The sequence below is a fragment of the Myodes glareolus genome, chromosome 1, assembly GCF_982192425.1.
Source record: "Myodes glareolus chromosome 1, mMyoGla1.1, whole genome shotgun sequence".
In the NCBI taxonomy this organism is placed as follows: domain Eukaryota; kingdom Metazoa; phylum Chordata; class Mammalia; order Rodentia; family Cricetidae; genus Myodes; species Myodes glareolus.
Window position 1 is genome coordinate 38,769,906 of NC_142026.1, and position 60,948 is coordinate 38,830,853.

The 60,948-nt window shown below is 38.1% G+C and overlaps 1 protein-coding gene across 1 annotated transcript; it reads right to left on the bottom strand.

The window, feature by feature from the left end:
- Positions 1–8,157: 8,157 nt before the first annotated feature.
- On the bottom strand, positions 8,158–57,751 carry Slco4c1 (solute carrier organic anion transporter family member 4C1). The gene is made up of 13 exons (XM_048441988.3): positions 57,409–57,751; positions 53,614–53,877; positions 28,815–28,997; positions 27,554–27,650; positions 26,925–27,046; positions 24,818–24,936; positions 23,558–23,702; positions 22,953–23,148; positions 17,992–18,145; positions 15,469–15,659; positions 12,637–12,701; positions 11,564–11,701; positions 8,158–10,937 (listed from the first exon to the last, which is right to left on the bottom strand). The coding sequence occupies exons 1-13, from the start codon at positions 57,749–57,751 to the stop codon at positions 10,777–10,779; spliced, it is 2,178 nt and encodes a 725-aa protein (XP_048297945.3). The 3' UTR covers positions 8,158–10,776.
- Positions 57,752–60,948: the final 3,197 nt, after the last annotated feature.

A 60,948-nucleotide genomic window follows, 5' to 3' on the forward strand; every position in this document is an offset into this window, starting at 1 on the left:
TGTGGACAATCATGGCCAGTGTCACATGTCTTCTCTGGAGAAAGGGGTAGTTGTAACCTTGGCTCACTTTTTCCTTTGTATATTTGTCTTTTCACTTCTGAATGCTAAGAGCTCTTCATGTGTTTAGATTTCTTCATTTTCTAGATTATAATGTTTACAATGTTAAAGTGACCTAAATATAAAAAAGTATGTACATATGTATGTACACACAAATACACTCATATACATGTATGTTCTCAGTCACCAGGCTGTTAGTGTTATGCTTAAAAAAAGTTGTCTAATCCCAAAATATGAAGGTTTACTCTTTTATTTTCCTCTAAATGCTTTAAGATCATTTTTGTTTGACCTATAATATACCTAAAACATATTTTATGTGATAGGAGATATTAGTCCAACTTATTTGTTTTGTATATGAAAAATTATTACTTGTTTATATGAAAATAAATAGAGAAAAGAAGACTCTTACATTCTTCCTTGTATGGTGGCAAATTTACACTGGCGACTGAACTGGTGGTTAAGTGTCACCAGGAGACACTTCTGATAGAATCATGCAGGTTGTTCACTGAGAGGCTTCACTGAAGAGCACCCTAAATGTGGACAACAACATGCCACTTCATTGGGCCCAAGCTGAATAGAAAAGAAGAAAGTGAACTCGGTACCAGCATTCACCCTCTACTTCTTAGCAGGCAAAGTGAACAAACACATCATCATTCAGATGGCAATGACATTTCCTCCAAACATAACACACACACTCACACACACACACACACACACACACAGCCTTTCTAATACAAGAGATAGAGAAAGGTCCTAAAGGTCCTTAAGTGCAATGGAGGCTTGCTCACATCACAGGGACTTAATTCAGGAAGTCAGGATGCCAGGAATGCATGGTCACACAAAACTTGCCCTGTGCGGCTATGAGTTCTTGTCTCATGAATTCCAAGAATGAATTACACAGCCCACGGGAAGGGTGAGCTTTTAGAAAGACATTCATTACGGGTTCATAGGTGGACCATTGAGAGAAAGACAAACGAGTGTTTGTACAGCAGGAACAGATGTCAGGGGTGGGTACCAAGCCGCTAGTGTGGGGCTTTCTTAGTTTCTATGAAAGAGACTAGGCCTGGGGACAGAATGAACTGGTCGGTCCAGTTGGCCCACCAATAAAGCGTCAGTGATTCATCCTGACTCCTTCCGTACTAGTGGCTACAGCTGAGACAGGTACACACTGGAGACACTTGGAGAGCATTTCTGGCATGCCTGCCCTTGGTCTAGGACACAACAGAAACTAGGGTATGAATCATTAGCTCTGCTCAGAAACTTTCTGGCATTCCTGGCCAAAGGCAAAATCCAGACCTGCTACCAGGATTTCTTTTTTCTTTTCCTTTCTTTTCTTTTCTTTTCTTTTCTTTTCTTTTCTTTTCTTTTCTTTTCTTTTCTTTTCTTTTCTTTTCTTTTCTTTTCTTTTCTATCAGACCTGCTTCTGTCTTATTCTCACCACTTCTTCTTAAGTTGGTTTTGTCAGATAATTGATCAGAAAAATAAGGAAGGAAGCCAGACAATGTGCCACACGAGTAACTTTTTGTAGCTCTTTGTATTTTTTTGTGGGGGCGGGGTGGAGGGGGCGTTTGTTAAAATTGTGTCCGTGTCCTTTCTGTCTTTCTTAACTTTACCTGCATGCATCTATATCCCACGAAAGCATTTAGCTCGTATACTTACTGAACATAGATTGCATGAGCTTTTCTTTCTCTTGGTGAATGTTTTCCTCCCTGTCTCCTGTCCTCAGTCATTTTGGTATTATAGGAAATCAGTTATTAGTTGTATTGCTTTTCTTCTGTATGTGGCGAGTGAATTTCCATTTATTGACTTAAAATTTTTGTCTCTCTTGTTCAATAATTCAAAACATCCACGTGTTTCTGGTTAAGAATTTCTTTTTGTTCATTTATTTGTTCATCGAGAGTTTAATGATCTTCTTGCTTGTATAGTCCAAACTTGCCAACACATTAAAGAAGTTTTTCAGCCAGTTTTCTAGGTTTACTATTGTTGTCGTTTGATTTTTTTAATTTAATTTATTATTATTTTTATTTTTTTATGTTTTGATTTGAACCGTGGTTCCAATTATCCTAGGCTAACCTCAAACAAGAGTATTGTGAGTATATCTTTAAAGTTCCTCGGATCCTCCTCTTCCACAACACTGGAATTTCATGTATGCACCGCAAAGCCCAGTTTATGTAGTATTAGGAATTGAACTCTGGCCCTCATCCATGCAAGGCCTCTGTCAACCACCCAAGCCCCCAATGTTTCTTTAGCAGTTTTGCTGCCCTTTCTCCTCTGGGACAGCTATTGCCTTATATATTGGTATGCTTGAAAGTATTACACATTTCCTGAGGCTTTCATTTCTTTACACTTTTCATTTTGTAATTTTCAGACAGGATGTTTTCATCTAGAATACTCCAGCCTTGTTGATGACTTCCATCTACTGCTTTTAATCTGATGCTGAGTCTCCCACGTGAGTGCCTCACTTAAGCTACCATGATGTTTTCTGTTAGCCATGACCATGAAAATTTTAATGCCCATCTGTTTTGATTAAACAATGACATTTCGAGAATCTAACCTGTTGTTTAGATTCTTGCTTCCCCCGCCCCCCCCCACCTTGCCAGTTCCCTGTGTTGCATGGCCATGAGTGGGTGGTGCTTGTTGACCACCTGATATTCTCTGACCTACCACTCAGGTTCCTCAGCGGGAGATCTGGTCCCCTTCCCTCTTTCTGTCCTATAACACCAACTTAAAATCAGGCTGCAAGCCCCGGTTCTTTATAGTAGGTATTTCACATCCACAGCGTTTTCCAGAATGCAGCTTTTGAGTCACCGAGGAGCTTGTTTCTTTAACTTCCCTTCCCACTAGCCCCACATTTTTTTTTATTTTACAGTAATTATTTGGTATGCATCTCTTTTATCATTTATTAAAGATGGAAGCAAATTGACATACTGATGGGATGGTTGTGCTTGTTTACTTTTATTTATTTTTTTAATTAATTATTTATTAAAAATTTCCACCTCCTTCCCGCCTCCCTTTTCCCTCCCCCTCCCCACCTCCTCCTCCCTCTCTAGTCCTAGAGCAGTCAGGATTCCCTGCCCCGTGGGAAGTCCAAGGTCCTCCCCCCTCCATCCAGGTCTATAAAGGTGAGTATCCAAACAAACCAGGCTCCCACAAAGACAGTCCATGCAGTAGAATCAAAACCCAGTGCCTTTGTCCTTGGCTTCTCAGTCAGCCTTCATTGCCAGCCCCATTCAGAGTGTCCATTTTGATCATATGCTCCATCACTCCCAGTCCAGCTGGCCTTGGTGAGCTCCCATTAGATCAGTCCCACTGTCTCTGTGGGTGGACGCACCCCTCGTGGTCCTGATTTCCTCATTTTTCAATACCAAAATTTCCTTTCTTTCATTTTAGAATTTTGTAATTCAATGGTATTTTCGCGTTAGTGAATTTTTATACGATATTTTGCACCTAATATTTTACAATGTTAGATGTATCTTCATCTCATTCTTAAAAATTATATTTTTCAGTTACTGGAGCACATTTATATGAGCTATGTTGAATACTAAGGCTCCTCTACAACAGTTTCTATTGATTCCTTTCCTGAGTGCAAGTGGGTAATGATTCTCTGAAGTTTTTGTCAATGTAGATATTTTGTTAACATAAATATATTGTAGAGGAGCTTGAATTGATTTTTCCCCTGATGGAGTCCAGATTTCCCCGTAATTTTTTTTTTTTTTTTTTTGCTTGGCTGTTGGTATTATGTTTCTACCAGCATTGCAACTTCAGACTAGCTAGAAGATTGGTCATTGAGAATCCCAACAACTGTAACTCATCTACTCCAAATCAAGTCAGATCCCTCCCCGAGAAAACTGCTGCTGCTCACTCTCTTCCCACTCTCACAGAGCTGTCATGGTAACAGAAGGGCAGCACACAAAGTCTTAAACACACAGAGATTCACGTTTTTCCTAACCAAACTTTTGTGTGTGTGTGTGTGTGTGTGTGAGAGAGAGAGAGAGAGAGAGAGAGAGAGAGAGAGAGAGAGAGAGACAGAGAGAGAGACAGAGAGAGACAGAGAGAGAGAGAGACAGAGAGAGAGAGACACAGAGAGAGAAATAGAGAGAGAGGATGCTTCTAACCATATTGCATGGCTCTGCTTGGTGTCCAGGGTGCTGTTACATTTGCTCATATCATTTTGACCAGCTTTGTGACATAACCACAATTTTGCCAATAAGTCAATTAAAGAAGCAATAGCTGTGGGAAGTAGAAAAAGGAGAGTTATTCTGTGTAGGTCAATGACCTCCGGGTGGCTTCCTCTTTAAATAGAGAACTTAGAGTTATGAATAACGGAGAATTCCCACTGAAGGTGTGGTATTGTGGAGCCTGTCACGGCTGCCTGAATTCCAGTAAGGAAGAAGAGCGGGTGTCTGACTGCCCCAGAGGCCACAGATTTTTCCCTTTCCCAGAAGATGCTTGGGAAAATACCAGTTTCTTGGAGTCTAATTTTTAATCTGTCTAATATGAAGGAGAGTAGCTTTGGTGTTTCTTTAAAATATTTTCATTGCTTCCAGAACAGTTGCAAGGGGATAATCAAATCTTAAGCACTGGCATGGATGCCAAGACCTGTAATCTCAGCACTCAGGAAGTTGAGACCGGGCTAAAAGCAATCATGCTGTTGTTGGTTTTGAATATGAACATGAGGGAAGTGCATGGATCAAGAAATGTAGATAGGGGGCTAAAGAGATGGCTCAGCAGTTAAAAGCATTGCCTGCTCTTCCAAAGGTCCTGAGTTCAATTTCCAGCAAAAACATAGTGGCTCGCAACCATCTGTCATGAGGTCTGGTGCCGTCTTCTGGCCTGCAGGCATATACACTGACAGAATATTGTATACATAATAAAAAAATAAATAAATATTTTTTAAAAAGCAATGTAGATAGTCTCTAGGACACAAGAATATTAACTTTCAACAATAGCCCATAAAGACCCTTTCACAGCCTTTTGACACTTAGAAATCAGTCATTGCCACCTGTAGTCCATTCTCTAGCTAATCCTGCTTTGAGGGTTAGAACAGATAAATCTCTGTGGAAGTGGAGAAGGAACAAACCTAGACTCCCCCTACATAGCTGCAAAAGTATTTATTGCCCTAACTAGTTCGGTGCATTAAATAGTTTTATGTCAACTTGATACAAGCTAATGCTATTTGAAAAGAGGGAATCTCAATTCAGAGTAATGCCTCCGTAGATGTGGGTGTAGGACATTTTCTTAATTAGTGATTGATGGGAGAGGGCCCAGCTCATTATGGTTGGTTCCATCCCTGGGCTGAATACCCTGAATTTTATAGGAAAGCAAGCGGAGCAAGTCAGGAGAGCAAGACAGTAAGCAGTACTCCTCCATGGCATCTGCATCAGCTCCTAGCTCCAGGGTCTTGCCCTGCCTGACTTACTGTATTTCCTTCCTTCAATGATAAGTTATGATGTGGAAGTATAAGCTGAACAAACCTTTTCTTCTCTGCCTTACTGTTTCTATTGTCATGAAGAGACTCCATGACTATAGCAACTTTTATAAAGGAAAATATTTAATTGAGTGGTTTACAATTTTAGATGTTCTTCCCATTGTCATCATGGTGGGAAATGTGGTGGCATACAGGTAGGCGTGGTGCTGGAGACAGAGATGAGAGTCTTACATCCTGACTTTCAGGCAGCAGGAAACTGTCTTACTGGGTGTGGCCTGAGTATATATGAGACTTCAAAGTACACCTCCACAATGGCACACTTTCTCCAACAAGACCACATCTACTTCAACAAGAGCACACCTCCTAACAGTGTCATTTTCTTTGGGGGTCATTTTTTTTTCAAACCTCCACACTCTCCAAATTGCTTTGATCTGGTCATAGTGTTTCATCACAACAATTGCAATCCTAGCTAAGACAGACTATTTCAAATCAAGTGACATGATATGGAATTTTATTCATCTCCCCCAAACATATTAAAGTCAGATATCATCTTTAATCAGGTGACTTTTCTGGAGACTCTCTCTTTCTTTCTCCTTCTGTCCTTTTGATTCTCCCAGAGTTGTTCATCTGGCTATCTTTCTTTCTCCTTTAATTTCTCTTCAGAAGGTTCCTCTCCCTTTGGGGCACCATCATATTGACTCTGGTGTGATAGGTCCCTTGTAATGTTCTTTCTTTCTCCTAAGGTTCAACCACGTGACCACTTACGGTCAAAGCTTTCTGTTTCATAATAAAGTTCATTCTAAAGGGAATTGGTCTGACCTTTATTTTCCTGTTTTTTTTTTTCATTTCTAAATACTTTGGAAATAAGTTATTGAATTGGTTTATTTCTGCCTTTTATTCTTGATGGAATTTTTCATGCAATAAATCCTATTTACCCCCTCCCTCAACTTTTCCCCAGATGCTCTTCACACCCCTACCCACCCAGCTCCACACACTGTCTTTCTCTCAGCAAAAAATAATTAAAAAAACAGAAACACACACACACACACACACACACACACACACACACCCCAAAGAATTAGAAAGCAAAATATTTAAGCAAAAGTCTTTTTCTCTTGGTTATGACAGTAACCAACAAGCTAACAATAAGCATAGATCTGATTCCTGTCTGGATTTCTCATCCACACAACTGTAAGACATAAATGGATTGTAGTGAGCCATGACACTAAGTTTGCTATACCAGCAAAAGAAAAACTAATATCTAATATCAAATATAGAAAAAATGTGATATGAATAATAAGAGACAGGTTTCTTGTAGAGAAAACCTATATGAATAAGGGAAACGAAGACCACAGTGAACTCTATGGCACTATGCTGTCACTGGAACTATCCATACATATACCCACATGCATCAGTAGGAGAAGATGTGGGGTGTGAGTTGATATGCAAATCTTAGTTCGTAAATGCTATTTTTCAAAAATAAGAAGCAGGAAACATTACAAAGGGAAAATACGAAAGAAATCAGAAATATTCTGTAGGAAATGCTCAAATTATATGGACACAAAGAATCAGAACCAAATACAGGTACCAACCTGATAATGCCCAGGTCTGTGAAACAGTGTAAACATTAGCATTGCCAATGTATATTTACAAAATAATTATGTAACTTTATAAGCAGGATAACATGGTGGCTCTTTTATAGAGTAAAATCCTTGTCAATATACTTAAAAGAAGGGAGATAAGTATTGGTGAGACACTCAATGTGGGCAAAGATGGAAAATGGATGCCAGAGCTGATGAGTGAAGGTTTCCTAGGAGAAAGGCAGCTGTTATCACCGTCAAGCACCTTTCTAGGTGTTTCTTAATAACAACGACATAGATAACCCTGCAGCAGTCCCTGCTGTCAGCAATTATCTTAACCTACCCATCCAAGTACCATCACATATTTTCTCAAAGATTATAGGGCTAAGTTACAGTTTAGATTTGGAATCTCCTCAAAGGTTTGGTTGTCAACTGAGGCCATTACTGGGATGTGGTTGGAGCTAAGAAATTAAAGGAAATCAGTCATTGTGGACATGTCCTTGAAGGGAATTTGGGTACAACCCCAGTTCCTTTCTCTTTTTCTGCCTCCTGGTCATTATGAGGAAAGCAGTTTGGCCCCAGTCGTTATACTCTGGGTCACCATGAGCTCAGCAACAATGCAGCCAAATGACCATGGGCTAAACCTTTAAACTATAAGTCAAAAATATCCTTTCTTGGAAGTTATTTTTTTCTAAGATATTGTGCCTGATTGTCATCCTTGATTGTCACTCTGATGGAGATAGAATTACCATGGGAACAAATATCTGGTCATGTCTCTGAGGGAAAAATCCAGATCAGCTTAATGGAGGTGGGTGTTCTACCTTAAATACATGCAGTACCATTCCAGTAACCTGGGTATTAGACTAAATAAAAAGGGGAACGCGTACTGAGCACAAGTATTCACCTCTCTGTTTCCTGACATGTCACGTGACCAACAGATTCAGGCCACTGTTGCTGGGCCTTCTCTGTAATGATCAACTGTAGTCTCACACGGCAAGCCAAGGTTCATCTTTTCTCCCACAAGCTGCCTTAGTCAAGTGAATTCCTTTCATCACAGAAATGAGAAAGCCAGCATAAACACTTAAAACAATGTAATACAAATATTCTAATTTAATAAAAGTTATATGTAATAATTATTTACAGCGTTGTTTGCGACAAAGAAAATAAATCTATATTTTATGTGTATCTTCTTTCAATTTAAACAGCAAAGCCAAATGTATACAATTTTCTCATGTGTATGAGGTTCATACTTTTTATGCATTTAAGAAAATTATAATATTACAAATTTTAAGATATATTCAAATATGTTCAAACTTACAGCAGGCCCATCTGCAAACTTATTCTCTGTAACTATAAACTGTGGCAAATATATATTATGGAAATGTATTCTAAAAGCGGCATGCCAACACACATAATCTGCATGACTTTACAAGTAGAAACAATGAAGATTACAGTAGTGTATTTATGTTATCACAAGTGGAGGTATCCTTCCTAAATATGCATATGCAAGTACCAAAATTATTGGTTTCCTTATGCCATTTTCATTTGAAAGTTTGTTTAAAAAATATAAAAGAAATACTTTGAAACTGAGTATACTGAAGACAATGTCAGTTTGAGGAACACTAATCATTAGAGATGCCTACTGTTTATTGACCTGTTTGTTAGACTATTTCTATGTTTAGGATTTCTTTCCTTTTTTCTCCCTAAGTTAAGTGGTCATATACTCATCTGTTTGTATGGCCTGTTTTCGTTCTTGTTCTCAAGAAATTACTGAATTTTTCAAATGCCATTATGTTAATGGTTTCCCACTGGATTCCATGTTTCCACACTTGAGAAACTCATCACATTTACTACCCTTGACCACAATGGAGGCAGTCTTTAAAACGTGCCTGGAAGATGGGGATGAATATTCTCACCTGAGGTATCCTGTGTATTTATTTCTCTGTCTTACTTGTGTTATCCCTTTAGGTGACGGAACTGTCTGCTTCCCAAATACTTGGGTTTTGGTTATATCTTTTCATTTGATTTTTGGTTTGTAAATGTTCCTGAGTTAAGTAAGTCTAGCCCTGTGCTTCCTGAGACTGCACCTCTCATTTAATATTCAAGGTGCTTGCATGTCTAACTAGTAGCTAATCTCTCCTTCTTGAATTTAAGCTTAGAAGTGCTAATAGGTTCTGAAGTCCTTGACCCCACATGATTACCACCAGACACAGTAACATAAATTCTGTGAATTCTAGTGCTTCAAACTCTAACTTTTTTCCAGGTTCTTTCTCCTGGCTTGTGTTTTTCTGATGGGGAACCTGATACATGAAACCTGATACAAACCTTATTAAGTAGAAGCTTTAATCTGCAAAAACAACTCAAATACACCCACCCTTTGTTTTGTGTAGATCTTTTTAGCACTGAGTCTCAAATTTAGACCTTGCATTCAGCCATATCCTTAGCCCTTCAATACTTTTCTAAATTAGAAATAGTATTCAGAATAGTAAGCTTTTGCTGATGCTAAATGACTGACTTCTTCAGTATTTTAAGTAAATTTGCAGGAACCCACATAGATGGGATTTAGTTCTCTGATGTCAGGTGCATGAAATACTTGTAATTCCAGTAAATGCATTATAGAATTTAAAACCCTAACTAAATAATAGTATCTGGTGCCTGTTAAATTAAACTCTGCTTAGGTTACTATAAATAATGTGCTAAGTAATTAGTTTAGAAAATAAAATTTGAAGGATCGAATACGTGTTTGTCAATAGTGCATGGTGACAGTTTGTAATGTCAAGGTGGCACATTATGGCTGGTTCTTTCCTCTGAAAACATGTAATTAAATAATACTATCATAGAACCACATGTTGTAGTGTTAAAAGTAAGTGATATTAACAAAGTACTTCCTGGAAGTCTTATTCTAAATTGAAAGTATGTGTAGTCAATGCTGATATTTCTGAGGCTAAAGGGTATTGGAATACAAGGAAGAAAACTATCCAATAGTCTACCATTTCAGTAACTTACTAAGAAAATAAATGGCAGAAAAGGAAATTATAATATAAAAAAAGTCACATTGGAACCTTCCTTGAATTTCATAACAAGTCCCCCAAACCATCACATACATCTGATTAGCTTAAATTTTATGTTGTAAATTTCTCAAATAAATTTAAACTATTGACAATGAAAGTTGAAATGTAAGTCATTATGGAAATTTTTTTTTTAAAAATGTCAACGTGAGCCAGAGGTGGTGATATACACTTGTGACCCCAATACTTGACATGTAGTGCCAGGTGGATGGAGCAAAAGGTCATCCTTGGCCACCTGAGTTTCTGGGCAGCTGGGGATAGATGAGGCCTTACAAAAAGCAAAACAAACAGAAACTGATGTTTTAAATTTTGTTTGTGCACCTGTGTTTCTTTAGTGTAAACTTTTAATTACTTGTCGGCCATTATTGTTGTTACTTTGGTTATTTCATAGCTAGACAATGGAAGCAAAGAATCTGTGTGGTTTATGGCTTTTCATGAACTTTAAAAGCACAGGCCTGTGGTTTTACTTGGTTGTTTGCTTGGATTATAAGAAAAATAATAATCTGAACATGGACAACAAATACCCTCAATTGTGGAACATAGGTTTTTAAGTTCTGTTCTGCACAGACTAGACAATGGAGTTTTGGCACAGTGTGGTCTTCTTGACAGAACCAGTTTTCCCGAAAAAATCTCCTTTCCTTTTTCATTCTTCATTTTCAATTTTGTTGAGATCCTCTTCTATTGAAATAGTAGACACAACTACATTCTGACTTTGAAAGGACACCTCTGCGCCTGGTGGTGGTGGTTTATAGAGGACGATCGCAAGCCCGTTGAAGAATATGGTGATAACTTTACAAGTAACACCTATATACAAAATAAACAGACAGTCATGCATTTGGACTATTACTGATGAACAAGAATAATTTCTACTGAGTGATTCTTCACAAATAGAAACTTCCTACTTTATCTGTAATCAAAACACTCAGGCATCAGAAGCAAGAGCTTTACATTTGAGTCAGGCAAGGGCTTCACATAGACATTCTAGGCAGCTTAAAGAAGAGCAAGTCCTATCTCAAGTTCATAATACTTTATTAAAATAGATAAATATGCATAAAATATACAATAACAATTATTCTATTCTTGAGTATTATTTATAGTTTCCAGAGCCCAGACACTTGGAGAAAAATCATTCCTCAGGATTTTTCAAACACTCTTTTATCTTTTGCGTATTCTTTTCCAAACATTTAAAAGAAATTGTTCTTAAAAAACACATGATGTGTGATACACAGAAAAAGAAAATTTTATTCTTCTACCTAAGAAGTCTAAAAATTTCACAGCCTCTGATACCATGTTGGGTAACTGCTTTCAGCTTCAGAACTGCAGAATTGTCCCACAGAATGGCCTGACCATCACACTAAAACTACATCAAATAATCACTAACAACTTGATTCACATTAGCCTGCTCTAAAATTAGCAAGATGTCCACTTACTTATGGCTACCAGCATGTGGGCCATCCTGATGTTATCATAAATCCAGCAAGCTCCTTTTATTCCACATTCATTGACATCCCACAGAACACATGTGCCGTCTATTGTGACACCAAATATAATTGGCCCAGGTATTGTGCCTAGAGTAATTAATGGCAAAATGAAAATCAGTGAAGACTATAGTTTATAAGCTTTAATATATATAGTTACACATATATTTACATAATACAAGTAGACTTCAATCTATCCACCTGCACAAATTCATTCATAAGCCAAAGGGATATAAAAACTGTCAAAATATTTTAAATAATTGTATACAATTATATATTTCTAACCAATTCAAGAAGGTGCTTTAATAGATAAAAAACTTGAGCTAGCCCTAGGGATAGTAAGAGGCTCAACGAGTAAGGGCACTTGCCTCCAGGTCTGGCAGTCTTAATTGGATTCTGAGACCCATGCTGTAGAAAGAGACCCAGCTCCTGAAAGCTGTCCTCTGTCCTCCATATGTGGAAAGTGTGCACTCCCCAACACATGCACAAACAGACACTAAATAAATGTTAAAAAATGTTAAAGACAATTTTACCCTTACATTGACCTAACTCTCAGAAAAAAATATTTTATTTTGATTTGGATTTTATCTGATACAAAAATCTATGAACAGTAATAAGGTACCATAAGTAATCCTCTCCACCTTTATGTATTCCACACTAGTAAGTTCAAACAAACGAAGCCTGGGAGTATTGATATAATAATTCATACTAAGTATGCTCAACTATTAAATAAAAGGTGGCAAGAAAAGAAAGTATACACTAAGATCTATACTTGATATTTCAAATGAATTGGATATTCTCTGGAGGTTATGTCTGCAGTGGCATTGGAAACAACAGATAGCAAGTCAGACTGGTAAGCGGTTACATGCCAGCAGTCTGACACCTGCATGCTGGAAAATGGCTTTCATCAGTGACAACCATGCATTGCTTATCTTTCATCATTTACTTGGTGTGTAACACACCCGAATAGGCCAATAAGACGAATGAACCAAAAGAGCATATACTAAGGTTTTTAAATAACATACCTAACAACCGAAGAAGCAGAAACTGTACTCCCAAGGCTAGAGACCGCTGCCTGTGATTGACACACCTGCAACCATATTCAAAACCATGAGAAAAAAATCAGGGCATTTATTAATTATAGTCACACTTTCACGTGGACATCGGTTTAGCATTTCTACTCGAGTAGATGTTGTTCATATTAAAATATCTGTAAAATCTTACAAGAAAATTATTCTTGGGTTACAAAAGAAAAATGTTATCAGCAGTAAAACTTTACAAATAACATCAAAAAATCACAGCCTCAGAGTTTCGATAAAGTTAAAGGAAGCCAGGTGATGGTGTACACCTTTAATCCCTGCACTTGGGAGGCAAAGGAAGGCAGATCTCTGAGTTCAAGGCTAGTCAGTCTGGTGTACAGAGGGAGTTCCAGGACAGCCAGAGCTACACAAAGAAACCCTGTTTAGAAAGTAAAAAAATAAATAAATAAGCATTTAACTACAGTATTTTTCACAAAGCCTATAAATAAGTTAGGCATGAGGGGATGTAATTCAGCAAAATAAAAATCACAAATGAAAAAAAAATCACTGAGAACACAGTTGATGCTCTGAGATTAGGAGTAGAAAAGGATGCCCACTCTCAGACTGTTCGAATTCTGTCCAGATGAAGTAGGTAACAAAAACAAAGAAAAGACCTACAAAGTAAAAAGGAAGAAATTGCCTCTGTTTTTAGTTCGAGTTCACAAAATGAACTATTCGCATGAATGAATGGAGTCAATAAATTTGAGGATATCAAATCAACATTACTAATCAATTGCATTTCAACACACTAAGAAATATCCATAAAAGAAATGAAGAAAAAATTTCCACTTACAACAGAATCCAAAAGTAATTAAATATCTGAGATTAAACAAATGGGGGAAAAGTGTTGAACATCAAAACAATGTAAAGAGATCTTGGGAGACGACACACATAAAAAGAGACATCTTAATGTTCATAAATCAAAATAATGTTGTCTACATGCCCACACTCTCCAAGGCAATTAGAATAAAATCCCCATCAAAATGCTAATGAAATTGTTCGCAAAAAAATAAAAATACAATTCTAAGATTCATATGGAAAAGACCCAGAATAGTCATACCAATTTTGGTCAATAAGAAAGAAATTGGAGGCATAATATTACCAAATTTCAAACTACAATAACAAAGCAATAATAATAAAAAGTCTGGGTCTATAATAAAAATGTATACAGAGATAAAAGAAACATACAAATATGTATATGTAACTGATGTTTGACAAAGACACCAAGAACACATATTGGGGATGTTCAGAGAATTGTATATATATACATATGCAAAATAATGAAATTTGACCCTGTATCAAACTGTATACAAAATAATTCAAATTGGCTAAGGATTAAACATATAAATTGAGTCCTATCCTTCCAAAAGCAAAAACAGAAAGCTCTCGATGTTCATTTGGACAATGATATTTTTGGCTATCATACCATAATGCAACCAAAGCAGAGAAAACAGGACTGTGTCTCACAATGAATCTGCACAGCAAGGGAAGCAAAGTGAAGAGTCAAGAGTACAGGAAAGGACTGGCAAAGGGGGCATCTGGGAAGCAGTTTATACATAAAATAAGTCATAAACTCAAGCAAAAACAATCACAAGAAAAATGTTCCACAACTAGTAAAAAATCTGACTAGGCACTTCTTCGGTTAAGACAGCAAAAGCCCAGAATGATGCGGGAAACAATGCTCAAAGTCAGAGGTCTTGAACAAATGTGCAGCGAGACCACAAGAAGAGGCTGCCTTGCTTTTATTTGCTCAGTTACAATAAAGCAACACGAAATGATCTAGAGGAAATGGAAAGGGGAAACCTGTGTAAACTACCAGAAGAGAAGTGGGCTGGTACGGAAAGACAGCAGTTACTTCAATAAGTTACAGCTATGAGCACTAAGTGACTCCGCAGAATATCAAGGAGGTCGCTGTTCTTCTGCACTCACCGCAGACTGACAACAGTTAAGCCATCCAACACTCAGTCATCAAACGAATGGGCAAAGAAAATGCGGTATGTGAAATACTATGACCATACAAGCCTGCTTCCCCAGCATTTAGGAGCCAAAGACAGGAGAATCAGTGCAGGTTTGCTGCCAGCCTAGACTCATATTGAACTGTTGTCTAAAAATACAAAATAAAACACGCATGAATAAGCAGGCAGCTAAGATGTGTTAGGTAGGATTCAAAGTATTTTTCTTTTTACTGAATACCTCAAATTCCCAGGCAAGGTTAACTACTAAATATAATTTAGAATCCATATACTTTCAACTTATTAAAAAAAAGGAATGATAGTGGATGAATATTGAGAATCAAAGTGCTAAGAAAGAAAAAAATCTGGTGCTTGCCAGTCAAGAGGCAGAAATTCTGCTGTTGGAAGGTATCTTAACAGCATATGGGAGGGGAAAACAAAACAGAATGAAAAACACCAACAAATGCCCAGGTGACAGTTACCTTCTTAGCACTTTAGAGGGAGTTGATTTGCCAGCACGCCCTGCTTACTTTAGAATGAAGATCACTGTGGTCATGCCAGAATACTTGCACACAACCGAGCAAATCTCCATCTCACACTGGTCATGTGTGAACCCGAAGAGAGAGTGCTAAATGATTGTCACATGAGCGATAGTGAGACACTTCCACACATTAGCTTCTTTAAACCTCGGACATTTGGCCTTCTATGCGTTCCAACGGCAGGATGCATCAGGGTGTTATTGCTTGAGTTAATCAAAGCCCAGCTTAACATCTAAGTCCACAACACGCTTCTATAGAACATGTAAGTTTCAGGGCGCAATACTTACCTTAATATAGACACAGTTATCGGGGTACCTGCCATGAAAGTAAAGATAACTGTGATGAAGAAAATGCCAAGAAATATCGGCAAGTTTGTACACCGAGTTCCACACTTTCCAGCTTTAGCTTCAAAATCAATACTTTCTGCAGCCGGTGTGGTTTCTGTTTTCCTTTCAATACAGGAACAATTGTAATAAACCTGAAATTTAAACATGAAGCGATTAGAAGTTGTTTACTTTGAAAATAGATTTATATCATTTTGTGACTCTCCTAATCTATAGATAGTCAGTGGTGCTGAGAGAATTAACCCTAAGAAATTAAGCAAATAGTAACAAACCGCACGTGTGATATTCAATCCTCTGTGTTTGACTTTGGGGCTGTTACTCCAACTTATAGCCTATTATTGGCTCATGACATAAAACAACTTGGCAAAAATATAACGGTTACACTCTTTCTCATGTTCTGCATATATTATTTTCAGTAGAACATAACTACCCAGATAATGTCTCTTCTTTTCCATTACAGGGGGCTCAGAGGCATTGATGCCAGCAACCTCATTATGTGCGCTAGTTTAGAAGATCAAACTATAATGTTGATAAGTGCCACAGTAAAATTATTCCATATACACTACAACTTTATATGTTTTCTATAACATTCATGATAACAAAAATTATGGGTTACTAAATCTTTACTGAGAAAGTGGTCTTACATATAAATAACTTATTAGTTATTTCTCATATACTTACATATAGGCATAGATGTATGTCTATAATGACGTGACATTGTAAAAGATAACAATAAAAAAATCATGTTTTAAATTTGTAGAAAATAGATATATTATTTATAAACTGTATTAAGACCTAAAGGCATTTTATATCTCATTGTTATCCTTAATGTAAACTTTTCAGACGTTTAAAACAACAAAATCATAGTGAAATAGGGAAGCCAAAGAAAGTGATGTTTTCATGGTTCCAAAGGGTAGTTGTTTTCTCTGTGGTCAACCAATTCTGGACTAAGGGCGTTGGTTTGGGAAGAGCAATTATACAGATGATCCTACAATATGTGTTATTACATAGGCATCAATAAGATCTACAAACAAAACAAGCTCATTCAGTCTTAACACTTTCAAATTTCTATGATATGTATTTATTCCTTGTGGGTAGGTAATTGTGTGTCACAGAACACGTCTGGAAGTACGGCAACAAGTGATGGGAGCCTGTAACTCCACCGTGTAGGCTCTACGGTTCAAACTCAGTTTTCCATGCTTAACAGTGAGCACCTATACTTCCTGACACAGGTTGAAGACTCCTGTCTGAACATCTTAAGAAGAGGAACTGACCACAGGATTTTCTGTCCCGCTCAGATTGTATAACTCAGTAAAGGATGTGACAGAACTCTCAGCCAAAGTCAGGCTTCTATCTGGGTCATTTGACAGAAAAAAAAAATTATTATTGCTTAAAAAAATTCATGTGTTTATTATTTTCTTACATGTGTAATCTTGTCAGTATGATATAGTTCTTCGGCTGAAGAGATGGCTCAGTAGTTAAGAGCACCTGGTGCTCTTACAGAGATGCTGAGTTAGATTTCTATACCCACATGGTGGCTCATAACCTTCTGTAACTCCAGTTCCAGGGCATCTAACACCCTTTTCTGATGTCCTTAGGCACCAGGTACAAATAAGGGACGCTCTTTAACTACAGGAAAATACTAATTACTCAGTCACCTCACAGGCAGTTCTGGCTCCGCATGGCTGTCAAGCTCACTTATGGGATTTTGATTCCTGATAATTGACAAAATACTAAATTTTATCAAAGTACTTGAAACTTAAAGCAGTGCTGCCTTTCAACTTCATGTGAGTGGCCTCCATTTTCAGGATAAAATCTTAAGCCCTCTTGCATTGCTTTTTTTTTCTCTTTTCTTTTTTAGACAGGGCCTTACTATGTGGACTAGGGTGGCTTCAGACTTCCAGAGATCTACCTGCCTCTGCCTCCTGAGTGCTGGGAAATAGGCAAATTGATGCCAACATAAGCAGTATAGACCATAGGGATGGAGTCCAGTGTCTTAAACATGAAAGACAAATATCCTGCCTACTAAGATAGCTGCATGGACTGTCTGAAATTATTCAATTATCTAATAAGAAATAATGTCTGTGTATAGCACTAAAAAATAGAATTAAATTTATATTTGGTGAATTAGTGATTTGGATGATTACAATGTATTTGTGGTATGTGCAGTTTAAAAATAATTGATGAGTTTTGTTATATTACTGATTAGTAACCATGCTCAAGGATCTTATAATTGAGGAAAAAACAAAGCAATATAAAATGGTAATATAATTGCCATGCTGAGTTCAGCAGTAATTACATGAGATGTAAAGGAAGGAGTATTATTCAGAGGAAGAGGTCGGAGTTGCTTAACTGGAAAGACAGAGTAAGCAGAAGAGATTGAACAGCCCACTAGAAAGGTCAAGATGACAATCACAACACACAGTGCATAGTGCTTTGCTGAGGCAAAGTAGAAAACATGGCTACCTTTGGTTTCTTGTTTGAAACTGAGTTTAAACAACCTGCAAAGCAGGGAGAAAAATACTGGATTCCGTCACTTCCACAGAGAGGGTAATAATAGGACCGCAAACAGTTGCAATTGGCGTTACAAGGAGCAGTCAAATTCCCCAGTTCTCCTGTTCTGTAAATGAGAAAGAACAGAGAAGGTAAATTTTTTGTGTTGTAATTCCTAAGGGACGTAGTTGTATCAGAAATAGTTGTATCTTGCCATAGTGTCATTCAGTCATTCACCACATAAGTACCAAATGAATAAAACAAAATTTCTGCTTCCCCACGAGACTTAGCATACAATTAACCTACCTCTATGCCTAGACTGAAACATTTGAGGAGTGATGCTATCTTACTCAGCTTCACACTCTCATGACTCAACACAAGACTTATCACCTGCTTCAGACGCATGTCTGAATGACTGAGTAGTTCAGGCACTGGGAAACTTTCTTTGATTAGGGTAAGCCTTAAGGGGAAAAGCTATCAAGTAAGAGTTATTAATGAGGTCTCTCTCTCTCTCTCACACACACACACACACACAGAGGGAGGGAGAAAGAGAGAGAGAAGAAAGAGAAAGAGAGAGAGAGAGAAATAAAACAGAGTGAGTATCTCAGTAAATGTCACGATTTCCCAGTGACAAACAGTTACAGTTCTGTGGATTATCCGCGAGTGACAATGAAAAGTGGCCAGATATTTGCAAACATCCCCAAACTGTGAGCAACATTTTTAAACCAAAAAAAGTCAACAAAATCACGTCATTTAACCTTTTAATATCACCACAGAATCTGTCTTTGCATTAAGTAGATTTCTTGATTTCAGAATCCGTGATGTTGTGTTTATACCCTCTCTTCTGGTCTGTGAGAAGTCACAGAAGTCCCGAAATACAGAGACACAGAAGTCCCAATATATAGGGGCTCACAAGTCCCAATACAAAGGGGCAAAAAAGTCCAATAGAGAGGGGCACAGGCACAGAAATCCCAATATACAGGGGCACAGAAGTCCAAATATAAAGGTTTACTCTAATCAAAGATGCTTCCCCAGTGCCTCACCTAATCATTCATTCCACAATGTATCTGAAGCAGGTGATAAGTAGGCCTTGTGTTGAGTAATGAGAGCATGAAGATGAATAAGTTAGCATCATTCTTTAAAGATTTCAGTCTAGGCACAAAGGTAATTAGCTAATTGTATGCTAATCTGCTGGCCGTGGTTTACTGGTACCTACGGACACATTTTAGAAGCTCCAAGGCAGGACAACTAATGTGAAAAAAGGTTTTGAGAAAGGAGACCTGAGAAACTACCTCCTATATGAGTCTTAAAGATGAGCAAAATTTAGTCACACAGTGGGTAACTGGAAGAGGCACAGTGGAGCAGAGAAGGAACGGAAATGGTATCTGAACCAGAAATGTTCCTGTGAGATGTCAAGGTCAAGATTAATGTTTGCCTCAAGGCCCTTGTGAAAAAAAATCAATGGATGTTAATTTTTAGAAGTATATATGCTTATATTCAGTATATTGCCAAAAGTTCACCAAAAATATTTTGATACATTCATTGTATGTATGGATGTGTGTATACGTGTTCCTATCTGTGTAAGTGAACATACATGCGTGTGCCTGAGGTTACCACTGGATAGCTTCATTGACCACTTTCATAGGTGAGACAATATCTCTCAACAGCCCCAGAGATCTCTGGTACAGGCTGGTCTAGCTAGCCAGCTTCCTCTGGGGATCCACAGTCCCTGTCTTTTGAGTGATGGAGTTAAAGGTAGACCACCACTCCCATCAGCATTATATAGGTTCTGGGTATCTGCACTCAGTTCTCACCCTTGCTCAGCAAGCATTTATCCTCTAAAGTTGCACAGAGTACGAATTGGAGGAAAGGAGAGCAGTTACAACACCTAAAACAAGTGGTCAAAATATAAAGAGAAACCAAACCAGAACTTGATTCAAAGAAAGGTTGGAAAAAAACTTTTAAACATATAATCAGCAAGATTTGGCGATTGGCATATGATGAAGCACTATTTCAAGGAATTCATAGGCACTCCCTCTTCTTAAGAAGAGATAACCACTCTGGCTTTACATAAATATTAAGTGTATGAGTCTCAAGTTGGCAGATAATTGACCCAATGTTAGAAATTTTGATACCCATTTGCATGTGTATTTAAGAGAAATCATGACAGTGATAAGATCTACCTACCACATAGAGTGGAGATAGACTTCACTTTTTGACGTTGAGACACACACTGTATTCTACAGTTCACCCTGAAAACTTCACAAACTCTAGTGGGCTAAGTGGAGTTTTGGGGAGGTCTGCTTACTTCACGCTCACACAATGAATCTCAGATGTGCTATCTTAGACAGAGTGGTGGAAACATAACTGAAAGAGGGAACTGGAGCCAGAGATGAGAGAGAAAGGCTCATTCCAGCAACTGGAAGCAAAATATATAAACCAATGAAACATCAAAGTTATTGAAAAATAATTTACCAAACTGGACAATGTTGGTATGTAAGTAGTAGGCAGAGAAGTTTGTGAGGGAGGCGGATCAACGTAGGAGGGAGAGAACAAGGTGTTGGGAACTGGAAAGTAAAAGCTAGAGTGTAAAAGACTGGCAAGACGGCTGAGGTGGTGGGGACACATGCCACTAAGTCTGATGGCCTGAGCTCAGAGTCTGGAACCCACATACAAAGAGAGAACCCATTCCACAAGTGGTTCTCTGCCCTGCACATGCATTTACATACAAATGAATTAGTAAATCCAAAGGGTTGCAGGCACTCTTTCCTTCTGACTGAAGTCTCTTCTTTGTAGCTGTGCCCTACAAAATGCTGCCACATGTTTGTCAACCTCAGTCAATTTTATTACAAAAAGGTGCTAGTCTCTGCCTAGAGAAAACTTAGCCCGGACAACAGAAAGGAGACCAGACAAAATCAGCCCTTGGCACTCAGGTTAGTAATATAAAGCTTCACAATAGTTTCAGTTCCAAATTTACCATATGTGTCATATTATTTATAAACCCACACTGAAAATGCAAAGAGTGCGAGATGTCCTACTGCAAAGCACAACAGAAATCACGAAAGAAACGGATACTGCTTGTCGTCAAGCTTCGATTTCTCTGTATTTTATGAAAATTTATGACAAGGGACAAAAAGGAAAAAAATATCAGTAGAAAACCAGTAAATGCTAGCTTTGAAATATATTTTCTTTCTTCTTTCTTTCATTTTTCCCACCAAGACAGGGACTTTTTCAGTACTCCTGACGGCCCTGGGACTTGCTATGTAGATCAGGCTGGCTTCAGATTCACAGAGATCCACCTGCCTCTGCCTCCCAAGTGCTGGGATTAAAGGCGTGCGCCACCACACCTGGTTTGTGAAGTATATTTTCAACATTTCCATTTCCATTTTTTTTTGTGGGTTATTTCCAGACATGTAACCCAAACTCCACTCAAACTGGTGGCTGGAAGCAGCCTTTACTTTCAGTAGCATCTTTTCTCCCTTTTCTTCTCAGCTCCTTAAAACCTTCAAACTCTGTTTTCCTTTAGGTCATGAGGCCTTTCCTAAGTTTGGTCAAAGAAAATTGAAAAGACCTCTTGCTGTGAATGCTCCAGAACTTTCTGGAGCTCCAGTCGCCTACCCCACTGTTCATTCAGCATTTTGTTTTCCAATCGCTGTTTGAGAGCAAGAATTTACTGCATCTGTAAGAGGAAGTGTGAAGAAGTGTTGACTAAATGTAATGGAGCTTAACCAAACATTTATGTAGAACACTCGGCATCCTATTAACTCGAAGGAATGACAGACATGTGAATATAACTACAAATCAAGACTATTGTTATTGGCAAACATGTCTAAATGAACTTAATGTCATATAAATGCAGTATTGCACAAAATCATGAAATCCTGTACCTGGAGTGACCTCTCTCTCAAAAGCCAAGTACTCTTGCAACGAAATAATCCAAACATCACAATGAGGCTCCCAGGCCCACTGCTGTGCCCTCTCACCTGCCTTGCCTGATCTACTGCTGGTAGCTTAGCATTCCATAGCAAAACAAACCTGGGCAAGGAAACTTGCTAGGGGGAGAAAAATGCCTGCAGGACAGAACAAGAAGCCATTTATTTCTCTAAAATGAACATGAACTTCAGTGTAAATAGAACAGAAAGTATCATGCAGGTTTAGCTTTATTTTAGTATTTTTTTTTAGTATATTTTCAAACCAAATAAAAGTATTTTATCATAAAGAATAATTTCTGCTAAGAAGTGGAGCACATGGCTTTAATTCCAGCACTCGAGAGGCAAAGGTAAGTAGATCTCTGCGTTTGAAGCCAGAACTAGGTCTACACAGTGAGTTCCAGGACAGTCAGGGATATCCTGTGTCAAAAAACAAAATAGCTTTTATTATAAAATGTTTATGTTAATAGGGAATTAGGATGTTAAATTTTCTCTAGGATGCTACCGTAGTCTGCTTTTTGTAGCTATAACAAAATGCAAAGAGAACAACTTAAAGAGACTTTAGGTTTGCATGAAAAGAAAGAGTGTTAAAGGTCAGGAGGTCAAGCAAAAGGAAGCAGGATCTACTTGGCCTCTGATGATAGAAGAATAAATCACAGGGCAGAACGGAGAGGACCAGGTAGCGTAGGTGCTTCTTCACTATCATATATAAATCCATATAGACAAACTCCGTATGCTTTTTTCCTCTTTGAATCCCTGAGCCAAACACCTTGTCTTTAAACTGCTACCTTAACTAACACCTACAGCTTTCAAGAGGACACAAAATATTCAAATTAAAACAAAACAAAAGACAAAATTCCACAAAAATCTTACACTGAAGCAAATAAACAAAATGTGTCTGCATTTTTCAAAAGGCAATTTCGAATCATGTTTTGAGAAAGGAAATACTTGAAAGTACATACATAATATGTGACATTAATGTAAAAAGCATTGAAATATATTTACCCATTATATGATTCAGAAACACCAGCAAATGGCTCATTTTCACATTTTGCATAAATAAATACAAAACTCAGCATAAGTGCTACTCCAGATGTAAACAATGCAAACTTCATTGTATTTTTACACTTCATTTTGAATTTTGAAACAAGAACACCACCTAAGATTTGACCAAGAGCGGCTCCAGGGATTAAAACAGCCCCTAATGAGAAGTAAGATAATGAAAAACACACAATTATGCTCAGTTACTCATACTGACAATGGGAAAATATCAAAACCAGCACCACCATGGCTTTCACAAACCAAAGCATTTACCTCACATCAAAAAAAAAAAAAAAAACAAAAAAAACAAAAAAAAACATGCACAAAAAAATTGTCATAGATACGGGCAGTGGAAAGTTAATAAAATTAAGTATTAACAGAATTAATATATTCTTCTTAACCCAATTTTTTTCTGTCTTAAGTTGACACAGAACACTGATCTCAGAGAATCAGAAACTTCTACCCAACACTTCAAGGTGTGCACTAACCAAAATGATCTACGCTCCCAAGAAATACACTGCACTTAAGTAGAATCAGCATACCAGGCGATAACAGAGAAAGGCTTTTACCTCCAAGCGTAGCTGCAAAGCTGGATGTCATTCCAAATTGATGTTCTATAAATTTAGGTAAAAAGGTGGCAAATCCCGTAGTAACTAAGGCTTCAGAAGTGGTCGATAGAACTAAACATATAAAGACAGTATTCCTCATCAAATTCTAAGGAAAAAATACAGTTCAAATGAATAACTGGTTACGGAGCAAAGTGTGATGCTTACACGGATGCATAATAAAATGCAAACACTTTACCTCAGAGTTCCTTCTTTCAGGAAAATATAATTTCAACTAATTTATAAATGCATACACACACACACACACATGCACAGGACTTTTGTGTGGGGGACACCTAAGAAATTGACAGATGACTCATTACTTGGGTCATTAGGCCTTATTGCTCTCAAGAGGCCAGTAGATGAGACAAAAGCCCATTTGGGAAGGTTCTCTTTTCTAGGATTAGAGTAAATATCTATACTGTACATTTCCCTCTTGTTAGGTGACTTAAAATAGACTTAAATTCCTGAATCCACTAAATGGGAAACTTGAAACTGAGCATGGATGAGTATTGTATCAGAATTATAGCACTCACTAACTTAAGAACCTTAGATAGATATAAAGTTAAATAACTACATACACAGGTATCTATACTGCCAGTTCTCTCATTATATTAGTTCATAAACCTAACACACCAAATTCCCAGACATGAAGGACAGACGAAAACGTTGGCAGTGTACTGGTGAGTGTAGACGCCTAGTAAGAATAGGTGAAAACATTCAGAGGGAGGAGTACTGAGGACTTCTCAACTTTCAATAGGAAGGAAGAAATAACAACCAGAGACAATTGAGAATGAGGAGGCATGATCCAAAAGGAAGAAGACTTAAAAGCAGATGAGGTCAATGACAATTGATCAATGTGTGCCATGAGGGAAATGGTATGGAGTGGCGGATTACATAAAATGAGGAAGCACTGAAAATATTGCCAAGGAAGTACATCATGCTCTTTCAATTCTTCTATCTTGGAGCTCAAAAGGGCAAGGAAACTCAGTCTGAAAAGTTATGGATAAAAGCTTCAGAATAATTGTTTGGAAAATAATTGTAAAATGGTGTGAGGGTGCATGTGTGTTCACTTATTCGTGTATGTAAGATGTACACATGTGTAAGCACTGTTACTATGAGCCTGTGGCAGAAATTCACACACACACACAGACACACACAAATGAGAGAGAGAGAATATATACCCCACACATACAAATGAGAGAGTGGGAATTTCTCTTTTACCTTTATAGCAGTTGGAAAATCTTTAATACTTTTTCCAAAATTTTCATCTGCATGTTGGAAGGAAGTACTACTATTCTGATGAGTCTGGGAAGTTTTGCCAGCTTGAATTTTTGCTGTTCCTGGATGGGACGAGGAGCAAACATGCTGGTTTTGCTGTTTAGCGTTTTACTAATCATGTGAAAATTTACTTGCTCTTTAGTTGATATGCACTCTTTGAGTACGTAGATCCCACTAGAGGTCGGTTTTCTTCTGTTACTAAAGTTGTTTGAATATCTATGTCCGTCATTGGGCTGTGCTAACGGCCAATATTCATTAACACTCATGGAGGTCAGCCAGGTGTGTTGGCTCAGGTCTATTTTCTCAGCACTCAGGAGGTTATGCCGAAAGAACTGACCTAAGTCTGTGGTCACACTGTCAGCTGGGGCTGGAATGTGGGACCTTGTTTAAAACTTCTAAAACCAAACATACCAACTGACAAATGGAGTTCCAGTCAGTGTAAATATTAATGTTTAGTCAATGAATTTCAATTTAATGACAAGGTTTTGCTTCCAATATATATTATTCTTCATTTGAGTCTGATAATAGTCTTTGTTCATTTGAATTGTTTTTTGGGGCAGTCTTTATAGATTACAATACACTGTGGCTGTTTTCCTTTGTTCACTAAAGGAAGAGATAGGCACATGGTAGGAGGTGAAGTAATATTTGCTGTCTTTTATTGTGAACCTTTGTTTTAAACCATAGTTCTGTGAAAAAGCTGAGAAAGCATCATGTGGCATTAGAATGGAATGGCTCAGAATGGTAAAGATACCAATGTGTTTACCAGCTTCCAGGGTATTGAGTGTTCTTTTAGCCCTCTCCCCACACCTCCTCCGACACCTACCCTCATTTCTCCCACCACCCCACATTCACCTCCACCCATCACCCAATTCCCCCTCATTTCACACCTTCACACACACTTTTCCACATTTCATCCACCTCCACACACTTTCCCTCACCTCCACACTCTTCCCCACATCTCTACACACTTACCCACACCTCCACACACCTCTAGCCACTTCAATTCACCTCCACACAACTTCAGATATCTCCACACACTTCCCCACACCTCCACACACTTTCCCACACTTCCACACTCTTCTCTACACCTCTATACATTTTCCTACACCTCCACACACTTTCCCACACCTCCACACACTTCCCTATACCTCCACACTCTTCCCACACCTCTACACATTCCTCACACCTCTACATACCTCTAGCCAGTTCAATTCACCTTCACACAACTCCAGATATCTCCACACACCTCCATACACCTCCACACACTTTGCCGCACCTTCAAACACCTCCCCTCACCTCCACCCACCTCCACACATGTCCGCACATGTCCACACATCCCCACACATATCCATACATTTCCACACACCTTCACATACCTCCACACATGTCCACACATCTTGACACATGTCTACACACATCCACACATCTCCACACACGTCCACACATGTCCATACACATCCACACATGTCCACACACCTCCACACACATCTATGCACCTCCAAAAGCTTTGTTGCAAATGACAGTAAAATCAAATGTCTTCAAGTTTGAGAAACATGCTTCAGAAGCAAGACCGTAAAAAAAGGGACATTCATTTCTACTGTTGTTTTTCAAAGACTATCTATTGAAATATGGTTTATAAATTAATACATGGCAGACTGAGTTTGAGGACAAGTGAAAAAATAAGTACTTGTACAACTATCAATAATTAGCTTGAATGATTTAACACAGATTGATCCTTGAAACAAATGACTAACTGAACATGAGATACTAGTTGACAATTGTATCTTGCATGTACATAGACAAGAATTAAGATAAAATACAAGGAAAATTTTAGTGAAAAGTTCTTAGTACTTACTTGTAATAAAATAATCCATAAATATTATTGTCTCTGTGAATATGTTCTAAGAAGTTATGTTCCAAAAGTATGTATTGGCAGACCATGAAGGTCTAAAAGCAAGCAAGGTGATTCTACAGTTCTTATTAATCATCTTGAAAACAACTAACCTAAAATTACAATAAAGCTTTCTTTATAAAAATGAGATGGATTTACCTGGTAAATACTTTGGGAAACAGGAGAAGGGAATTATCAAATTCCAAGCAAAGAGCCAAGCTAAAAGAAACCCAATCCACCAGGCACCCAACCACCGGGGATCATCCTCAGTGACATCAGAACTGTAAGGACAGAAAAAAAAATCAAAATTCATTCAGTCATAATTAGAATTTGGTTACAACAATCAGATGTCTTATAATTCAGGTGCAAAGGGTAGGCTTTTACTGTTTTTAAAGTTGTTTTGAAGCCAGCACAATGAGTTAGATAATGAATAAGAGACATACAAGTATAAATGAGGTTTAAGAACAATGTTAGGGAGAGAATCATAAAGATGGCAAACATGGAGTCTAAAGAGATGATTTCGTGGTTAAGAGCATTTATTGCTCTGGTGAAGGAGAAACTAATTTTAACTGAATTATTATTCTTGACCCAAAGGGTCTATAAATTATATTTTTAAAAATCCCCAGTGATCCTATTAGACATCTTTATTCATGAATAAATGCATTATTAGGCTAAGAGATGTAGAAAGCAGCACAGACACAGTACCATATAAAAATAGTGTACATTATCCTGAAATCCTTCATGACATTTTGAAGGAAAAATTCAAAGAAAAACAGATATTGCCTTGCCTTTGTCCCAGGGCAACATCAATGTACATTGTCAACAGCTGTCCACCCAACACATAGCCAATGGCAGGACCTAGGATTGACATAGAGTATCCAATTCCTAGGAAAAGATTAAAGGCATTAGGAAGAGTCATATAAACAGCTTCGCTCAACATTCTAACAACAGTGAAGAAAAATACATTACTAAAGAAAATTCCTAATGATTAAACCCACATCAAAATTACAGAGATCTAAAATATAGGAGGTGAAAGGTATCATTTAGTTAGCAGTTATGTTGAGGAATTTAAAAATATTGACTCACTATAAAAATCACTTGATTATAATAATAAGAGTTACACTCAGTAATTACAAATCTATCTGTGTTGTGGGGATTGTGCATAGACTGTTTTCCTTTTAGCTATAATTATTGTTTACAATTCTCTGGAAGGAAGCAAGGTGAAATAAGAAGCCTCCACACTCTGCACCAGCTTGGAAAGCTTACTTTATTTTCTGCATAGCAGAATCTAACACCTAGATATGTCGATAAGCCTATTCCTCATGTGTTTGTTTATTTTGTTTTGTTTTTTGAGAAAAAGTTTCCCTGTGTGACCCTTGGCTGTCCTGGAACTCACTCTGTAGACCATGCTGGCCTCAAAATCATAGAAATCCACCTGCCTCTGCCTCCCAAGTTCTAGGATTAAAGTTCTGGCAATAGGTCTATTTCTTAAAAGTAAGCCATTCACACTTAGTCACGATGCCTAGGGAGATCTCTCACTTTCACAATCAGTAGAGATAAACAGTACTTCTGGCTACTAGATATTCATATTGTTGCCATATATAACAAAGCATTTACAAAATGAAATGTACTGTATAAACTTTTCTATTTGCTACTAAGTTTCTCTCTCTCTCTCTCTCTCTCTCTCTCTCTCTCTCTCTCTCTCTTTCTTCTGAGTACAATCCCCTGGAGTTTACACAATCGAGACAAAAGCTGCTGACCTGCTTTCACCTATATTCATAGTGTCAACATGGTCTGGATAGATGACAATAGAACCATTGTGCATCCTAGTAACTGACTTGTTAGAACAGTAAACAATTAGATGAAGTATGAAGTATGATCACATTTACCTAAATGAAATGTCCATGGCATTACAATGAACTTGGTTTTGTTTGTCTGTTATTTCTCTTTTAGAGATAGGGATAGAATTCATAGTAGGCAAACACTCTTCCAACACTCCTTACATAGTGAACGAACAATAAATCAAAATAATAATAAGAGTTCACTCACCTATATATAGAGAAGATTTGTGTGTGGGCACAGAGTCATCAATAAAGGCTGTTCCCAGGGTGTAGAGCGGAGTTCCTCCAGTCCCAAGCAATAGTTGTCCCAGGATGAAGACATACAAGTAGTTAGAAAGCAAAGAGTCTGAAGACGCACATCTCGTGCCATTCCTTGTTGGTAAACAAGTATCTTTAGTGGAGGGGAAGAATTGAAATTTAAAGTGTAGCCAACAATTTAAATTATCAACTTACAAATTACATTTACCTAAGATAGTTCTTCATTTTCATTGCATTTAAAACAGATAAAGGTACATACAAAAACAAACCAACAAAAAGGTATATATACTTGAGAACATATACAAACTACTCTCATGCCAAAATGTAGAATATAAAGAAATAATACTGAAGATTTGAATCTAAGAAGTCTGCTGGTAACCAATTTAAGTATATCAATGGAGATAAGGGGCCAAACAATAAAAGTAAAAACTGTAGTTACCTTTTCAGTCAAGAGCTCAGGGTATATGCTAATGAGCCCATGGAAACATGAAAGAAAGTACAAAGAAGAAATAAAAGAACAGAAATAGAACAGGTAAAGGGGAATAAAAACTGGAGGACTTACCCAGAGAAAAAATACTCTTGACACATGTGCATAAATACGACAAACTTAAAACCCTAAGACTTTGGTGAGGGATAGAGGACTGGTTTGGTAGTAAACCAGCACTTGTTACTCATGCAGAGTACCCAGGTCCAACTTGCAGCAGCCGCATAATAGCTCACGGCTCCTTTTAACCTTCTTTTAACCTCCACAGGCACCAGGCATACCTCTGGTGCACAGACATATAGGTGGGCAAAACAAACATCGACAGAAAATAACTAAAGCGTTTTTAAAATTCTCAAAAGAGAAAAGGTGAGACAGAAAGTTACAAATAGAAAAGTCATACAAAAGCAAACAAGTAAAGGCATAATCAGTTAGAATAAGAAAAAATATACATATTCCAAACGAAATGAACAGAGGTTTATGATTTCAAGAGCCCATAGCATCACTATAGGAACTGGATGCAGGACTTCCCATCATGAAAGACCCTTGTAAAAAGCTAATGGGTTTATAAGTAAAAACACATAAAATGTTACTTATGAAGAAAAGGCTAAAGTTGAGTAGTTGTGTTTCCCAATAGCATGGATACAGTAAAGAAATAACAAAATTGAATCAATGAAAGATGATGTGATTCACACAATTTCTTTTTTAATTGATATCCAGGTAAAAACTTATTTTAATATTTTAAAATGGAATGAGCCTTCTCTGGAAAACAATATTTAATACACTATATAAATGGGAAATTTTTGAGGCTCATTGATGGAAAGCCATTTTCTTCTGTAACCCAGGGTTATTTTTATACAGCTTTATTTTGTTTGTGCTTATTTTCTTCTCTGTTTTGTGACAGGGTTTGTCTGTATAATCCTGGCTGACCTGGAACTCCATCTGTCGACCAAGATAGCCTGAACTTAGGGATTTGCCTGGCGCTACCTAGTGAGTGCTGGGATTAAAGGTGGACACCACACTTAGTGTATAATTTTATTTTCCTTCAATTATCTTTAATCTATTCTGTTATGTGATTTTATTTTTGGTTCATAGAGAGAGAAAGGGAGAGGGAGGTAGAGAAGGAGAGAGACCTAAGATGTATCTCTGACTCTGGTTGGAGACATGCCATTACAAGCTGATCCAAATATTACCACATTGCCATCCGTTCTTGTAAGGGTTAAACTACACAAGCCTATCCATCACCTGGCCAGAACATCCTTGGGGAAAGGTGATACTTGTAAATCACTGATAGGAAGATGGCAGGGGCAACTATCCCTTAATAAGAGCTGTATAGAATGACTTCAAAGCCTTTGGTCTGTGCAGTCACTTCGAGATGTCACTGCTAAGCCTGCCCACTTCTTTCTGAGCTATTTTGGAGGAAGCATAATGTTTGACCTTCCCTCTTTCAGATACGGGCCAAAACCCGAAGCCTACCAGACTTGGCATCTGTAAGTTCTCACTTTCCGTGAAGACTACCCTACCATGCAGCTGCTCAAATCTCCATAGCTGAACCTTCCTGTTTTCCTGGCCTCTACCAGCGCCAAGGTTTGGTCTTTGCCTTTTCTGTCTCCTTCCTCCTGGCAGCTTGCCTCCCAAGTTGCTTATCTCTCATGTTCTCATAAGTGGCCCTTGAGTCCATTTTCAATTTTTTTTGTTTCTTTGTTTTTGTTGGTTTGTTTTTATCAACAAGACTAAGAAATGGAACCCATGGTCCCCAAATAAGGCAAAGATAAATGATAGATGTTTAAAAAGGTGAAAATGGTGAGTATGGTTATTATATACTGAACACATGTAGTTTAACTACATTCCCTTGCTGGGCATCATTTTAAACAGAAAACGGCATGCAATTTAGCAATAACCACAAGAGGGAGCCTCCATATCATTTATAAATTCAGAAAACCAGTAGCAATAGAAGGATGAGTCTTTTTTCTGTAATGGACTAACTGGAGGCCAGGTCCACCTATTAGTATTGTCAAAGTCCTCAGCATAAAGATACAGATGGATCCACACACGTGTGTTCAGCCCAACCCTTACCATGAGAAACTCTAAATTCCCCATCCTCCTACCCCTGCTCAGGTCCAGGATTCCAGGCATTTGTTCAAACAACCTGGATGCTAGACACTGCTTTCCCCTACGGTCACACTACAGGCAGGTGTGGAAAGGATGGTCACTGGGTGTGAACCAGGATTCTACTCTCACAGTCCAAGTTTCCTATGAGGATCTGAGATAGAAAAACTCTGGAAATGATAGAAGAAGACAGGAGGACTGTTGTCCAAAGAAATTAGACTCTTTAATTAATGTAGCAGGTATATCAAGGTAACTTTAAACCAAAGCAGCCTCACTTCTCACTCATTGATTTGTTTGTTTGCTTGCTTGGACTTCTTATTAGTCTCTCTCTCTCTCTCTCTCTCTCTCTCTCTCTCTCTCTCTCTCTGTGTGTGTGTGTGTGTGTGTGTGTGTGTGTGCATGTATATGTTTTCTCCTCTGTCTCAGCTTTCCACCTCCTAACCAGAGTTCTAAGGAAGGAAAAACACTATTGTATTTGTTTACATGTGACCGTTCCCAAGTCACCACAGGCTCTTCTGGCCTGGGGAACATAGCTCACTCCTACATTCCTCTCCTGTAATCCTTCTGCGCTTACCCTGTTTTTCAAACACTTTAAAATAGGATAAACAAAAACAATCTCTGATTTTCAGTGTGTGATTCCCTCTAAGCACCTGGCTCGATACAGATGCCCTTCTCACCAAGAGCAGGTGGTGAAAGAAGTTCTAGAAATGGTGCAGGAAGAAAGCCCTCTTCCTGAAGCTGAGTCATCACCCTCCCACATGCAAGTGGGCAGACTCTGCCTGTAACAGAAGAAGTGCAGGGTGCCCACAGAGGATTCCTATACTGCATCACTTCTAAAATATGGAAGATGGAGTAGGAAGATGTTATATACATGAAGAATCCTACAGATGCCTCTGCAGTCTGCCTTTGTACGAACTAAAATCCGAGACCCTTTGCTGGCACAGCATGGCCAGCATTTCCTCAAAGAACTTGACTCGATTTTAAAAAGAGAAACCACTGTACCTACAGAAGGATATTATTTAGAAAAAATAACTCCGAAGAACTCTTTTATTAAGATTAACACTGGGAAGCTGGGCGGTGTTGGTGCATACCTTTAATCCCAGCTCTCTGGAGTCAGAGGCAGGTGGATCTCTGCAGGCTCTAAAGCCAAAGAGAAACCCAGTCAAAAAAAAAAAAAAAAAGGAAAAAAATTAACACTGGGGTCTTCATCACAATTCATGGAGCAGATGAAAATGAAAATGTGAATGTATTTCATCCTGAAATGAAACAATTAGAGCAAATACTGAACACAAATGACAGCAAAGCAGAAACAAGGCATCGGAAGAAAGGTGAAAGAGGAACTACACGCGCTGAAGGACTAGGGCAGGGAAAATTAAAACCCTACAGAAACGGAGACACAATAGAGAGTGTCACGAAGGGGTGCATGGCAAACAAGAAAGGACATGTGACTGCAATGAGAATCACATGGCAGTAGATCACAAAAGCAGACAAAAAAAAAAAAAAAGACAGAGGAAGCAGATGTGACCAAAGTAGATGGCGGCCTGACACAATAACACAAAACACCTAAAGATATAATTTAAGAAAAAGATTCTCAAATTAACAAACAGGAAATTAAGTATAATGATTTCAGGGGTTTTTAAAGTAGGTTTTTAGGATAGATGTATCTCTAAACTACAGCACTGATTAACTTCATTGTGCACATGTTTGGACTCTAGCTATTTTGCAGAGAAGACCTGAACAATACATATCATGAATCATAAGAACTAAATCACTGCAGAAGACAGCAGTGGATAAATGTTGTTGGGTATTTTGTGCCTCCATTCTTAGACTGTAACCAGTTAGTTAAGAATGTAATATGGTAAACTTTCATGCTATATAATCTTCATGTATTCAAATTATTATTTTTTGTCTCCACTAATATTCAACTTCTCATTGAACATGCTATAGAAAACTACTAAGTAAAAGTATGACCTTATATGTAAACAGTCCAAGATAATTATTTCAATTATGCTTGTCTATAGATGCATTTAATTCTTGGCATAAGATTATATGCAGGCCAGGTGGTGGTGGAACATGCCTTTAATCCCAGCACTCTGGAGGCAGAGGCAGGCAGATCTTTGTGAGTTCCAGGCCAACCTAATCTTTAAAAGCTGGTTCCAGAACAGGCTCCAAAGCAACACAGAGAAACCCTGTCTCAAAAAACATATATATATATATATATATAAAATATATATATTATATATATACATATATACATGTGTGTGTGCAGAATTATCTAATACTTTAAATTATATTCTGCATGTCTTGATGTAAACCCATTAAATTCATGACACAAGGGTATTTTTCTTTTTATTATTACCATGCATGTGAATGTGTGTATGTGTAGTGTATACATATTTGGAAAGCATGGGCATTGGAAATGCATTCAAAGGCCAGAAGAGGAAATCAGGTGACTGGCCCCATCGCTCTCCACTTTATTCTCCTGAAACAGGAACTTCCACTGAACCTGAAACTCTCGAATTTTTTCTGCCTCTGACTCCCATAGGGTTAAAGGCAAATGGATGACCACAGCTAGCTTTTGTTTTTTTTTCTGTTTTTTGTTAATTTTCTTTTCTTTTCTTTTTTTTTTTTTCCGAGACAGGGTTTCTCTGTACGTTTGAAGCCTGTCCTGGAACTAGCTGGAACTAGCTCTTGTAGACCAGGCTGGTCTTGAACTCACAAAGATCTGTCTGCCTGCAGATCTCTGAGTGCTGAGATTAAAGGCGTGAGCCTGCACCGCCTGGACCCACATCTAGCTTTTTTATAAACGTGATTGGATTTTAACTTGGGCCTTTATGCTTGTATAGGAACTGTCCTTACTTCGTGAGTCAACTGTCCAGATCTCTTGATTAATCTTTTCTAATCATTTCTCTTCAGTGGCTAGTCCGAGGGATGTCATTATCCAACAGTCATCATCAGAACTGGGACTTGTATAGTGGAATGGTTGCTGAGCACCCTCAATGCCCTTGGTACAATTTTTCAGCATTGAAAAAAATTGTTATTTTATCTTGAAAGAGTCTCTGGTAGTAATGCCTTGAATTTCCAGCCCAAATTATTTAAGTAACCAGCACACGTACATTCTTACAGTTTTAATTACAAGACCCCGAGGTACAGGTCAGTGCAAAAAGAAACAAAAGGTTGGTATTTTACTAAGACAGACAAAACTTTCACTTGCTACCCAGGAAAGCATGCCAGGAGCTGCCTACGTCCACCTCTGCTACAACAAGTACAGCCATTTTCTGGTACAGAACTTGGAGGTTTTTCCCCTCCCACTAAAGCCTCGTAGCCACATACAAAGTCTAATCGATGCTTAAAGATTCAGAGGGTCTTTTCAGACTCCAAGCAGTACTACGTAGTGTGCCTTTAACATAGTGTGTAATGCAAATAACAGATACAGTGACAGGGTCCAGATGCCAAGTCCTTGAAATTTAACTGCTGTAATAGACCTTAAATGACTTCTTCTGGCATCCATATGAATTACTAGTTGTTCTCAGTATATGAAATCCAATTAGCTTAATGCCATCAATACTGAAGGACAGCAAGGCATTTTATGGGCTATTGAAATGATCACATCCTTGGAATTATTGTTATTAGAGGCCAAATAATTGTTAGCTGTGGAGGGATCTCCTGTGCATTGCGTGATGTTGAGAGCGTCTCTGATCCTACTCTAGAGACAATAGAAGTTTCTTATCCTCTAGTATCTATAATAATAAAAAAATTGTCTGCAGACCTGTCTAAATGTCTACAGCAGAATGTTATGGCAAACTTTGGGAGGATTTAAACAGTACTGAAATAAGATGATGTTTGTAGGCTGGTGCCTGACGACCTTAGTACAGTCCCAAGAATCCATGTGGTGGGGGAGAATGGACTCCAGCAATCTGTTCTCTGGCATCCACCTGCTTGCAAGGCCTTACACCCAAAATAAATAAAAAATATATAATAAAAAAAGACTTTTTAAAAAAGTGGGGGGGGTGATGCCAGTATAACTGTTACTACGCAGAAAAGCAAAGCACCCTGTCTTTGCAAATAGCAAAATTTAAAAAAATAAATAAATAAAACGAAGCATGCAGTATCACTAACTGTACCAGATGCCTAAGAAGGCACAAAAAAGTTCCAGAAAAAACACCAAATCTGGGGCTGGAGCTGCAACAAGTACCACTGCCTCCCTAGGTTTGCAATGATTGACAGTTATTCTCAGCACTTTGTCCTGAGTTTGCACTGGACAAATATGTGGCAAAGAGAGATAGTGTTGTAGGAATCATTCCTGAATCTTTGAGATCTTTGAAAGGTATTTATTCCCCAGAGGATATATAGTCTGGGTGTACAACGTCTTTTTCTCCTTAGTAGGTTCAAAAAGAAAAGGTTTCAGAACTTTCTGGGATGGATTTGGGAGTCGACACACATCTTATAAGCCTCATCCTTCCAAAAGATCTGCCTTCCCCATAGATAAGGAGTCTAGGCCCACGAACCAGCTTAGACTCCCAATGTTATAAAAGTTAAGAATCTCCATTATGCAAAATACTCATATTCATTTTTGTTTTCTTTGTTAGCATTACAACTTTTCTACTTAGATATATGCTCCACTTTTGTCACCTTTTTGGGAACTTTGCTTCTGAAGGGTGACATTATTTTATATCTCAGATCAGAGTGGGCTGACAACGGGCATTTAGCACAATGAGAATTCAGTAGATCTTTTGTGAATTTACTTTTGAAAAATCAAGATTTACTCCAAGAATATATTTTTCAATGAGACTTTATAGCATGGGCCTCTGTGTTCATTCTATTTATTAAGCATTAATAGAGCCATATATAGTTTAAGTCCAGAGAAAGATAAGCCATTATGACTCCTGTACGGCTGAAAGACTAATACAGAAATAATGGAAATGATACAAAACTAAAACATAACAATTCATAAATTTTTATGAACTAAACAGTATAACAATGTTTTAAAAATTGACAGGAATGCAAAAAAGTAAAAATGACAGAATGTGATCAGAGAGATAAAAATGCAATTATAAACTATTTCAATTCATGGCAAATACAGCAATAAACAAAACCAGCCTGTTCTTGCGTCTAGTGAACTCACCTTCTAGCAAATCCCAGGTTAGCCTTTAGCAGATGGAACACTACAGAGCTTTTCTCCAGAAGGAATTTAGTGCTGCCAAAGTCCAAATATCAGCAGTCACAGAGGCCAGAGAATGCAAATTACAGCCCTATTCCAATCCCTGGACTGCTTTTATAAGCAGGAGTTGATTGAAACACAATGTTCCGCTTTTTAAACGCATTGCTAAGTTCACTTTCTTGAGACAAGAGTGTTAAGAAACTGTAACAGACTGAATAGACCTAAAGCGGAAAATATTTACTACCATGCAGTGATAGAAAGCATTTTCTGAGCTCTTACGCTCCAACATGGTTCATCAAGGACTGGGTCTTTCTCATCTTCTGCAGTGCATCTATTATGAGAACAACTATGTTTTGCTCTTTATTATAGAAAGATTAAAACAAATACAATGGTCAGGAGTAAGATAAATCTCTGTGGATTAAAAATCAACCTCAGCAATTACCAATCTAAGTCCAATCTTGTTGTGTGTTTATTTTGAAAAATGATCTACAGTATCACATTACTCAAACTTAATATTTCATTATGTGGTTGGTTCTATGGTTTATTATTCAAAAATTATTTGCTGTTTCCCTGGGAAAAATAACTAAATTTCATTTCCCTGTTGTCATTAGGACGAGCATAGTTAGCATGTAGCATGTTGGTTGCTTTCCATAGTAAAATGTGGAGGTGAGCTAAATTCTTTCAGGACAATTGGATTGAGAGTCAAGACTGACTGGTCGTTTCTTTTTTCTACAATTTGTAGAAAATATGAATAAAGTTTCTCACCAACCTCAACCTTCAGATAAAATGGATAGACTTTAACTGCTGCTCACTGATGAGAAACACACAGAGGAAATTTGAAATAGGCCTGATTAGAGAAACCATCGCGATCTTGGCATTGTTGCTAATATATAAGCCAAGCTATCCAGAGTGTAAGTTACAGGTCTGCCAGTCAGTAACATCATAAATACATTCGAAGAGTTACATTTTGCCAATATGCTGCAGAATACCTGGGATACAATAATAAAACAGGAATAGAAAATTTCTCCTCTGAAGATAGTACAGAACTTCTTTCACCTATTTCCCCTCAAATATAATAAAAGTCATTGTATATAATCAAAGCAATTAGGACAGCCAAAGCTACACAGAGAAACCCTGTCTCAAAAAAACAAAATAATAATTGTTGAGGGATAATTGTACACTGTGAAGATATATTGCTATGAATGGCTTAATAAAGAGCCAAATGGCCAATAGCTAAGGCAGTAAGTGTAGGTGGGACTTCAGGGCAGAGAGAGAATGCTGGGAAGAAGAAAGGCGGGGTTACCAGTGAGAGACATGGAGAGGAAACAGGAGCTACAAGTTGAAAGAGAGGTAATGCCATGTGGCAGAATGTAAATGGGTTAATTTAAGTTATAAGATCTATTTGACATAAGCCAAAGCTAAGGTCAAGCTTTCATAATTAATAACATGTCTCTATGTTATTACTTGGGAGCTGGGTAGTGAGACAAAGAAAGATTTGTTCTATATAGCATCTAATATGGGGGCACATATTTCCACATAGGACCTCAGAAAACTTTTTTAAAAGTTTCAAATACAGGAACATGGAGCCAGATGCTGCTTGCTAGTCCCACAGTCTTTCAGGCAGGCTGTGGTGTAGAGAGCCAAGGCTCCTGGCTGCTGCCTGTGGACTTGAGCCAGTCAGTGCCATGCACAGAGCACCATGATGAGTTTAAGGCTTGATTCACATGGTCTTAGAAGACTGTAGGTACACAATAAAGTGGTCCAGACTGAGAAAATCTTTAAACAGAGTAATAAAATGGATATTGACAATAATACAGAAAATAGTTTAAAATAATAAGCCTTTAAAGAGAGAGTAAAGGAATAGAAAAACAAAAGAATTGGTCACATAAAATTGGAAAATGCACAGAACATCTGGATTTTGTATGGTGCTTTGTTGACTTTGAATTTTTTTGAATATTGATGAGCAAATGGCATCTGCTGAGAGAAACTGGATTATACAAGGAATTGCTGAATAAAACCAGCCTATATACTTTAGAGATGTCTTGACATCAGAATGTAAGTCGGGAAATGTGTGCCTTGGTTATTTATGCCTTTGTTTCCACAAAAAGCAAAAAGCTATGGATACCTTCAGAGTTAATAGAAATCAAATTTGACCAGGGGCGACTTCCTGAGGATCATGGCTACAGACATGGAAGAAGTCAGGAAAGACTACAGGACAAGTGACGTGTATGCTGATCCCTCTGCATGGGAACAGTTCTGAGACTGAATGAGACATGATAAATCTTATTGGCTTCAGAATCCTCATGACTTATTAATACATGCCATTCTTTCATATGGCATAGAAAGAAGTTTGGTTAGACAGTCCAAATGAACTTACAAAGTTGACAGATGCCTTTTACTTGCTCATACAGAAAACAGAAAATAATCTTTAGTCGACTTGTACATACCACACATTCCATACTTATGTTAATGTAAATATACATCTTACCTTTAAAAGTTTGTGTGTTTTGAGAACAAAAGGACCAGCCACCAATGAAGATAAATATTCTAGGTGATGCAACCTCTCAGAATGCCTCTGATGCAGTCTCCTCAAAATTCTGCATCCAGAACAACTTCAAAGCTGCTAGTTGAGCTCGTCCAATCGCCTCACAGACTATTCTCACTAGGACTTCAAATAAGTGCTCTACTTTCCCACTACACAGAGACTTGACAACAGATGATACAGCTCTCTTTCCCAGCATTTGATCATTATCCAAATTTTTCTCAGGGTCTCCTAAAGATATAATCACCCCCATACAACAGAAAGCAGTCTAAGGAACATGATATCCACATTCCCAAAAGGTGGGGTGAGCTTCTGGTTGTTCGGTGAATGTTTGTCATCATTTAGTAGGGATTACTTGCAAATTGTTACTGGTAATGATCAAAAAAAAAAAAAACCACTAAGCAAGGGAGATTAGTTTCAAAGAGCTCTTTCTGAAAATGAAAGGGGATAGAGAAATAATAGGATAAAAGGGTAAATTATTGGATCTGCTTAAAAATAAAAAGTAGCTATTAATCTCAAATATTTTACATTTGTATGAATTTTTATATATTGAAATGATTTTAAGGTTATTTTTGTTAGAACATATTCTATATATGTTTCTATTCTTGTTTAAAATTTTTTTGTATATTGATACCAATTTAAGGTTATTTTTGCTACATTTTATATATGTTTCTATTATTATTTAAAGTTTTGTAGCTATGCAGCTCATTTAAAAATATAATGTATAATTAAGAAATTCAGGTTAGTAATTATTTATAGTAATCAAACTTGTAGTCATGTTAGGTATGTTTTCAAGGTTAAACATAGATTTTAGATAGATAGGTAGTCTTTAAATAATTCAGAGACCTACAAAATATGGCATTTAAGATGTTTTAATAACCTAAGGCTTTTCATTACAGTGAGACACATCTCCTCCTGGCAGCAACAATTTACTTCAAAGATGATAGGCATCATAGAACCTCCATATGGAGTTTGCTTTCATTGGGGCAATGTTAGCCACTGAGAAAGAAATTGCCTTTGCCTCAACTGCTGACAATATGCTGTCCTAACTGGAAAAGTAGGACATAGAAGAAAGTGGCAGCTGAAATTTGCTAAGAAAAGGTAAGACAGTCCTTCCAAACTCATGATTCACAGAAAGGTCTGTCAGATCTTCCAGGAAGGTAGCCTAAAGATGGATGCCCCAACATTGCAGAGCAGCCCTGGGGTGACTAACCAGGCAGGCAGATACCTCTTTCATTTTTCAGTTTTAGAAGTTGCTTGTTCTGTACTTATTTAATAATCAAATTCTTTTTATTCTCTCATGGAGTTGAAGTTTGAAGATTAAATAGTTATAGTTTTCCATAGTTTCCATAGAAAGTAAATCAGGTACTAAACTTTGACCTCACCAAGACAAGATATGTAATGGAGTATTTTTTTTAACTTGCCAAATACGAATGAACTAGACATTGTAAATGTAATTCTTATTTGACAGTTGCTGTTGTTATTGTATATAATTCTGCTGTATCAGAGTTAAACCTTTCCTTTTTATTTAGGCAGAAAAGGGGAAATGTTGTGGAGTATTTATACACTGTGTAAAGATGTATTGCTGTGATTGGTGTAATAAAAAGGTGAATGGTCAAGAGCTAGAAAAGGTGGTATAGGTGGGACTTCCAGGCAGAGAGAAAATGCTAGTAAGAAGAAAGGCAGAGTCACCAGAGAGACATAGAGAGGGATCAGAAGCTACAAGATGGAAAAGAGGTAACACCATGTTGATTAATACAAATGAGTTAATTTAAGGTATAAGAGCTAGTTGAGACAAGTCTAAGCTCAGGTCTAGCATTCATAATTAATAAGAAATTTCTATGTCATTATTTGGGAACTGACTGGTGGGACAGAGAAAGTCTTGCTACAAATAATAATAATAATCATAATAATAGCAATTATAATGAGATTCTGAGGCAGAAGACCAACTGGTTAATGATATTAATTATTCAAGAAACTACATGATAGTGGTTCCTTGAGTATTATTTTTGCTTCTTATATTCGTTATATACTTTTCGCTATATATATATATATATATATGTGTGTGTGTGTATGTGTGTGTGTGTGTGTGTGTGTGTGTGTGTATACACATATAAACATATGTATGTATGTTTTGGAGCTAAAACCGACAGAACAGAGGGAACTAGGGGGTTGGCCTCCAGCAAGGTCAGGAGTCCTATCCTCAGGTCGATTGGTTCAACAAAAGGAGTTAAGGTGTCCATTTTTATCCAACAATGCTGTACACATCCTTTGCTTCTTCCAAGAAGCTTAGGATGAAACCCTACATAGCAAAGTCAGGACATTCTGTATAGTAAGTAATCAAAAATGAAGTCAGTAGACTGTATCAGTATACTTAACTCCTACCTCTCAGAAAGCATGCTATCAGTAGTGTTTTAGAATAGCTCCAGAGCATCCACTCAGTGAGGAGCCTCTTTTCATCCATTGTAAGTGTCAGTAAAGGCAAATAGGAATCCTGAACTTCTTCATCTGATAATATTAGAGCACCACTTACAGCTTCTTCAGGCCCATCAGAGAGTCTTGCAAAAGCCAGAAGCTAAATCAGAAAGAAATTTAAATAAGCAGAAGTTGAGAGATGGGAAGGCAAGATGATCTCTACAAGTTTAAGGTCACCAGATATAAACAGGAAGTAGTAGGCTAGCCAAGGCTAAAGCAAGACCTTCACACACAAACATACACACACACACACACACACACACACACACACACACACAGAGAGAGAGAGAGAGAGAGAGACAGACAGACAGACAGACAGACAGAGAGAAAGACAAAGAGATTTTTTAATACAAAAAAAATCAAAGAATTTCATAACAGACCCTAAAGACAACAAAAGAACAGGAAATTAAACAACAGCTTAATATTATGCATAAATATGAAATTATAGGTGAAATTCATTGGTCTCACAAAAGGAACACGATAAAAGGGGCATTTGAATATCCTTACAACTGCTAAGGAAATTAACATTTGAGAAGATTAGATATATAAAAATTGAAAAATTTTCCATGGAAAATCTGAATCATATGTAGTGATATTTTGTTTGTATTTTCATAAATAAAACTTTCTTGAGCGTCTCTGATCTTCAACATTAACCCCTATATCTGACTCTGGGTTTTTATCATTAATACCAATTAGAATTCAAGTTACAAACATAACATATTTTCACTTAGTGAATTCTAACACACACACTAAGAAATTCAAATCAATTCTAGAAATTTATTTGAGAGCTGCATGGTGAATCCCCCATCCCAACAAAAGACAAAAAAATAAAAGGTGCAAAAAAGTTCTTGATAAAATATTAAAACAAGCTGGGCCGTGGTGGCTGGTGCATACCTTTAATTCCAACATTCTCAGGAGGCAGAGGTAGGCCAATTTCTGTGAGTTCAAGGCCACCATGATCTATAAAACAAGCTCCAAGACAGTCAGGGCTACACAGAGAAAACTTATCTTGAAAAACCAAAAAGAAAAAAAAAGAGAAAGAAAGAAAGAAAAAAAAGAAAGAAATCTCAGAAATATTTTGTACAAATTATATATATAATTATCAAATAAAACTTTCCCTGGGATGAAAGGTTGGCTCAATATTTAAAAATAAAATAAGAAAATTAATTTTTACTATTTATTTTAGATAGTATCTTGCTACATAGTCTTAGGTAGCTTAATACTAACTACATCAAACTTGAGGCAATCCTCCTGCCTCCCTGTCTTGGGTGATGACAACACAGATGTGAACCACTATCCTAGCTATGCCTTTCACTACTCTTATTCAAATTAATAAGCACGTCCTAACCAGTTTGTCAAGTCACAAAAGAAAGTTAATGAAAAAGGATTATTTTTAAAAGACACAGAGCTGTCAGTATTTACAGAAGGCACAATTGTCTGCATAGGAAACACCAAAGAGTCCCAAAAATAATTTCAGTAAGTAAAAAATCAGGTCAATAAATTCACAAGGTATAGATACAATAAAAAAAAATTATTATGCTTCTGTTTATTAGAAACCAACATGGACACTAAAACTTAAAGTAGAATGCTACCTAAGTAAGTCCTTCAAAAGACAAAAGAAATATTTCTGCAAGAGATAAAATAAACACGTACAACTTCTTCATGCTCCAGTTATAAGAGACTGGTGGCAAACTATTTATAAGATTGCCTTTGTTTGCTCTCCATTGCAGTGATAAAGAAGCTGCAACCGAAAACAACCTGAGGGAGAAAACAGGGCTATTTCACTCTGCAGTTCACCATTCACCATAAAAAGAAATCTAGGAAGGAACTCAAGGCAAGACCCTAGAGACAGGAACTGAATAGAGGCCATGAAGGAGTTCCGATTACTACGATGCTTTCCATGGATTATTCTGCCTGCTCTCTTATGTCCCCCTGGACCACTTGCTAAGTCCATACAGTGGGAAGGACCTTCCCACACCAGTCATTAATCAAGAAAATGGCTCCATGGACTTGCCTACAAGTCTAACAGAGGCATTTTCTCAATTGAAATACCCTCTCCCCCATTCACAAAAGGCTAAAATGTTTGTATAATAACCAGTATAACCTTAAGCAAGGGGTTACAAGACCTCAACAATGAAAACTTTAAACACCAAATAAAGAAACAGAAGAATACAATCAAAAACAGAAAATCCTCCCAGGTTCACAGATCAGCAGAACTAGTACTGTGAAAATGACTATATTGCCAAAACCAATCTACAGATCCAATCAAATTCTCCTCAAAATGTCTATAACCATTTTCACCAAAACAGAAAAGAATCAATCCCAAATTTCATATAGAAACACAAAAGGCTCTGGTCAGTCAAATTTAAACTGAGCAAAATAACAAAGTCAGAGGTATCAGAGTTATTGATTTCAAGTTATGAGACAGAATCAGGAAAATGAAAACAACAATATTCTGGCACAAAATGAACATATGAATGGAACAAAGGACCCAGAAATAAATACATATACTGCCACAATCACCTGATTTTTAACAAAATACTGCCCAAAACCATACAATGGACAGGATTTTTCAACAAAATGTGCTGGGGAAATTGGGTAACTATGTGTAAAGAAATAAAACTAGACCCTTATCTCTTAGCATGCACAAGTGATGTATTCAAAATAGAGGAAAGAAGTCTGCAACTTAGAAATTTCCAGGGGGAAACACTTTAAGGAATAGGTAGATATAGACATAGGTTTTCTGGAGAAAACTCTAAGAATTGACACGTGGGAATGCAGAAAACTGAAAACCTTATGTACAGCAGAAATTAACAGAGTCGGGAAAGAGCCTGTAGAACGACAGAAAATGCATGCCAGCTTCACTTCTGACAGATGATGATTTTCTAGACTATATAATGTACTCAGAAAATAAATTCAAAACTCCAAACAACACAATAAATGAATCAATAATGAACTAGCAAAACAGCTGTTGTTCCCAAGACAGAGCAAACTTTAAAACCTGTTCAACAACCCTATTCACCAAGGAAATGGAAACTTAAGCCACACTGAGAATCCTTCTTTCCCTGAACACAATGTCTAACCCTATCAAGATAAAAAATAACAAATGTTGGTAAGGATGAAGAGAAGAGGAACTCATATACTGCTAGGAGGAATGCGGTACTAAAGTCCGTGTGTATCTCCTCACAAAACTAAAAGTAGTACGACCCAGCTATGCCACTGCTGGATACATGCTCCAAGTATTCTGAAACAACACTCCACAGGGATATGCGCCCATCCATGGATATTGCAGTATTGCTTTTAAGAACCAAGTTATAGAATCAGCCCAAGTGTTTGTCAAGAGATAAACAGGTAAAGAAAATGTGGCATATAAACACAGTGGAGACGTATGTTCTAATTTTTGTTACACTTATTTACATTTGCACATATGTGGGGGATACAGGCCATGGTGTATGAGGAGAAATCAAAGAACAACTTGTGGAGTTGATTCTTTCTATTGACCATGTGGCTATTAGGGGTAGAGCACAGGTCATTATTCTGGGGGTCAAGCACCTGCTGAATCATCTCATCAGCCCATCGTAGAGTTTTATTTAGCCATAAATAAGCATTAACTAGAACCTTTTTTAACTAGAACCATAAAATGTAATAAAAAAATAATAAATGAGGGTAGATTGAATAAATTACCTATAAAATTAAGTAATATCAAAACTAAATGGTCTATAGGACCATCTCTATTAACAGCAAAGATACCCAACATATATTAAAAGTAAAAGATGTTTATATTCATAGGTTCAATTGCTTCTTTTATTAAACTAGATTTTAAGTACTAATGTGTAGATATGCATATGAATGGGGTATAATGATGCATGACTGTTAGTGAAGAGTGTGTGTGAGTGTCAGGATAGCAGTGAGGACTATACACTCTACTATGATTATTTTCCAATACATGTACATTTTAAAAGAACATACAATGATAAATTAATAGTGGGTAACCTAGGAAACGTTATCTTAAGATATGCTTCCTTTTTATTCAATTTTTATTAGTTTATCTTTTTCCTGAAAGTTTTAGAAAATCCCATTAGTGTGTATGAAATCAGAGAATGAAGATTGTCTACTAAATGTGCAATAATGGATTATGTTATGGGTGCATTAAACTATCTGAGCTACATTTGGTAGTTCTTCTCTTATGTTTTAACATGAAACCTTGGAGACCGATCTAATATTTGCTAATGTGGTAGTTTCAAAATGTTTGGTCACATTTTGGCAAGGCATCAAGACCCAGTTGCTTCTATGAAATGCAGATACAACCTGTGGAAAAGTTTTTACTTATATTGTATCATAACTGCCATTGCCACTAACAAACTTAAACTGGACAGCTACTTTAATTATCACGCCTCAAACTCAAAATTCTTGGCTCCTGTTTAAGGAACACTGAGCCTCCTATTAAGCTCACTCTGAGCTTTGAGCTTATTATCACCAAAACTTCTAGTTGAAGGAATCAGAGTGGGGTCACATAGCTGTCACACAGTGCACAAACAGAACTTCTGCTTGACTCTGATCCATGCAGTTTCATCTAATGAGCAATAGTATTAAAAATAAAAGAAAAGAACACATTAAGGCGGATACTGACTAATGTGTGCACTTTTAAAGAACAAGAGTACGAAAATAGAATTTCCTCATTTTGTTTCTTCTTGCCACAAACCGCATTTTTACCAATCTTTCTGAGGAAGCTACAAAAAAAGACCCATTACTTAATCTTTACTTCCCAAGCTTTCCACACTACTCTGCTGCACCTCACTTGAGGATTACATCTGACATCACGTTAAAAAAAAAAAATCCCACATTGCTGCCCACTTCAGTGAAATCAGTATTCTATCAAGTATTTTTGACAAAAGACAAGAATAGTTTCAAAGCATTTTCATAGTATTCTGAATTTGCTTCTCTTTTTAGTCTTCTTTTTCCTGAAACTATAAAGTTTCAGATCTAAAACATTACTAATAAAGTCACTTACTGACAAGAAGCTTTGCTCAAATGACAAAAGAAACTTTTAATTCAACACACACACACACACACAGAGAGAGAGAGAAAGAGAGAGAGAGAGAGAGAGAGAGAGGAAGGGGGGAGGGAAGGAGGGAGGGAGGGAAAGAGAGAACAAGCTTTGGAAAATATGATATGAGAATCCGAACATTAGTTTGAACTTCTTGACCAAGCAACAACATTTTCATGACTGTCCCTTTTTTGTTGCTTTTCCTTCTTTCTATCTTCTCTTCCAGGTTACTATTTTAGCAAGCATGTATAGAGAAAATTGGTTTGGTTCTGTCATAGGTCTAAATGCATATTTATGGCATCAATAGCATGTGATATAGAATATTTGCAGAACAAATGACCACTGAGGTATCAAATACACAGTGAATAGATGATTCCTATAGATACTTGTAAGAAGACATGTCCTTCCATGCTGGGTAATCACCAGGTAATAACAAAGGAAGCATTAAATAAAAACAATTACCCAGAGTAATTATTACTAGATACCCCAAGTTTTAATTTTATCTGAAGCATTTACTAGAGCTGAAAATTAGTTCTCACCTTTTACTGTGTATATTACATTTAACCTGTAAGCATTTGTTTCATTATATTGTGACGCAGTCTCACCCCTGAACCTCTTAATTGTTGCTGGACAGTGCATTTGAAATATAAAAATTCCAAGAGTGAGTCCCATTTTAAAAAGTATCATCAAAGGAAGAATCCTCATGACTAAACAAAATCATAGCACTTGTAAAGAACTGACAGTTAAAATATCTAAGGATTCTTTGACACATCTTCTTTAATATACATGAACAAACATTCCAATTTTTTAGTGAGCAAACAAGAAAACTTTGCCAAAGTGTAAAACAAAGGGGAAGATAGAAACTAGAAATTAACTCTCATTATACACAACTTTTTTGGAGCAATTGTTTCAAGTGAGCTGCTCAGGGCAACCAATCATCTCTAACCTACAGATTCTAAACACTTCGAAACCCACGCTCTGCAAATAATATTTATTTCTCATAAAAGGTTACCTTCTTTGGGAGTAAGCAGACAGAAAATAGGAATAGGAATGACGATTGATAAAGAGCTTTATTGTCTTTAATAATTACTTGTCATTACATTTAAAGATGACTTCCCAGAGTCTCTTGAAGAGACGCAGAAACTACTTTCCTCAGCAACATTAAAATAATACACATCCCAAAGGAATAGAGATGACTTGAGTAGACCCAAAATGTTGTGTGGTAAAGATTTGTTACACTTTAAATGGCTTTCTTACTCATTAGCTAAGATGGCCGTTTACTTAAGATGCATCAAAAGGTCAGGGCATGGTTCAGCATTGGTGGTGAAAACCTTTAATCCCAGCATCTGGGAGGCAGAGGAAGGCAGTTCTCTGTCAGTTTGAGGCAAGTCTGGAATAAGTTCCAGAACAGCCAGGGTTACACAGAGAAACCCTCTCTCAAAACAAATAAAACAAAATTGAACAAAAGGTCATGCATGGTTGTGCACATCTTTAATCCCAGCCCTCGAGACAGAGGTAGATGGACTTATTTGCGTCTCGGGCTAGTCTATTCTACAAAACAGTTCTAGGACAGGCAGGACTACAACAAAAACGAGAGGCTAGCTGTGTGTGGTGGTCCACACCTGTAATGAGAAAGGTGGCAAGACTAAATTCAAGGTCATCCTCAGTTTGATCTTGTGGCAAAATCCAACATAAAGAGTGAATGCCAAAACCAGAAGTGAGAAGGTAAGTTTGAAGCAGTGCCATATATTAGTTATTTGGGAATCTTTTATGACACTTTTTCATTTTCAGGTCAATAAATTCAAAACTTAACCCCTAGGAGCATTCCTCTTAAAAGCGCTCGCTCTCTCTCTCTCTCTCTCTCTCTCTCTCTCTCTCTCTCTCTCTCTCTCTCTCTCTCTCGTATCCAATAACAACAGTTCAAGCTCCCCTGCAATATACTCTACCATCTCCATTCACAGTTAATCACCTCCAACCTTTCTGTCCCTATAAAATCTCCAGGTGGGAAAAAATTATCTTTCTTCTGGGTCAACTTTGTTTTCAAATAAAACACTAGGAAGCCGGGCTGGTCCTGCTCCCCCCCTTTCAACCTCGGCTGACTCTCACACTCCTTTGTGTCGCTCTCACACCTGTAGAAATTTTACACGCTACTCATATTTCCTATTTTGTTTTCACCCGCTCACCTCCTATATTGCATTACTTTAATCTCCTCAGAGGGATTACCTCATCCAAAGTTCACAGAACCCCAACTGTTTCCTCAATGTTCACTTCAGATGAAACTGCAGGGCAGGGGTGATTTCGGTGACTAACATGAGGTCTCGCACTCCTCTTGTTATTTTTTATTAAGCGTTTGCTGTTGTATTTCGGGATTTTTGCCTGTTAAGGCTCATGCCACCCCCGCCCAACAAGATTAAGGGTTTTTAGGATTTACGTTTGTAAAGACACAGGGTCTCATATAGTAGAGGTTGCTCTGTGAATTGCTGTGAGGCCTGAAGATGAACCTGATTCCCTGGCCTCTGCCTCCCAGAGCTCATATTATAGAAGTGTGGCACCATGCCCAGTTTATGCTCATCTGGGAACTGAACTCGGGGTGCTGGAGAGCTAGAAAAGCAGTCCCCACGGTTCCGTGCCAGCTCTCGCCTAAGGCCTTCCATCACTTATGAACACACTGTGTGTTCAGGCTTCTAACTTTCAACATATTTGATTTCCTTTGGCCACTTCAAACTCTTTTCTTTTTCTATATTTCTATGAGTTAGACAAACAATTCAGATTTTTTTCCAGATTTCCACATCTGTGAAAGTGAATTAACTTATTTGAACAAAGAGGTTGTGCTTTTTCAATTTGTTTTCAAAAATTCAAGGATGCTTGGCTCCTTGAATTAAGGAAGAAGGGTTGGAGACACAGTTCAGGTGGTAGAGTGCTAGTTAATCATACAAGAGGCCCTAATTCTCCACACCAGAGCACCATGTGGCAGCACATGCCTGTAATCCCGTGCTTCAAGTGAGAGCAAGCGAATTTCAAAGTCATCCTTAGGTATACACAGTCCAAGGCCAGTCTGAGCTATACAATACTCTGCCTTGAAGGAAGAACATATTAAATTCAGGAAAAGAATATTTACATTATCCAGTATCTAATAAAGTATAAATAATAAACAAAAATCTTTGAAAAATAAACAGATCGTTAACGGCAGGATTAGTTTTAGAAGATTTTTTTTTAACCATTAATGAAATCACTATGAAGTAATATGAAGTAATATGAAGTAATGTGATTGCAACATGGGCAGTAAAATTCTAGACAATGACAGAATGAGTTCAGCATTCATTCTGTGTTCAAGCGCATGGCTTCTTTCAGACATGTAATGCAATTTCACTCCTGTGTTTTTGGTTAAGCTAAAGTCTTTCTCTCTGCATCCTGTACTGGGCACAAAATTCAAAACACTAGCTAAGTGCCACTTAAGCATGCTTATATATATTGATAGTGTGAAGAGTAACAAAAACAACCTTCCCCAAAAGTCAAAGTGGCACTACCAAAAATTAAAGAAGTCTTTCTTGCACATTAAAAATGGTTTGTGCATTTAGGCTAGCATGTTTAAGTACATATACTGAACATGGGATATAATCAGCATTTCTTGGTTTCTACTCCCAACTCTGTTCTAACTAGTTCTACACATGCTAGGACACAGTCCCAGGTGGTCAAGCCAAACATAAAGGGGTAAGCCTGGCTGGCCTTCACTCTGCCTGTCCACCTCTCTGCACATTTTGCCCTTGTGGTGACTGTGTTGGCCACAATTGGTCATTCCTGAAACGCTCAAGTTTTTCTCTAGCCTGAGAACCATTTCTAAGATAGTTCCTTCATTATCCAGCTCTCGTTACTGTAGCCCACTTAAGAAACTTTTAACCTTCAACTGTCTTATCACTTACTAATTATGCATCCTTTCCCAAATAACAGATGAAACAAAATGTTTTACAACTGTTTTTCCAAGTTCTGGAATTATAGGCATGTGTCACCAGTCCCAACTTCTTCACTGTGTTATTCTATTACGATGTGTACTTCATGTAAACAATAGTTTACATTATTACTGACATGGCTTAGTAACATAAAAGCAAGATATTTTTTTCTCTTTCAGTGGTCTACTAAGTCTGATCTACTGACATACTGAAAAATATCCACAAGAGTAATAAGGAGCTTACATAATACACAATAATTACTGGCAGTTTCTGTTCTTGCTTCAATAATCATCTCAGCTTCAGCCCTTAGTCGATTCTTTCCAGACTCACAAACACCTTTATTTGTACATACTCCCCTTTGAGATATCAAGAGTTCAGATTGGCTGTGCTCCAGTGCACCCCAAGAGATACACTGTGAAGGTCACTGAGACAGAGGTCATGGTTTTGTACAAGAGGTACTTATGTTTTCTTTAATAACATCAGAGTCTTGTCAACAAAGTTCCTTTAAGAATAAGAAAGTTATCTGGGCATGGTGGCCCACACTCATGGTGGCCCTCGGGAAGCAGAGTCAGGTGAATCTCTAAGCTTGAGGCCAGCCTGATCTACAGAGCAAGTTCTAGAACATCAATGGATACACAGAGAAACCCTACCTCAAAAAAAAAAAAAAACAAAAAACTCAACTAACCAACAAATAAATAGGAACAAGAAAATTCTTACAGAAAGAACTAAAGGAAACCCAAGGAAAGTTCAAATGGTCTGCTCCGAAAAAATACAAGTAACATTATACAGACTGAGACAGTTTCATTAGGAATGAGTGTGTGTGTGTGTGTGTGTGTGTGTGTATTCATATACATATGTATATGTAACAATTAATGAAACAGAGACTTTGAATTTAGAAGAGAGTCAGAAGGGCATATGGGAGATTTTGGATGGAAGAAAGGAAGAGAGAAATGTTGTAATTCTATTATAAAGATTTATATACACCTATGTACGTACATATCTGTGTGTATATGTGTGTGTGTGCGTGTGTGTGTGTGTGTGTAAAAAACCTAACCTCCCTGCAAAAGAACAAGAAATGCAGCTGCAGCTGGTTACCTGCAACAGTAAAGGCCCAAACACTGCAAACACAAATATATGTATTCTAAAACAGAATCAGGAGTCTGTGTTCTTCTGAGGCAGATTAGCTTGAATGTCCTCTGCTCTTTCAGGTGTAATAGCACAATGTATGCTGCAATGTGTGTCTTGCCCCCAGAGAAATTATGCAGTCGGCCTTTTGCAATGTTGCCCAATGTCAGATAATAGACTGGAATTCACAGTAAGTACTCCCACTAACAGTATCTTCTCCTATCGTGTCTATTTTAAATTTTCATAGATTAAACATCTTCATCCAGATGCTTGCATTTCTCATTTTTATGTCTAAATGAAGTGTTCTTTTATAACAAGTGTACTCCTAAAACCAAGTGCATAATACAAAGCTTTTTATTGAGAATGCCATCTTATCCTTCTTATCTTGCAATTGGGAAATCAGTCTTGGGAAATAGCAACATTCCAATATTTTGAAATATGCTTGTTTTTATTTTTTTTTATTTTTTAAAAATATTTATTTATTTATTTATTATGTATACAATATTCTGTCTGTGTGTCTACCTGCAGGCCAGAAGAGGGCATCAGATCTTATTTCAGATGGTTGTGAGCCACCATGTGGTTGCTGGGAATTGAACTCAGGACCTTTGGAAAAGCAGGCAGTGCTCTTAACCGCTGAGCCATCTCTCCAGCCCCTAGTTTTTATTATATATCATATACATTTATGATATATAATAAAATGTATATATCATATACATTTATGATATATAATAAAAATAAATATATGAGGCTAGAAGTGGTCATTAAATCTACTAAAATTGGTGTCACAGATGATTATCAGACTCCATGTGGATGCTAGGAACCAAAACCAGGTCCTCTGCAAGAGAAGCAAGTGTTCTTAAACACTGAGGCACCAATCCAGCCTGCTTTAATATTATTTTTAATTTTAACACAAAAATACTAAAATCTTAACTTTTAAAAAGAATGTCTAGGGACTAAAGAGATGGTCCAGTGTTTAAGATCAATGACTACTCTTCCTGAGGACCCAGATTCAATTCTCAGAACCAATATGGCAGCTCAGAACTATTTATAACTCTAGTTCCAGGGAGATCCAACAGACACACAGGCAGGCAAAACACCAATGTACATAAAATAAAAAAATAGCTTTTTAAAAATTAAAACAAATAAGAAATGTCTATAGTGCAACATTTCAATTTTTTTTTTCTTTCTCCAGCCCTTTCTCACACTTACCTAATTCCTAACTCAATGTTTGTTATTGCCAGTCCCAGAAAGAACCTAAAACCGTAAAGGTGAACATCCTTAAGTCTCAAGCACATGCCTCTGGCTCTAGTGTAACTGTTTTACCATTGAAAATGATTGGGGAAAAAAAGGTTTACATGAATTTCTTTCCAAGCCTTTGAATAATGGATTTGTTTGCTGGGGTAACAGGGTCTACAGGTCACTCTGTAGCTGTATAATCAAACTAGAGCCAAAGGAAAACCTAGGCTTCCGTTCCAAGAAAATGTCCTGCTGGGCTGATTCACCTGTCCTGTCTTAAATAAGGAATGCGCGCATTCAGCACACAGAGCTGCCATCCCCACAAGTCACAAAGGTAGGAAAGAAAATCTGCAAGCTTCAGAATCCTGGGAGCTCAACACCTGCAAGTTTGTTTCTACAGGCAAGGGACTGTGCACAATGTGGGGAGTGAGACTCAGAGACTCCCAAGCCTGGAGAGCCATGGAAGGGACAAATAACAGAGGTTATCTCTGCTCTTGCTTACGCTGTGCAATTCACACAAAGCCGCGGAGGAGACTTTAGACCTCACTTTACTGAACACGTGTCAGTGAACCCGTTTCCGTGTAACTGTGGGGATCCACGCGAACAAAAACACAATGGAGACTTACCTTCAAAAACGGATCCCAGTTCATATTTTCCACTGAAAAAATGTGGCAGGGAAAATACCAGTGCTCCCAGTCCTATCATAAAGGAGGCAAACGCGAGCCAGCGAGGTTTGTGTCCTCTCTCCCCAAAGAACGATACAAATAAAGACAATACGCAGAAGGCGATATCATAGCTGGATGATATCAAGCCAGTCAGTGAGCTCTTCATTTCGTAGCGCTTCTCGATGGTGGAGATGCTAATATTTACTAGGCCATTTACTACAATACCTGAAAAGGAACAAATACTTTGTTTTAGCTTCAGCAAACAAATATATAATCGGCAATGGAAAGCACTAGGGTTAGTTCCATTGTTCTTTCAGTATTTTTAAATGAGCCAATTGGAAAAAAAAAAAAAAAAACTTTCAAGTCTCAAAGTCAGGCAGTCCAAACATATTACCTCCAAAATCATCTCATTTTTCATATTATAAAACTTAAAGTTTTTTAGCCAGGGGGTGGAGGTGGGGGGTGGCACACGCCTTTAATCCCAGTGCTCCGGAGACAGAGGCAGGTGGATCTCTGTGAGTTCGAGGCCAGCCTGGTCTACAAGAGCAAGTTCCAGGACAGGCTACAAAACCACAGAGAGAGAAAACAAAAAACAAACAAACAAACAAACAAAAAACTCTTGAAGTTTTCAGGTGTTCTAAGAAGCTGGTGCTTACTGCCTGCATGTCAAATTACCATGATTTGTCTGAATTCACTTTTCTTTAACTGACAAATGGAAGTTAAATTGGTAGAGTCCCATAAAACCAGTTTGCTAGAGAGTTCTTAAGTTCAGGACACTCCACGAAACTCTCTGGAAAGAGGGTAGCCGGTACAAGTGGCCAGAAGGGACGGACAGGACTGCATGGCTCAATTACCTCCTTAGTCTCAGACACTGTTCTGAAGCGACAGCTCACCCTGAGCTGGATTCCAGAAGAGGAAGCTGAGCTCTCAAGTCTATTTTTTCCCACCACTTTCACACACATTAAATAAAGCTTCCACTACCCACTTTGAGATATGGTACTTTAAAGTTCCTTGGCTAAAGTAGAATCAGCCTTGGCTGCTCAAGGGCTGGGATTACAAGTGTGTACAAATCCATTTCAGAGGTTTAAATGAAAATGTTCAGTATTAAAAGTAAACAAAAAGTAAGCATCATTCCCCCCCCGCAGACATTCTAAATAAAATCATATTCAAAGTAAAATACAGAAGAAAAGATGACATAGAGTATACCTGCCTGTTAAAAGAGTAATAAAGATGATAAAAGACTGGGAGGTAAAGAAAGCTGTGTCCAATGTTGACAGATTTTTAGATGTCCTCTTATAAGTTAAATGCACAGAAATAGAAATGTGACAATCAACTAAAAATTAAAGTGATGAAACTTTTAGGTAAGTGTGTCTATGAGCTACTAGGAATTATTTTCATTATTAATTAGGTTGAATAAAAAACATGTCATTAATAACCACAGTCTGTCCTGCTGTTTTATAAAAACTGCAACCGAAAATATATTTTAACAAAATTGGTATAACAGCTTTCAATGTCCCCAAATTGTATTTGTTTGTTTGTGTCTTTTGCTTCTTTTTAAGACTGTAAACTAATTAGTAATTTGGAAATTGTAAATCATGTGTAAAGCACCAAGAAACGACTTTTATAAGGAAGCAGTTACCTGATAACATGAAAATTTTCCCATCCAAACATCAGTTTTCCAATATACCTACAACTCTGATGAAAAATTAGTTGTGCTAGGTGTGATGACATGCATCTTTCATCCCAGCACTTAGGAAGCAGAGGCAGGAGGGTTTCCGAGTTCCAGAAAAACCTGATCTACAAAGAGAGTTTCTGGCCAGTGAGGGCTAAGCACAGAAACCCTGCCTTGAGAAAACAAAATAAAAAATAATCACTCGAAATCATTGCTTTTGCAGTAAAGCTTCGTGTTTCACATATCTAGAAGATAACATTATCTCAATGAATCTCCGCCTCTCTGCTTCACACATTCCCAGAACACTGCCTCTGAATCAGTTTTAATCAGGAAAGAATGCAGACTATGTCTCGCCTTTGTAGTGTGTCAGGAGAGGAGACTCCCTGGGAGATTAAATGCTGAGAGAGATACCCATTGCCTTTGAGAAATGTCTGTTAAACTCATTCCTCAAGTTATTTTCCTGCCTAATCAAATGTCTATTAATATATAATGGGATATGGACTTCCCAGGGGTAGTGAGATACACAGCAATACACTTTGAGCCATTGAAACCTAAATTTTAGCATAAATTAATAAACTGGGTTATTTTCTTCTCAGATTATTTTTCTTAAACTAGAGTAAATGATGCTTTACATTAAACCAGACACTTGTTTTCCCTGTGAGTACCAAATCTCTTTGATAATAACTTAGAACAATAATTTGTGTTGAATATACAGGGTCTTCGATTAACCTGAACATTGCCGAGGAAAATTTAAGGTGAAACACAGGATATATTTGACTTTTTCATTCCACTCTGCTGCTCCGTGATCACGAGCTTCCGATAACTACAACCAAGACAGAACTGGAAAGAAAACTGGAGGAATAGGAAAGGTAGAAAGGAAAAGGACTGCAGCACCCATCTTCAGGAAAAGAGCTGAAATCTACTTATAATCAACAAATATTTGCTTAGCACCCAGAAGGTGCAAAGAAAGAGGCACCCAGTTCCTTGAGATAGAAGCAAAGAACAGAAAACAGAGATGCCAATTTAAATTTTATTAATTTATCAAAGAACAATTTCCAGTCACCCTTCACTACCTCTTGGGTAGCGTTCCTTTCAACCTGTCCTTGACTATTACAAAATAGTTTGGGATTGTGGCTCAAATCACGCCAAAGGTCTACGTACTGAATTCAATTTGAGCCTATTCTTCAAACTGTCCAGCCTTCTGCCCATCCCACCTCGGTTTGCCTCTTAGAATAACTTCCCATTTATCCTATCCCTTGCCTCGGAGGCAAACCAACTTCTTTTCCACTTCTGTCTTCCTGTTTCCTTTCTTTCCAAAAAGCCCAACTCTCCTTGTCAGCCCAGCCTCTCACTCAGCGAAACTCCTTTTAGACTGCAAACTCCTGGGGGGATAAATCTAGGCTTAATCTGTTAGTCCCAGGAGAACTGAAAAGAGATCCTGGAACAAACAGACACTCGATGACTCGTGTAACCCAACAACTAATAAAGGTTCACCCTTCAGGGCTGGAAGCTTCATCTCATTTACTCACTAGCTTGCACTTGTACCCAACATGCTCAAATACACAGAAAATAAGATCTACATTTAATCTATGCTAGATAAAGTAAGTACTTCGTTCTGCGCTGCTTCTCCTTTCGGAAAATCAGTTCACGCCTATTTATTTGCAAAGCTTTTAATCCTTCCGCTGTAAACAAGCAAACAAATGGGCAAATCCCCTTTCTACATCAGTGTGGTTTTAAAATGTAGACCAGGCTTATCGTTTCCCCAAAGGTTCTCATAATCTTCCCTAGAGCAATCCACTGTGCTAAACTGAGACAAGACACAAAATAGCAAAAATTTACAAGCCAGGTTTTCAATGACGCTATCTAAAGAGGAAGCTACAAGAGGACCACAGACAGTGGTGGACACCCGCAGACCAGAGCTTCTTCAAGGTCCAAGCCCAAGGGATGGGGGTTGGGGCTTACCTAGTGCCGCCTTAACTACCGGGTCAGACTGTGGGGTTCCCCTGCACCTGCTTCTCCTCCAGCCCGCCTCCACCCAATCACCAGGTCAGTCAAAGCCCCCAGAAGCTGGCGCTGGACTTTACCTTGCGTGAGGGCCAACAGGCAGTAGTGAAGCAGAAAGCCTTGGGGCGTGTTACAGAGCTGAAGACACCCGGGGTGGAAGTCCCTCCACCCGCAAGGTCCCTCCTCTAGCTCGCAGAGCTGTGTCCCCGGCGACTCATCAGAAGCTGGAGGAGTTGAAGAAGGCAGAGATGGCTCAGATGGCTTCTGGTGCTCCTCAGATTCCCGAGGTCGAGAATCCCCATTCTGGTTCCTGGAGGTCACGGCAGAGACCTCCACCTGGGAGGGCGAAGCAGACGCACGGCGAGGGACGTCTGGGCTGGAAGGTACGAAAGCCGGGTTTTCGATTCCTTTGGCGACCTGCATGGTCAAGAAGGGTTCTGTGGACTCCAGTGTCTGAGATCAGCAAAAGGCTGGTTTCTTTCCTGGCTCCGCCTCTGGGCAGGTGACAGCGCCCTAGTGCCGGACCGGTCTCCGCCTCCGGGGCCCTCCCTCTCTGGCACAGCGTGGCCATCGCAGCTACCAGGACACCCCTGGAACTCTGGGTCCTCCGCACCTCAAGGTGCCGGCGCTGCTCTCCTCCATACCTGTCGCCGCCAGCGGCAATCTCATGGTCTGAGTGGCCATGCGACTCGGCTTCTGCCAGGTGAGGGGAGAGGGCGGCAGTATCGTAGATGCGAGGGTGGCACTACAGCAGATCTCGGTGCAATGCTCTCCCCCACCCCCCCGAGCCCAGGGACTGGTAACAAATAGAGACTGTGGGAGTCTGTGGGCCAGCGTTCCCCCTGGGTGTGTGCATGAAAGCTGCAAACACAGTTGCGTCAGGAGATCTTTCAGGAAACCTACCACTGCTTTCTCCTTGGCTGCTTACTGAAGCAAGAATCCTGTGCTCCAAGATTCAGATCGCCCTCAGGTATAATACTTTAAATTCCGTGAACACTGCAATGGAGCCTTTATCTACCAGCCTTCCTAGAAACAAATCCTTCCCTGTTCCCACCACCATTCACAAGGCCAGGATCATCAAAGTGAAGGAATAATAGAACTCTAAAAATTCATACACTGTGTTTTCTGGGCCGTGTATTGCACGCCTAAAATGAATGGAAAATGATCATCATGCAAATAAATTTTATGTGTAACAAAAGAAAGCATTGGAAGACATTAATGCTGTTGCATGATTGACAAGAGTTCCAATCTACGTATTTGGTATTCCATCGATTATCAGAAAGTATTTATTTCCTGTGTGCTAAAGACTGTTGCAGTCTGTAGGGGTACACCCTCCAAGTCTGCCAAATACCCCAAACATTGTGGGATTCACATTCCAGTAGAAAACAATCCCTGTTAATATGTACACAGAGCCCTACACATTACTAAAATAAATACCCTCTTGTGAAATCTAGGTTTTGATTGGACCTGCTGTACTTAGTGGGCTGAGGGATTGAGATGTAAGCTAGATATATTGCTTTGAACATTCAAAAAAGAGGCAGAGATAAGTACTACCGTGTTCCCTGTTATTGGTCTTTAAATGAGTGTAATTACTGTTGTGTGTCACACACTGAAGACTCTGTGTCCCAAGGAGAGTCAAAAGCCCTTCCAAAGCCGCATGCTGACAACAGGCCTAATACTTGTAGAGAACCTGAACTCAGTTCTCCTACTTTGAACTTTACATTATTTGTCTTTTTGTTACCTTAACCTACTTGTGACAGGTGGATTATTCCACAGACATTCTCAGAGATCAAAACTAACACCTAGCCCAGTGTGTTGGCACACAGCCTTAATCCTAGGACTTGGGATACAAAGACAGGCAGGTATCTTGTGAGTTCAAAGTTAGCATGGTCTACATAGTCAGTTCTGGGACAGCTAGAGCTACGTAGAAACAGTCAGTCTCAAAGACAAGCAAATTCCTCGTGCTTCTCTGATATGAGGTTTAGAAAAGAAGAAGCTGAGAATGCTCAGATTCTGGGGAAATCTGGATGCTATGTAAACCCCCCCCCATGTCAAATGAGTTGAATTTAAAGTGGATTATGTTAGAAAAAAATCCTAAGGGGGGTGGCACTGCCAGTACAAAGAAATCCAATTAGATCAGATCAAACCAAATTAAAATGCCCATCATATTATGCTCTCAGGTGGCCAAGCATCATGGCGGTAAGACAGGAAAGTGGGTAGCACATGCAAACCTGGAACCACATGTTTCTCCTCTGGAAGCCCACTTAAATACCCTGTGGGAGTGGCCCTGACCCTGGGGGATGGTCAGGACCTGGCATGCTGGGATATGGAGTCCAGACTAATGCAACTCCCAGGCCAGAGGTCTGGGAAGGATGCCAGCAGCTGGGGCTACACTCCAGACTTAACAGATATCAGTATACATAGAGATCATGCATATTTTCTATGGAATGGCAAGTAATTTACCTACCCAGAAAAGATGGATTTGATGAGATTTGGTTGCTTACAGCAATGACTATGTTGTAAGCTCCAATGAAAAAATTCGAAGTATCATACTCGAATCAGAGCAGTAGTGCACATTTAGAGTTAAACTAAGGAATCTTCATTCTCACAGTGCTAGTAGGGGATGTTTGTTCAAAGACAAGCAAGAGCATTGTTTCTTCATCTTGAAAACACATTGATGTTTCTAAAAGTATTACTAACATCATCTTCCTGTTACATTATAGTCTTGTGTTGCAATGGTAGAAGGAAGGAGACTGAAATGGAGCTACAAAGATAAAAATGCTTTCTTTTATAAGTTGTCTTGATCATGACATGTCCTCATTGTGCAAAAGCACAATGACTAAGGCAATGTATGAGTGTTCTGCCTGCCTGTATGTATGTATGTATGTATATATGTGTACTACATGTACTCCTAATTCCCCACAGATGGTGTGAGAGTTACTGGAACTATAGCTAAGGACAGTTATGAGCTAATATGTGAATACTGAGAACCAAACCCAGGTTCTCTGCAAGAGCAGCAAGTGGTCTTAACATCTGGGTCACCTGTCCTCCCTCTCCACCAAATTATTACAGCAGAATTCTGTGTGTGTGTCCCCATGTCTATGTGCCTAGCATCAAGAACTTACCTCAAGACTTTGTTAACTCTAGTCTAGCATCTTAAAATTTTTATATCATAAAACATCTCCCCACATTTTCCCGGTCTGCTTTGAGTTTAGGATCACTCTGCCTTGGCCTTCAGAATTTCTGGGTTAAGGAGTCCTGTGGTAGTCTTCCAGCCCCAAGGAATCTTACACTAACTAAACAAAACCAAATAAACAACGTAAATACTCACAGTATCCTTCATTTATCTCTTCCATTTAAATTTCCCATACAGTGTATAACTGAAATCAAAGAATTGGAAAAAAAGATTTGTGTTTATCTACATTATTTTAATACTGTAATTGTACAGAAATACGTTTATATTTAAAAAATTACAATTAGAATTTTTAAAATGTTTCCTTGTTTTCAGGACTAAACATCTGGTGTTTTCTTCTCTGTGGTACATTATTTCTCTGCTCTCAGCATTCCTTAGTTGCCTATAGTTCTTTGTGTAGAGTTGAGACCTTGTGGGTGTTCCCCAT

Coding starts and splice junctions, on each gene's coding strand:
- Slco4c1 (XM_048441988.3), bottom strand. CDS start 57,751: ATGCAGGTCGCCAAAGGAATCGAAAACCCGGCTTTCGTACCTTCCAGC. Junction 23,703..24,817: donor ATTTTCCAACTGCTATAAAG/GTAAAAGAGAAA, acceptor TTTTTTCCTTAG/AATTTGATGAGGAATACTGT. Junction 11,702..12,636: donor TCTGCTTCTTCGGTTGTTAG/GTATGTTATTTA, acceptor TAATTACTCTAG/GCACAATACCTGGGCCAATT.